General features: G+C 35.6%; 2 protein-coding genes, 2 long non-coding RNA genes and 1 other non-coding gene across 6 annotated transcripts; 1 reads left to right on the forward strand and 4 right to left on the reverse strand.

Annotated features, from left to right (window-relative positions):
• Positions 1 to 29,010: 29,010 nt before the first annotated feature.
• LOC114273334 (uncharacterized) lies at positions 29,011 to 34,529 on the reverse strand. 2 transcript variants are annotated; one of them, XM_082920346.1, is made up of 3 exons: positions 31,896 to 34,529; positions 31,297 to 31,684; positions 29,011 to 29,331 (listed from the first exon to the last, which is right to left on the reverse strand). In XM_082920346.1, the coding sequence occupies exons 1-3, from the start codon at positions 34,435 to 34,437 to the stop codon at positions 29,289 to 29,291; spliced, it is 2,973 nt and encodes a 990-aa protein (XP_082776472.1). In that variant the 5' UTR covers positions 34,438 to 34,529; the 3' UTR covers positions 29,011 to 29,288. The 2 variants fall into 2 exon arrangements, with proteins under 2 accessions (XP_082776472.1, XP_082776471.1); XM_082920345.1 differs by lacking the exon at positions 29,011 to 29,331 and having other exon boundaries at positions 29,339 to 31,684.
• Positions 34,530 to 42,914: 8,385 nt separating this feature from the next.
• Positions 42,915 to 44,689, forward strand: LOC145821059 (uncharacterized). Its single transcript, XR_014363099.1, has 2 exons — positions 42,915 to 43,331; positions 44,286 to 44,689. It is a non-coding gene; the product is annotated as an uncharacterized LOC145821059 (long non-coding RNA).
• A 10,906-nt stretch (positions 44,690 to 55,595) lies between these two features.
• LOC145821675 (uncharacterized) lies at positions 55,596 to 59,011 on the reverse strand. Its single transcript, XM_082918225.1, has 6 exons — positions 58,517 to 59,011; positions 57,535 to 57,943; positions 57,045 to 57,399; positions 56,681 to 56,944; positions 56,452 to 56,542; positions 55,596 to 56,363 (listed from the first exon to the last, which is right to left on the reverse strand). Exons 1-6 carry the CDS (start codon positions 59,009 to 59,011, stop codon positions 55,596 to 55,598), a joined length of 2,382 nt encoding a protein of 793 aa, XP_082774351.1.
• Positions 59,012 to 63,188: 4,177 nt separating this feature from the next.
• On the reverse strand, positions 63,189 to 66,116 carry LOC145821060 (uncharacterized). The gene is made up of 2 exons (XR_014363100.1): positions 65,720 to 66,116; positions 63,189 to 63,763 (listed from the first exon to the last, which is right to left on the reverse strand). It is a non-coding gene; the product is annotated as an uncharacterized LOC145821060 (long non-coding RNA).
• Positions 66,117 to 68,969: 2,853 nt separating this feature from the next.
• TRNAR-CCU (transfer RNA arginine (anticodon CCU)) lies at positions 68,970 to 69,042 on the reverse strand. Its single transcript has one exon. It is a non-coding gene; the product is annotated as a tRNA-Arg (tRNA).
• Between the last annotated feature and the right edge of the window lie 3,047 nt (positions 69,043 to 72,089).

Below are 72,089 nucleotides of genomic sequence, written 5' to 3' on the forward strand. Positions count from 1 at the left end.
GGTGACTATTCTTTCTCATCCAGCTGCGCAAGCATTTGACTTGTCCAACAAAGACAAAAGATGCATTGAAAATCCGCCGTTACAACTTGCTCCTAGATGAGTTTATGGCTTCTTCCATACATAGAGGTGTATAACAAGGTTAGTTTCTGTTAGATTCACTCTTCTACTGTTCTGCAAGTGCTTCCTCAATTCCTGTGATTTGCATAATTCTCCTCAATTAGCGTTAGTCTATTTTCATAGTTCTCATACCTTGCTTGGAGTTTATTTATAGGTTTAGGGGGTGTCTAGCAATCCGTGATTTACTTTGCTCTACCTAATTTCTTACTGCATAGAGAAATGTAATTCTATTTATTAGATATTGCTGCCTGAAATTTTCTTTTCTTTTCCCTTTATTTTCATTACAGTAATATTTAGATACATATTTCAATGTCATACATCTTACATATTTACAGTAATATTTATTTTCAATGCCTTGGTGAGTTCACAAAGTCATATATAATTGAACAAAATATCCTAGAAAATAAAAGACTGATATGTAATCATGGTAGTGATTCACGAACAAAACTCTTCTAAAACTATAGCAAGAGATTATAGAAACCAAAAAAGAAATTCCTTGTCAAATCTGGTGAGGATCAAGCTTCCTTTGAAAAGATCTTATTCAGCAAGTAGTTGTTGTAGATCTCTTTCAATTTGAAATTGGTTAATTACCATCATCATCTTACAGTGTCATCTTTGTGCAAAGCATTCAAAAGAATCAGATCCAAGCCAAAATTTTGATAGGAGGTCACAAAAAACCTACCAATTCAGTGCTAAATTGCCAATAACCATATTTTTTGCTCTTTCACATTTCTAAACACAATGGCATGGCATACATTCAGAGAAACATGTCCTCAATGATGTATATAGGCCTGAATTTTCTTCCCCTCCCTAATCACACTATTGAACCCACAAACACACCATCTCTAACACCATCCCCCACTAATCCCTTAGGATACATGTTTGGATTTGGATTTGGATTTTGGATTTGAGTAGGGCTTTGCAAATCCCCCTCAAATCCATCATCCAAACACAATATTAAAGAAAACCAACAATAGAACAGAGGAAAAACTATTCCCATTACACAAACAAACAAAAATAAGCTCTACCCATTAGTTATTATTTTGTTCCGGTTATGAAACTCCATAGATGGTGTCGTTGGAAACCTATCTTCCACTTCATTTATAGAAATATGAATTGTACTCTAAGCTGAAATTATGCACTACACCTTGTAGTTTTTATTATTCAGCTCTATGACGCTAAATTATGGGTGGCATGAGCATCCCAAAAAGTTATCCTAATATCCTATTGTTATTTCTCTGATAAGGAGTTTCTTTTGCTTTTTCTCTTTAAAATGATTTGTGCCAATCAACTCTTCTTCTGATGCCTTTCCAACAAAGTTGTACGTTTCTAAATTGTGATATTTTACTTCAGAATGTGTGAATTTAATCTGTTATTTGTTAACTTATCTATATTGTCCATATCTTATTCCTATAAGTACAGTGTTTCAGTTCTTTGATTTGAGTTAGGAATAGATTCTTAAGCAATATGATGTTGAAGATGCAGGTGTAACACTTGAAGATCCTCACATTGAAGACCTCAGCCAAGAAGTTAGAGGCTTCATATTCTCTAGAATTCTAGTTTGTTTCTGAAAGTCATATTTGCCTTAATTGCAATTCCATTTCAAAATACTTTTGGCCACTTATATAGCTGCATTAATTGTTGATCTTTCTTTCTATACATGATCTAGATATATTTAACAGATGTTGTATGTTTACCAGAGACCATTATAATCTTTTATTTTCTGGATGGAGAACCTTTTTTGGCTGAAAACTCAAGTTTGAAAAATGTTTTCAAGCAATCATGAGTAGACTTTTGTTCATTCTGTAGCAGCCTATCACATATAGGAAAATAAAGTTATGCTTGCTCAGAAACAGATTCTTAATAGCAAAGACACAGACACTTGGCACGAACATGACACAACATAGATATAAATACTAAAACAAGCCATAGACATGGCGAGAACATTAGAATAATGAAAATTAAGTATAAACACTGGAATAATTAAAAAATGTCCATTGCATACTTGAGTTGTGGCAGCCATGTCTATGATGCCAGTATCTTGCATTTCTTCATTTATCTATTTATTTGAATAAATGGTTGGGTGCTTTTGGGTATGTTCATCCTGTTAATAAGGCCATTCGTATGGCTACAATTGTTGGCCTTGTGTTTGAGTAAGTGTTAGCCGAGGCCCCAAAGTTGCAAAGCATATTTAAATAATGTACACACCCGCGGTGTTCTACATGGACACTGCTTATTTGTGTCCGTGCTGCAAAGACTGTAGTGGGTTGCTAAATGGTATGGAGAGTCTAATTTAACTATAAGCAGTTTGACTGTTAACACTTTTTGACAAATAGTTTATTGATTACTATTATTATTTTTATTGTTATATTTAGTAAGACAAGAAAATTGACTATCACTAATACATAGGATAGAGTTACAGCATGGAAATGAACTTTTTTCAATAAACCTTAAATGTTGTACGTATCATTTTCTGATTTCCAATGAATCACAAATCTGAAACTAAAAATAGAAGTAATTTAATTAGCTGCAGAGAATGATTAGAAAATATGAACAATAATATGTGACACGAGTTTTTTTGGTGACATTTAAAATCTGCCAGCATTTTATGACTGCCTTTACTTATGTTGAAAATTCCTTCTTAGAACCTTGACTGTAGTGGCAACATTATTTTTTAAGAGAATTTTATTGAAGTATATAGATTCTTTTGTGTGCTCATGCAAGAACGCAAACCCGAATTAACCTCTGAAATAATGGCTTTAAGGGATTATCTTCTGTCATCAACAACATTTGATACACATGATGTTTGGGAATTAAACGGTAAATACCATGATTATCCATTGGCAGATTCATGTTAAAATTTCTTATACTGAAGTTTGTATAATGAGCTCACTTCGTTATTCCCCAACATATTTAGGGCACCAAACTGCCCAAAGGATTGTTCATGCCTCAGATTCCTTGCAGTCTATGCAAGAAATCAATCAAAATTTCCCTAATGTTGTCTTTTCCTTGTCCCGTATGAAGGTAAAATATGCTATTGCACACGATGTGAACTAAAACTAAAATTGCTTTGGTTCCTGTAAAATTTGTACCCGGAGATCTAATGCCATTATATTAGGTGATAAGATCGTAATGTAATTTCACCTGTGCAGCTCAATGATTCGATTAAAGATGAAATAGTAGCAAACCAACAAATGATTCGTCATGGCAAGTCCCTAATGGATCTAAACGGTGATTTAATCAATATTGAAGATATTGACCTTTACTGTAATGCTTTTAGTCACAAAAGAGGAAATTCAATCACAAAAAGAGGAAATTACAACACAGAAACATGAAATTCAAGCACAAAAAGAGGAAATTCAAGCACAAAATAGTGTGATAGGAAAGATGAATGAGTCGCTTGAGGAGCATTTGGAGATGACATCAAGCATCATGGAGTTTCTTAAGAAGCAAGGTTTCGAAGGACAATTTAGAGGAGGAGGTATCCCATGAACTCATAGATCGCCGTTTTGGTAAGTTTCGCTTGTTTTTGGTTTTTATTTTTCGCATGTTGGTTAGTAGATACTTGTTAAAGCACAGCAGTTTCACTAATTATTTACTAAGATTTAACAAATTTCAAGATGTATTTAATGAAAATAGATTTATTAGTTACTTCTTACTTAGCATGACCCTCGTTAAAATATACACTAACCAAAGTAAAGCCAAAACTATGTGTTTACTCTCTTGTGTATTTTGGTTAGGTAGTGTTGGAGTTGCTCTAAGTTAGTGATGTGATTAATATAAGCTTGCCATGTACAAAGGAACTTCTGGTTGTTAAGTTAGACTCATTGTGTACACAATTTGTATTGACATGGATAGAGAGGTTTATACAATGTAATTGATAATATGTTAATGTTTTTCTGGTTTATTTTCTTTGCAGATTGATTTTTGATGACGTTTGGAAGCGTACTTGCAAATCAAGATCAAGTGTTGAATTTTTTTTTTTCCCTGAACTGATACTTAGTTGTAGTTGCAAATCAAGATTGAGTGTTGATTTTTTTTGTGGGCTCCACATTAGTTCATTTTGGGATTTGCTTTGATGATTTTTGTTATTATACTTAATGGATTATTATTAAAGTTGTTTGATGGATATATTTTGATTTGTAATATAATGGTTTAGTGAATTTTTTTGTGGAGTGATGTATAATAACTAGTGGATTTCTTAGTATATTTAAAAGACTATTGGGATATGAGCAGGGATATTTGTGAAATAATAATTTAAATTGAAATATAAAATATGGAACAAGTTTAGTGACGAATTTGTTTCGTCATTTGTACTTGTTATTATGACAAAGTGATTATTCATCGCCAATAAATATTTTTTGTAACAAAATTTATTACAGATTATCTATCAAAGTTTTCATTGATTTTGTTGTTTGGTGACTAAAAATGTCGTCACGTATATAAATTTTTGCAATGAAATATATTTCGTCACCCATTTGACTTTTGGAGATGAAAATTTTCGTCAACTTTACATCTTACTGTGATGAAATCATTTCATCATCAATGATCAACATGTGTGACAAATTTATTCGTCAACTAAAGTTATAAATATGGTATTGAATAACTATTTGGTGACGAAAATGAGGATTTTTTGCAACAAAATGTTGTTTCATTGGTGACAAAAAATTTCGTCACTGAAGTAATTTCATTGGTGACGAAATTATTTTTCGTCAAGGTGGTTTTTAGTGACAAATATCTATAGTGATAAAATTAGCTCTTTAGAGACAAAAAAATTTCGTCATTCAAGATCCAACTTCTTGTCTTAAGAAAAAAAATTTACCAATATTAAAAGAATTTTTTTTTACATGGGACCCTATTTTTCAGTTCAAATTTGGGGCTCAAAGTGGTGCTTTGTCGGCTTGCCCCTAGAGCCGACCCTAGCCGGGGGGTAGGGGGGAAAAAAATCCTAAATAAGTTAAATATATGAACTCTTTTATAGTTACAAATTTTTTGTAAATTTTATAAACTGTTTATAAGTTTTATGAAAACAGATATCAAACAAGTTTTTTTTAAGGCAATTTATTCATAAAATTCCTCTTCACATACTTATATTCCACTTAATTCAAATTATTTTTGTATATTCTAATAAGTCCTATGAGTGACATTGTTATCAATATACCCCTAATAATAATAAGGTGAAATGCATATTAATGTTTACATTGACAATGTGAATGTTCTGGTATGTGAACATTCAAATTGTCAATGTGAATATTCATACGTCAATGAGAATATTCACACTGTCAACTATGAATGTTCACATCACTAAGTTGCTAAGGGTTCAAAAAATATTTGTAAGGATAAAAATGTCTATAAAATATCTGAAATATGAGAATTAGGATTTGCTAGATCAAATATCCAAATAATATGACTTAGTAGAATACAAGAATATGTTATGGATTAATTGGAATACAACTACTTGAAAGATGATTCTTAATAAATTTCCTTTATATATAATTTTTAGAATTTTTGTTAATATAAATTAAAAAAAAAATCGATAAATTACACTTTGCACCCCCCTGTATTTTGTACCAAATCTTACGTTGGCCCCTATACATCAAATAATGACAATTAACCCCCTACACTTCTGGTCAAATATCACTTTGGTCCGTACACATGAATTTGTGATAGTCAACCCCCTGCACTTTTACTCAAATCTTACTTTGCTCCTTACACAAGTGTCAATGTCCCTCTTTTGTTACTTCATTTTTAAATATTTAACAGAATCTAATCATACCAGAAAAATATGACTACGAAATGAGGATAAGAGAGAAAAATCATCCATATTTCCTACCAATACACTTTGTCTTACGTGATAAGCACATGAGAGTTATATAATACAATATATATATATATATATATATATATGTTCGTATGGTAAAAATTGGGATGAAAAGGCAAGAAAGTAGAATTTTTGAAATATAAAAAATGCGACAAAAAAATCAAAGAAAAAGAAAGATGAATAGATAGAAGACTGTATTACCGTGAAAAATAGAGTTTTGTACTTCCAATTTATGCAAAATCCTAGTTCATATTCTTAATTGTTCACAATCTGCGTTTTGTTTTAGCCTAATACAGTCATATTTTGATGTAAATATTGGGATAAAGTGTGTATTATTGAAAAATGTAGATGATTTTTCTTTCTTACCCTCATGTCGTAGTCACATTCTTATCACATGACTGGATCTTGTTAAAGATTTAAACAATTAAGTAACAGAAATGGGGGTTAAATTACACTTTGCACCCCTGCACTTTGTTCTGAATCTCACTTTGGCATCTACACATGAAATCATGACAGTCAACCCTCTGCACTTCTGGTCAAATCCAATATTAGTCCCTACACATGAAATTGTGACAATTAACCCCCTGCACTTCTACCCAAATCCCACTTTGGTCCCTACACAAGTATCAATGCCCCTCTTCTGTTACTTTGTTTTTAAATCTTTAGCAAAATCCAGTTATGTGACAAAAAATATGACTATGAAATGATGGTAAGATAGGAAAATCATCCATGTTTCCCAACATTACACTTTGTCTTACGTGATAAGCATATGAGAGTTATATAATACAATATATATATATATATATGTTTGTATGGTAAAAATTGAGACGAAAAGGTATGAAAGTAGAGTTTTTGAAATTAAAAATAATAATTAAAAAATAAAAAATAAAAAAAACACAACGATGAAATCAAAGAGAAAATGATGAATAGACAAACGACTGTGTTACCATAAAAAATCGTGATTCCAATTTATGAAAAACCCTCGTTCATCTTCTTAATTGACCACAATCTGCGTTTTGTTTTAGCCTAATACAATCATATTTTGATGTAAATTTTGGAATAATGTGTGTATTAGTGAAAAATATAGATGATTTTCCTTTCTTACCCTTATGTCGTACTGACATTCTTATCACATGACTAGATTTTGTCAAATATTTAAATAATTGAGTAACAGAAAGGAGACATTAACAATTGTGTAGAGACCAAAGTGAGATTTTTCCAAAAGTACAGAAGGTTGGCTATCACAATTTTATGTATAGGGACCAAAGTGGGATTTGACCAAAAATGCAAGGGGTTAACTATCATAATTTCATATATAAGGGCCAAAGTGAGATTTGGTACAAAGTGCAAAGATGCAAAGTTTAATTTATCCTAGAAATGGGACATTGGCACTTGTATAGGGACCAAAGTGAGATTTGACCAAAAATATAAGAGGTAGATTGTTATAATTTCATATGCAAGGACCAAAGTGGGATTTGACCAGAAGTGTAGGGGATTGACTGTCATGATTTCATGTGTAGGGGTCAAAGTGAGATTTGGTACAAAGAGCAGAGATACAAAAAGTAATTTACGCATAAAAAATTATAAACATAAACGTTTCCAAACGAGCCTGTAATGTATGGTTCAATAGAATAAGAATGGAATGGTATAATTATTTTTTCTTAATATCCTTTCCATGTTTGATTGGGTAAAAAAAATTATATTAAAAATGAAATAATCATTCACTAATTTAGTAGAATGGTCATTCCATTAACAGTGGGACTGCACACCCATAAAAATCTCTTCTAAATTACCTAGAATTTAGCATGTGGATTAAATTTGTTAAAGGTGGGACCTATAACATATCAAGTTTACATCCACACCATCCAAACACTTTTTGGACAATTTTCATGGCCAGAATCCTAAATTCATAGCTTTTTTCTTCCATTAATACTCTATTTTGTTCATTGGAACGAGATAAAATGAAATGGAATAGTCATTCCTTAGGTTTCCTTATAGAATGATCATTTTCTGACAATGATAAATGATGATTCTATTTGTAATATATTTTTTATTATTTTTTTAGTCAACTAAATATGGAATGGATATTTTGATAGAATGATCATTCCATTTCACTATATCACAGTTAACCTAATACACCTAAGAGGTCAATGAATTATTATTCTATTCTTACCTACACTTATGGGCAAATTTTACTTTGCACCTCTACATTTTACATCTAATCTCACTTTGGCCCTTAACCTTGTAATTATCTTAGTTAACCCTCTAAATTTTGAGGGAAGTTGCAATTTGGTCCAATTGTGTATTGCTGTTTCAAAAATAACAAAAAAACATCCACATGATTGTACTAATTACAATTAGCACCTTGCACTTTTATCAAAATCTAACTTTAGTACCTCCACTTTAGTCACCCATGTACTTTTACTAAAATTTCAATTTAGTCCTTTTCATGACTTTTGTTTCTTTGTTAATTTTTGAAACTACATTATTCGATTGGAATTAATTATAACTTGAAAGGTAATGCTTCGATGTGCAATGCATATCGTACGCAATCCTACCACAAAATTACGTAAGTTTTCATGAATTTACGTAAGTGATCTCACAAAAAAGCGTAAGTTGAACACAAATTCTCATAAGTTCACTTTTATTAATAGACTTACACAAATTTCTGTTCAATTTACATAGTTTTGCGATAGGATTACATATGGTGTGTATTGCACACTAGAGAATTTTCCTAGCTTGACTCGACATATAAGGGATTGACTAAGACAATGAAAATGTCAAGAAGAAAAATGAGATGAACTATAAAATACAAGAATGCAAAGGGTAATTTGTTCTAAAATTATTTTTGTGAACCATACACTACCTTAAAATATAAAATTTTTACTTCCTTCCCAAACCCTAAAAAAAAAAACAAACAAACAAACAAAGCTTTTGCATAACCTTGCATATCATTTGTAAGCAAGGTACCAATGAAAAAATAAAAATTAAAAATATATATATATATCGTTTGTTTTCCTAGGTTCTGCTTTTCTTTTCTTTTTCCTTCTAATTTTTTTTCATGACAAATAATTTGTTAGATGTGAATAAACACTTCAAACTATATTATTATTATTTTCACCATTATAGTTTGCAAGAACTATTCCTTATTTTGTTAAGAACATTTTTTACTGTGTTTTTCTATACAAGCATCACACAGTTAAAAAGATAACTAATAAAAAAAAATCCCCAAAAACAATTCAATTGCAAAGCACTTGCACAAACACTAGTGCATCTAAATGTGTAGAAAATAATGGAATACAATCCAAATCATAAGTGATTATTTGATAGTTTTGGGGCATTACTCTACAGTATTCATCATTTGATATTTGTCAAGTTATTTTTGAAAAATCTAACCGAAAGTATTGAGTCTCATTATTTTAACAAATAAGTATCAAATAAAAACATCACATGAATTTGACCCAAAGCAAAAATAATTTTTTCCTAAATCATATATATAATTGTGTAAGACAAATTGTAACGCTCCGAAATAATTATAATAAATCATCCACAATATTAATTAAATGACAACACAAGATAAAATAATGATCTTCTATTAATACCAATTGCTTGTAAAAAAAGACTAACATATACAGATATACATTTACAAGCCTAACCCTGTATCTATAACATGTGTTACAAGTCGAGGATAAGAAAATAAAAGTTAAACAAATAAGAAATACCCTAAAGGTTTACAACTTTCCTAGACAATGCTTGGTTATAACAAAATTGGATTTAAATCTAATACAGTCAAAGGCCCTTGGCCTGTACAAAACATATACAACAATCAAACAAAATGAAGCTCTTGCTTCAAGTCCTTCCAAGCTACTGCCTTAGCGGAGGCACATCATGAGCACCTGAAAATGTTTTTCCCACAAAGAGTGAGCCAAAGCCCAATAGAAATAATCCAACACAGTACATGAATCTTAACAAAGATATAAGTGAATGCATATGCGATGCTCATGCCAAAACGTTTTGTATCTTTTTCCAAGATCATGTAATTCCAGGTTAATATCAGAATTCGTAAATCCCTTCCTTTACAATAAAAACAGGGCAATGAATCACACTTTGGGAAATCTTAAAACAATTCCAACCTTTCATGGAAATTTCATCCATAGGAAACTGTAAATCGGCAACTATGTAAACGTAGGCTCTACAAGCACTACTAGTGCCATATCACAGAAATTTCGTCTACGAGATCGGCACCCATGTACACACACAGTTTTTAGGACTTTCCTTATAGACACTCAGGCCAACTTATTTCAATGAGACAATCCATACTTCCCAAATTCACCTTTTTTTTCTCAAAACGATAAACATTTCTAATATATAATTATGAAATAATGCTTGATGCAAATGGATGAGACAATAGTTTCAATTCTCTTAATTCTCATGGAATTTGTACAACAATCATAGCTATCCTCCACCGTTAGCCTAAAACAGATATTTCTAAATAGATAAATGATTTTCTATGAAAATAAACTTTCTAAATTTCAAGATATGAGTGATAATACATATCCAACTCCACCATCCTCATCAATATCAACCCAATTCGACATTTCCAACATCAATTTCATTTATCCTTTCAAAACCAACATTTGATATATTTAGGGTGAAACCCCCATTCCTTTATGAAGCAATTTCAAAGGTAAAAATCCACTAATTCATCATAACAATGAATACATTCTCTTAATCATTTCCAACAAAGATTTTGAGAACCCCTCTTTTGAAATCAAACCAAACCCTAGGTTTGCCCAAAATTCCTCCAAATCACAATGTTGTTTTATAAAGACAAATATCTAAGTTAAAAATCATAAGAAGTGCGGAGAATCCCTACCTCAAGCTTAGAAGATGAGAGAAAGAGTGAAGGAACCTCAACAACACCCAAACCCAACTTCATTCAAATCAAAAAGAAGCCCACGGCGGGCTCTACCTTTTTAACAAAGGGACATGGGTGAAGAACTCAACAAATCTAGGTGTATTTGTAGAGAAGTAAAGTTTTAGAGACAGAGAGGGTGTAGATATAGAGTTTTTAGAATGTTTAAAGAAAGAGAGAGAGAGAGAGAAATGAAAAAGTGGCCCAACAGTGGCTTTTTATGAATTGGTGCAGATCGCTTGAGCACAAGAAGTACACAATAAGTTACACCATTAGAGCGCAAGAAACTTCGTTTGAGTAAAGAATACCAACTCACAGAACTTTTACAGATAGAAGACCAACGCTCAAGCTCAAAAAAGGCCACTTAAGCCAACACCGCTCGAGCGCAAAAAGATTCGCTCGAGCGAAGAATACCATCCCCAGTAGTTTTACAAACCTGCGAAAGTACTAAGAGTTCACAAAGACCGCTTGAGCACAAGAAGTATCGCTCAACCGAAGAAGTAAAATTATGAACAACAACTGTTTGAAAAACAAGCTACCAACCTATTCGAAATGCAACCAACACAACCTAATAGACAAACTCAAGGAGAAATAAGGGGAAAGAAGACATAAACAACTATATAAGACAATGAAACCCAGATCAAAACATCAAATGGGCTGGGTCTAAACCAGGATCGCTATAACCTCTCTCCCTTAAGGAATTTCATCCCCAAAATTTTATACTAAACGTTAAAGCCATGTTTCAACCAATTACCACAATGATAGTAGTTCAAATTCGTCACTATGACCCATCCACTGCTCATCCATTCTCATCAACATGATAAATAGGTTTTCACACTGAATATACAATTCACATTTCCAAATCATCAATAAATAGGTCCAGATACTTCTCACGGACTTCTACCTCTCGCCCCTAAGTGGCCTCCTCAACCTGTGGTGTCGCCACAACACTTTTACCAAGGGAATCATCTTGCCTCGCAAGACTTGGTCTCGAGTGTCTAAAAGTCTAATCGATCTATCCTCATATGAGGCAGCCTCGTCTACCTCTAACTCAGTCCAATCCAACGCGTGCGATGGATCCGACTCGTACTTCCGAAGCATACAGATATGAAACATGTCATGAACCCCGGAAAGCTGTGGCGGCAAGGCCCAACGATAAGCTACCTCTCCAATCCGCTCTAGGATCTTAATAGGCCTAATAAATCTAGGAGACAACTTCTAACTCTTCCTAAATCTCATCAAACCCAGCCTAGGTGATATCTTCAAGAAGACATGATCTCCCACCTCAAAGGATAATGGTCTCCTCCTACGATCGGCATAACTCTTCTTACGACTCTAAGCTGTAACCAACCTCTTACGAATAAGTGTAATTTTCTCCGTTGTTTCCCAGACTAACTCAGGACCTATCATAGATGTATCACCCACCTCGGCCCAACACATAGGAGATCTACACGGTCGGCCGTACACAGCCTCAAACAGTGCTATACCAATACTCGACTAGAAGCTATTGTTATAGGAAAACTCCACTAAAGGAAAGTGCCTCTCTCACGACCCCTTAAATTCAAGAACACAACCTCGAAGCATATTTTCAAGGATTTGAATGGTACGCTCTGACTGCCCGTCAGTTTGAGGATGATTAGCAGTACTAAAGGTTAATCTAGTGCCTAGGGTATTTTGTAGGCTCTGCCACAATCGAGTCGTAAAATGCGGATCTCTATCCAAAACAATAGTTACAGGGACCCCATGAAGTTGAACTATGCCCCTAACATGAAGGTCGGCAAGATAATCTACCGAATCACTCGTGCACATAGGTACAAACTACGCTAACTTAGTCAACCGATCAACTATCACCCAAATGGCATCATTATCCCGTTGAGTCCTAGGAAGACCCACAACAAAATCTATCCTAACATGCTCATACTTCCATTCAGCTATAGGCAAGGGTTACAACAAACCTACTAGCCTCTGATGCTTGGCCTTCACTTGTTGACAAATAAGGCACTTTGACAAAAACACGGCTACGTCCTTCTTCATCCCTTTTCACCAAAACTGGCGACTAAGGTCATGGTACGTTTTTATGCCTCCCGGGTGCACCGCAAGACGTGAATGGTGAAACTCTTAGAGTACCTCCTCTCAGCAAAAATCTGGCACGAAAAGACCATCAAGATATCTAACACTCGAGTCAGAATACACATTTAAACCCTTCTCTACCTTCCCACTAGATTCTTCTCCCGAAGGGTTTCTATCTGAAGGTCACTCCTCTGGACTTCTATAACTCAGTTCACAAGTGTAGGTTGTGCAACTACAATAAACAAAACAGCCGACCCAACAGACTCGCCAAGATACAAGTCAAACTCACCAATGGCACCCAACATCTCCCATTCCCGGATGGCAATACTTGCTACACTGTTAATGGATTTCCTACTCAAGGCATCGACTACTGCATTGGCCTTTCTCGGATGATAGTGCAACTCAAAATCATAGTCTTCCATAAACTCCATTCACCTTCTCTATTTCAGATTCAAATCTTTCTGTGAAAATAGGTATTTCAAGCTCTTACGATAAAAAAACACCTAAAACTTCTCACCATAAAGGTAATGCCTCCAAATTTTCAAAACAAAGATCACAGCTGCTAGCTCTAGGTCATGTGTAGGATAGTTTCTCTTTTGTGGTTTCAACTGATGTGAACCATAAGCCCAAACCTTTCCCTCATGTATCAAGACACAACCCAAACCTTCCCCAGATGTATCACAATACACAGAATAGCCCAAACCCCTCTCTGGAATAATCAACACTGGAGCAGTGGTAAGTCCAACCTTTAGCTCTTAGAACGACTAAATTCACACAAGTCTCATTCCACACAAATTTGATTCCCTTCCTCGTCAGTCTAGTCAAAGGTGAGGCTAAGCTAGAAAAATCCTTTACAAAGCGACTGTGATACCTGGCCAACCCCAAGAAACTATGAATCTCAAAGGCATTCTTAGGTTGTTCCTAATCTTGTACTGCTTTTATTTTGGAAGAATCTATGGTTACCCCTTCCCCGGATACCACATGGCCTAATGACTTCACTTATTTCAACCAGAACTCACACTTCTCAAACTTAGCATACAATTTGTGGACTCTAAGAAACTCAAGTACAATCTGCAAATGTTTCTCATGTTCCTCCTCAGAGGGTGAGTGAATCAAAATGTCATCAATAAACATTACCATAAAACAGTCTAAGAATTCACGAAAGATTTGATTCATCAAATCCATAAACAAGGCCGGTGCATTGGTTAACCCAAAAGGCATTACTAGGAACTCATAATGGCCATACCGTGTATGGAATGTCATTTTCTAGATATCCTCCTCCCTTACTCTTAGTTGGCGATAACCTGATATGAAATCTATTTTAGAGAAGCAACAAGACCCTTTCAACTGGTCAAACAAGTCATCTATACAAGGCAATAGGTACTTGTTCTTAACAGTTACCTGGTTCAACTTCCGATAATCAATACAAAGTCGCAATGCACCATTCTTCTTCTTGGAAAAGAGAGTTGGTGCTCTTCAATGCAATGTACTAGGGCGAATAAAACCCTTATCTAACAATTCTTGGAGTGAATCTTCTCTCACTCAACTCGGCGGGTGCTAATCTATATGGTGCCATAGAAATCAATGCCATTCTAGACACTAAATCAATAGAGAAATCAATCTGACGGTAAGGTGGTAAACTAATGAAATCCTCAGGAAAGATGTTCGGGTATTCACAAACTACCCTCGGCAACTCAACTAGGGTCATATCACTCTCAACACCCAAAAATGTAGCAAGAAGGAGACTAAGCTCACCCCAACCACGTGGATCATATACTAGCAACAAGGCTCTATCCACTCTGTCCCCCAAGAAACAAAATTAATCACCACTCAAGGTACATGCAGTTACCCTCTGAGGGTAACAGTCTATAACAGCCTGACAAGATGACAACCAATCAATACCCAGGATAACATCAAATCTCAACATTTCAATCAATGCAAATGTAGAAGGAAGTCGATGACCAGCAACTTCTATCTCACAACCCCGACACCCTTGTTCTAACATGACCACACTGCCAACTGGTGACTCTACCTTGAGTGGAGATACTAATCGTGCCACTTCTAACCCCAATGTCGATGCAAATGCAGATGAGATAAAAGAATGAGATGCACTCGTATCAATTAACACATTGGCAATAGAATTACACAACAAGAAGTTACCTCTCACTACTGAAGGTACCGGACTTGGGTTCCGTGGAGTTGGTTGTTGTATATGTCTTGTTTACATCCTTTACTCCTTGCATTCGAGTATTGGGTTGTATTGGGCGAGTTTGAAACAGGTTGGTTGAACTTAGAAACCAAGAGTAGTTGCCCAGATTTTGGCCTTCACGCTCGAGCGGGGATTTTGACGCTCGAGCTGGCCCTTCGTTGTTGTCTGTCTGCTCGAGCGGGGTTGTTGACGCTCGAGCGTAGTTTTCTATCTTCCAGTTTCTCCTCTGCAGTGTTGTGCGCTCGAGCGGGAGTTTTGACGCTCGAGCGGGATGTTGTGTGTGACGCTCGAGCGGGGAGGTTTGACGCTCGAGCGGAGACCTGGGTCTGTAAAAGTTCTGGAAGTGTGTATCCGCCGCTCGAGCGGGATTGTTGACGCTCGAGCGGGAGTCTGTGAGTGACGCTCGAGCGGGGCGTTGGACGCTCGAGCGGGGCGACTGGGTTAAAGCTCCGTGTTTTGATCTTTTAAATCACTTTTTCCACTTCTCTTCTCTCTCTTACTTTTTCAAGAACACCATTGTTGAGCCTCTCACTCTAGAGCTCTACCTTCTCTCTAGGTATTGATCTAGTAGGAGTGACTTCCTCACCTTTGGCCTTTACAAAAAAGTTATTGATCGTCGAGGGCTATCTTTTGATTCGAGTAGTTCGTGGTTTGGAGCATTTTCATTTCCATCATCTTCTTGGTTGGGTGCCATTCTTTGAGGTAGGGATAACCTACTCCTTACTATGGGTTTTGTCTTTAAATTTTAGTAGTTTGAGATGTTGGAGTTGGTTTGGTAATTTTGTGAAAGTTTGGGACTTTTGTGCAAATTTACAAAGTTGGGGTTTTAACTATGAAAAAGCCTAGATGCACGTTTGGCATGGAAAAGTGGAATTAATGTCAAAACATTAATGAAAGTGGAACCTAAGGGTTGGATGTGAATTATGAAAAATACCCTAATTACATTGGTTAATTAACTTGTGAAATTAATTGTGAGAAATGAGGAATTGAATTGGAAATGTTGAGATTGGGAATGTATGGGATTAAAGGGCGTAGTTGGATTTTATATCGCTCACCTAGTTGGAAATGTTGATTTTATATATCCATTTGTTGCATTTATTTTTCTGTATAGAAATAACTGCTTTGGGCTATCGGTGGAGGATAGTCTTGATTGTTGTAGACAATGCATGATGATTAGGCAAATGAAACTAATCACTAGAATGTGTCATTGAGAATGACGGTTGAAAGAATACATTAAATTTATGTATTGTGTGATGATGTGTATAATTATTGTTTATATGCATTGGGTTGTGTTGGAGGAGATAGGGGATGTACTCCACGGTTTAGGGAAAGATAGGGGATGGACCTCTAAACCGGATGTTGTTGGGAGGAGATAGGGGATGGACTCCATAGATAGAGCTCATATGCTTATCTATTAATGTGTTGACAGAGCTCATATGCTTGTCATTGGAAGTGTGATAGTGCTCTTATGCATATCTATGGAAGTGATGATATAGCTTGTATGCTTATCTGTTAGTGTATGATATAACTAATATGCTTATCTATTATGAAATGGGAAAGTGTTTAATATGAGTTATTGTCTCATATGAGTTGTTTGGCCAGGTTCTGAGCCAGGGTTGTAAACTGAAAATCTAAAAGAAATTGGGAAATGTATTGTAACATGGGCATATACGTCATGAAACTGTAAAGTGTGATAAGGGAAAGTATCAGTGTTGGCCATCTATCAAACTGCTAATTTTTTTGTCATTGTCCATATTTGGTTTAGTGTATTTCTACTAGGCTGTGGCTCACCCTATATGGGAACATCGTTTCAGGTACAGGTAGCATGCCACCTCCAAGGACATAGCTTGGGAGGCTTGAGGCTGACGGACTTTTTGTTGTCTTTTCCCTTTTTATGTATTACATGTAAATTCAAGCCAAGGGCTTAATGTGTAAATGAGTTAGTACTCTTTTGTTGTAACCAAGTATTAGCTTGGAAAGCTGTAAGCCTTTAGGGCATTTGCTTTTGTCGTTAACATGTAATACTTTTTGTAATGAAACTCTGATGAATAGAAGAATGTGGAGCTTTTATATATATCAATGTATGTCTATATTGATGGGTTTAATGTTATTTTTTTTTTGAGGGCGTTACAACTTGGTATCAGAGCGTACCAGGTTCGAATACTTTGGGTACGTGGGAAGTGATTAGTATCACAATGGGTTTGTCTCGCTTGATAGAGACTTAGATGCAGTGTCATATGCTATGTGTTTAAATTGATAACATGCTTTTGTGACTATGTGGGTATAGAATGTAGTTTCTAGGATGTTGATTGGATCCTTAGGTTTCTGGGAGTCTTGTTGGAAAGGCACTTGATCAATGCCGTTTCTAACCGGAACTCTAGTAACGCCTCGGGACTATCATTATCCAGAAATGAAATTCTTAAGTGCTTATGTGTTTATGTGCTTACGTGGAGTGAATTACAGTTGTCCATGCATTAGGCCGTGAGTGGTTAGTATTGGCACATTTGTGAATGTGCTAACGTTCTGTATTACCTTTATTAGGATGTCAGGACGAGGAAGAGGTGCTAGGCATGGTAGGCCTGCGAGGCAGGAAGTACCTCTACCGGATGATGTTCCGGCAGTACAGGAGGGAGTTGGCCAAGCCAATGTGGCCGAGCCAGCGGGTCAGCAGGCTATAAGTGCGTTGGCACGAGAGATAGCAGGGGCTTTGGGTATTCTCAAGGCAGGGAATCAGGCAACTGAGGCAGGGCCTTCTTTCTTGAAGAGGGAGTTTTTCCGGTCTAATCCGGACGAGTTTGTTGGAGATCCGAAAGAACCACTGAAGGCTGACGAGTGGTTAGAACAAATGAGTAAGACGTTCGAGATGCCTGGCATTGAGGACGGAGCACTGAAAGTGACCTTGGCATCCTTCCAGCTGAAGGGAGATGAGGGTCAATGGTGGAAGTACGAGAAGGCTCGTATTGGTGGTACATGGGAGGCGTTTGTAAATGCTTTCCAGGAGAGGTTCTTATCTGCAGTGGCTAGGGAGAAGCTGAGGGATCAGTTTAGCCGGCTTAATCAGCAGGGCATGTCTGTGGCAGAATTTGAGGCCACTTTTACTAGTTTGTCTAGGTTTGCACCTGAATTGGTGGCGTCCGAAGAACGCCGTTGCTATGAGTTTGAGCGGAAGTTGAGGCGGGGCCTCAAGTTGAGGGTTGGTGGGTCTTACATCCGAGAGTATAGACATTTAGTGGATGCTGCAGCTCATATGGAGCTTATGATGCAGGAGGAGGACGAGGAGAAACATAGAGGCTCCAAGAGGGGCCAGGAGGGTCAGGGTGATGGCAGGAGACAGAGGAGTTACAACCCTCAGCAGTCTCAGGGTGGAGTTGCTAGATCGACCTTTCCGGTGCCGAGTGCAGGCTCGAGGAGAGGTAATCAAGGAGGTTTGACTTGCTACACGTGTGGCCAGCTGGGTCACAAGTCTTCGGTTTGCCCGCAGAAGGGCGGGGGTCAGAGAGCTGCTTCTTCTTCAGCTAGACCGCAGAGTCAGAGTTTGGGCAGGGGGCAGCCCTTATCTTGCTATCAGTGTGGACAGCCTGGGCACCTGAAGAGGTTCTGCCCACAGTTGAGTGCCACTTCAGGAGCGTCTGGTTCTAGACAGACGCAGGGATTTCAGCCAGCTCAGTCTGTGCAGGCCTCGAGGCCAATCCGGGGGCTTCGTCGTCCCAGTCAGTGCAGCAGTCGTATGCTCCGAGAGGCGAGTAGGTGGATCAGGGGCCTACAGGGTGCGTGTATGCTGTTACCGCGCAGGATCTAGTACCGGCTCCATCAGTAGTGAGAGGTACCTTTTTGTTTTGCAACTCGGTTGCTAATGTGTTGATTGATACGGGTGCATCTCATTCTTTTGTATCTGCTGCATTTGCATCTGTTTTGGAGTTGGAGTTAGCACAGTTAGCATCTCCTATATGTGTAGTGTCACCTCTTGGAGGTGAACTGATCTTGAAACAGGGTTGTAGAGGTTGAGATATAGAGGTCGCCAACTATAGACTTGCATTCCCTTTTGTAGTTATGCCCATGAAGGGTTTCGATGTTATTTTGGATATGGACTGGCTATCGTCATACCGGGCTGTTATTGATTGCTACCGCCAGAGGGTCACGTTATGTACCTTGAGCGGGGAGTGGTTCCATTTCTTGGGAGACCGGGTTGGTAGTGTTTTGCCATCGGGGTATGATTCGCGAGGGCGGAGTGAGCTTAGTGGTCTACTTGCCAGCTTTAGGAGTGGTGAGTGTGATGAGACCCAGCTTGTGTTGCCGAGGGTGGTTTGTGAATATTCGGATGTTTTTCCCGAGGACCTTCTTAGTTTGCCACCTCACCGAGAGATAGAGTTCTCTATTGATTTAGTGCCCGGCACGGCGCCGATTTCGATGGCACCTTATCGTTTTGCCCCAGCCGAGTTGAGTGAGTTGAAGATTCAGCTCCAGGAATTGCTAGATATAGGTTTTGTTCGCCCTAGTGTTTCACCGTGGGGAGCACCGACCCTCTTTGCTAAAAAGAAAGATGGTGCCTTGAGATTGTGTATCGACTACCGAAAGTTGAATCGGGCTACGGTCAAGGACAAGTACCCTATGCCCCGTATAGATGATTTGTTTGACCAGTTGAAGGGTTCCCGTTGCTTCTCTAAGATAGACTTGAGATCGGGTTACCATCAGTTGAGGGTCAGGGGGGAGGATATCCCGAAGACGGCATTTCGTACGCGGTATGGCCACTCTGAGTTTCTGGTGATGCCATTTGGGCTTACCAATGCACCGGCAGTCTTTATGGACTTGATGAACCGGATCTTCCGGGAATTCTTGGATCGTTTTGTAGTCGTTTTCGTGGACGACATCCTGATTTATTCACCTTCAGAGGAGGAGCATGAGGCACACTTGAGAGTGGTGCTTGAGTTACTTAGAGCCCATAGGCTGTATGCCAAGTTTGGGAAGTGCGAATTCTGGCTAGAAGAAGTCAAGTTCTTAGGCCATGTGGTATCCGAGAAAGGGGTGTCTGTTGATGCATCCAAAGTTGAGGCAGTGCCAGATTGGGCACAGCTTAAGAGTGTGTTTGAGATCTGCAGTTTTCTGGGATTAGCTGGGCATTACCGCCGGTTTGTGAAAGATTTCTCCAAATTAGCTTCGCCGTTGACTAGATTGACGCGGAAAGGGGTCAAGTTTGTGTGGAGTGAGACTTGTGAAAAGTAGTTCCAAGAATTGAAGATTAGATTGACCACTGCTCCGGTTTTGATTATTCCGGAGAGAGGGTTGGGTTATGCGGTTTATTGTGATGCCTCACGAGAGGATTTGAGCTGTGTATTGATGCAAGAGGGGAAAGTGGTGGCCTATGGTTCACGTCAGTTGAAAGTACACGAGAAGAATTACCCTACACACGACTTAGAGTTAGTCGCAGTGATCTTTGCCTTGAAGATCTGGAGGCACTACCTTTATGGTGAGAGGTTCGAGGTGTTCTCGGACCATAAGAGTTTGATGTATCTGTTTACACATAGGGACTTGAATTTGAGGCAGAGAAGGTGGATGGAATTCATTGAGGATTATGACTTTGAGTTGCACTATCACCCGGGGAAGGCCAATGTTGTGGCCGATGCCCTTAGTAGGAAATCCATTAGTGATGTAGCTTGTATAGTCATCCGGGAATGGGAGATGTTGGGTGCACTTGGCGAGTTTGATTTGCTTCTGGGCGAATCCGTTGAGGCTGCGGCTTTGTTTTCTGTAGTTGCGCAGCCTACACTAGTGACACGGGTGTTAGAGGCGCAAAGAGGTGACCTTGAGGTAGAATCCCTCCGAGAGAAGATCTCCAGTGGGAAGGTTGAGAAGGGTTTGACGGTGTATCCCGACCTGAGTGTGAGATACAGGGACCGTTCTTTCGTACCGGAGTCTTGCCGAGAGGAAGTACTCCGAGAATTCCATCATTCGCGCCTTGCGGTGCATCCGGGAGGTACTAAGATGTATCAGGATTTGGGTTGCCAGTTTTGGTGGCGAGGTATGAAGAGGGATGTGGTAGCTTTCGTGTCAAAGTGCCTTACTTGTCAACAAGTGAAGGCCGAACATCAGAGGCCAGCGGGTTTGTTGCAACCCTTGCCTATTGCCGAGTGAAAGTGGGAGCATGTCACTATGGACTTCGTTGTAGGTCTTCCAAGGACTCAACGGGGTAGTGATGCTATCTGGGTGGTTGTAGACCGGTTGACTAAGTCGGCGCACTTTATTCCCATGCGCGTGAGAGATTCGGTAGACCATCTTGCCGACTTGTATATTCGGGACATAGTGAGGTTGCACGGGGTCCCAGTGACGATCGTCTCAGATAGAGATCCTCGTTTTACTACTAGGTTGTGGCAGAGTTTGCAGAGTGCCTTGGGCACTAAGTTGACCTTTAGTACGGCCTATCATCCTCAGACTGACGGGCAATCCGAGCGTACTATTCAGATCCTTGAGGATATGCTTCGGGGTTGTGTCCTTGACTTTAGTGGGACGTGGGAGAGGCACTTGCCATTGGTGGAGTTTGCCTACAACAACAGCTTTCAGTCTAGTATCGGTATGGCACCGTTTGAGGCCTTGTATGGCCGACCGTGTAGGTCTCCAGTTTGTTGGGTCGAGGTGGGTGATGCACCTTTGTTGGGTCCGGAGTTGGTTAGGGAGACGACGGAGAAAATTGAACTTATCAGTAGGAGGCTTGTTACAGCCCAGAGTCGTCAGAAATCTTATGCTGACCGTAGGAGGAGGCCTTTAGCGTTTGAGATAAGTGATCATGTCTTTTTGAAGATATCACCTAGGCGAGGTTTGATGAGGTTTGGGAAGAGTGGGAAGTTATCCCCTCGATTTATTGGACCTTTTGAGATCCTTGAGAGGATTGGCGAGGTTGCTTATCGTTTAGCGTTGCCGCCACAGTTGTCTGGAGTTCATGACGTGTTTCATGTTAGTATGCTTCGGAGGTACGAGCCTGATCCATCCCATGTGTTAGATTGGACCGACTTAGAGGTAGATGAGGACGCCTCGTATGAGGAGAGACTGGTTCGGGTCTTGGATAGGCGGGATCAAATCCTGCGTGGCAAGACCATCCCTTTGGTAAAGGTTTTGTGGAAACATCACGGGGTGGAGGAAGCCACTTGGGAACGTGAGTTGGAAGTCCACGAGAAATATCCGGACTTGTTTATTGATGAGTAATCTTGTATTTAGATTTTGTAATATTGTTGGATTTAAGAGCTTTATATATGTCTTAAGTTGTAAAACATTGGTAATGTTTTGGTTTAATGGGAGTATGTTGTAGAACTTACCTTGATATGGGAGTTGATTATGATATTGCATATGTTGGCTATATTATAAAATTGGAGTTGTATCATGTATATTGATTATGATATGAACTGTGAACCGTGTATGTTGGAAATGGTTGGAAATGGAAGAAAATTGCATGTTGATAATACACTTGTTATATGTATTGTGAAATGCCTCTTGAGAAGAGATGGAATTGACCGGTAATGGGTCGAAATGTTTAATATCATGTCGTAATATTGTTGGACATGGAGAAAACCTATTTTTTTGAACTTGTGTTTAATTTCAGGGACGAAATTCTTTAAGGAGGGGAGGTTATAGTGATCCCGGTTTCCCCTTTTCTTTAACTGTTGTGTCCGGACTTGGGTTCCGTGGAGTTGGTTGTTGTATATGTCTCGTTTACGTCCTTTACTCCTTGCATTCGAGTCTTGGGTTGTATTGGGCGAGTTTGAAACAGGTTGGTTGAACTTAGAAACCAAGAGTAGTTGCCCAGATTTTGGCCTTCACGCTCGAGCGGGGATTTTGACGCTCGAGCGGGCCCTTCGTTGTTGTCTGTCCGCTCGAGCGGGGTTGTTGACGCTCGAGCGTAGTTTTCCATCTTCCAGTTTCTCCTCTGCAGTGTTGTGCACTCGAGCGGGAGTTTTGACGCTCGAGCGGGATGTTGTGTGTGACGCTCGAGCGGGGAGGTTTCACGCTCGAGCGGAGACCTAGGTCTGTAAAAGTTCTGGAAGTGTGTATCCGCCGCTCGAGCGGGATTGTTGACGCTTGAGCGGGAGTCTGTGAGTGACGCTCGAGCGGGGCGTTGGACGCTCGAGCGGGGCGACTGGGTTAAAGCTCCGTGTTTTGATCTTTTAAATCACTTTTTCCACTTCTCTTCTCTCTCTTACTTTTTCAAGAACACCATTGTTGAGCCTCTCACTCTAGAGCTCTACCTTCTCTCTAGGTATTGATCTAGTAGGAGTGACTTCCTCACCTTTGGCCTTTACAAAAAGTTGTTGATCGTCGAGGGCTATCTTTTGATCTGAGTAGTTCGTGGTTTGGAGCATTTTCATTTCCATCATCTTCTTGGTTGGGTGTCATTCTTTGAGGTAGGGATAACCTACTCCTTACTATGGGTTTTGTCTTTAAATTTTAGTAGTTTGAGATGTTGGAGTTGGTTTGGTAATTTTGTGAAAGTTTGGGACTTTTGTGCAAATTTACAAAGTTGGGGTTTTAACTATGAAAAAGCCTAGATGCACGTTTGGCATGGAAAAGTGGAATTAATGTCAAAACATTAATGAAAGTGGAACCTAAGGGTTGAATGTGAATTATGGAAAATACCCTAATTACATTGGTTAATTAACTTGTGAAATTAATTGTGAGAAATGAGGAATTGAATTGGAAATGTTGAGATTAGGAATGTATGGGATTAAAGGGTGTAGTTGGATTTTATATCGCTCACCTAGTTGGAAATGTTGATTTTATATATCCATTTGTTGCATTTATTTTTCTGTATAGAAATAACTGCTTTGGGCTATCGGTGAAGGATAGTCTTGATTGTTGTAGACAATGCATGATGATTAGGTAAACTGAAACTAATCACTGGAATGTGTCATTGAGAATGACGGTTGAAAGAATACATTAAATTTATGTATTGTGTGATGATGTGTATAATTATTGTTTATATGCATTGGGTTGTGTTGGAGGAGATAGGGGATGTACTCCACGGTTTAGGGAAAGATAGGGGATGGACCTCTAAACCGGATGTTGTTGGGAGGAGATAGGGGATGGACTCCATAGATAGAGCTCATATGCTTATCTATTAATGTGTTGACAGAGCTCATATGCTTGTCATTGGAAGTGTGATAGTGCTCTTATGCATATCTATGGAAGTGATGATATAGCTTGTATGCTTATCTGTTAGTGTATGATATAGCTAATATGCTTATCTATTATGAAATGGGAAAGTGTTTAATATGAGTTATTGTCTCATATGAGTTGTTTGGCCAGGTTCTGAGCCAGGGTTGTAAACTGAAAATCTAAAATAAATTGGGAAATGTATTGTAACATGGGCATGTACGTCATGAAACTGTAAAGTGTGATAAGGGAAAGTATCAGTGTTGGCCATCTATCAAACTGCTAATTTTTTTGTCATTGTCCATATTTGGTTTAGTGTATTTCTACTAGGCTGTGGCTCACCCTATATGGGAACATCATTTCAGGTACAGGTAGCATGCCACCTCCAAGGACATAGCTTGGAAGGCTTGAGGCTGACGGACTTTTTGTTGTCTTTTCCCTTTTTATGTATTACATGTAAATTCAAGCCAAGGGCTTAATGTGTAAATGAGTTAGTACTCTTTTGTTGTAACCAAGTGTTAGCTTGGAAAGCTGTAAGCCTTTAGGGCATTTGCTTTTGTCGTTAACATGTAATACTTTTTGTAATGAAACTCTGATGAATAGAAGAATGTGGAGCTTTTATATATATCAATGTATGTCTATATTGATGGGTTTAATGTTATTTTTTTTGAGGGCGTTACAGTACTGGTTTTAAGTCTAGCATGGTAACAGTATACACATGTCCTGTAGGTCTTTGCTCCACCTGCTCACCTCTCGGAGCATAAGTCTGATGTACTGACTGAACAGAAGAGGTTTCCTTATTAGCCCTTAAGGCTTGTACTAACTGGGTAGGCTGATGATTCTATGTTTGTCTTAAACCAGACACACCAGGTGTGCCACTCAACTAAGGGAAAAAACTTTTTATGTGCCCTGACTGCCTACACTGATAACAGGTAAGCGGTTGCCCTTTCCCCTGACTCTGGCTCTGAGGACAAGCCGAAGACGGTGCAGACTGTTGCCCTCCTCCTCTCTGCGAGCAAGCTGGAGAGTTGTGACCCAACTGGCCACACCTAAAACAAGTGAAACCTCCCAGATTACCTCTCCCTGAACCCAAACTCGGCATAGGAAAAGCGGATCTAGACTGCGCTTCTTGGGACATGCCTCACTGTGAACCTCATGACTCCTCCTAAAGCTTCTCATCCAGTCGTCCTCCACCTGAAACTACGGTCTCAAGATAAGTTGCAGCATCCACAAGGCGTCCGTAGTCCCTAATCATCGACCCAGCCACTTTGAAAAAAAGCCCAATCCTTAATCTCTTCTTGAACTCTATACAACGACATTCCTCTGTCGCTACGAGTTCCGATGCAAATCTAGAGAGGCTTGTGAAAGCTTCCTCAAACTCAGCTACTGGCAAATTAAATTGATCCCTTAATTTCTACCTAGTAGTGGAAGGCAAAAACTTGTCCTGAAATGAGTTGAGAAAGGCCTCCCAAGTCACTCCAATGCGCCCACGCGCATACTTCCACCATTGACTCACATCTCCCTTCAACTGGAAGGATGCCAAGGTCACCCTTAACCCATCATCTTCGATGCCAAGCATCTCAAATGTCTTCATCATTTGCTTATGACATTCATCCACTTTTAAAGGCTCTTTAGGATCACCCAAAAACTTGTCCGGATTAGACCAGAAGAACTCCCTCTTCAAGAATGACGGCCCTACTTCAACAACTTGGGCCTGGACTTGATTCTCAGCCTTGAGAATGTCCATGGATTCCCGCAAGGCTCTGGCCATCTCACGGGCCAAAGCACCCATGGCCTACTGACCAACCGGTTCGGCCACATTGGCCTGACCAACTCATTCCTCCTACGCGGAGTTTCATACAGTAATGGTACGTCCTACCGTCTAGGCCTGCCACACCTACTATCACAAGATCCACGTCCTGACATCCTAACGAAGATAACATAAGAGATTAGCACATTTATAAATGTGTCGAAGCTAACTCACTCGCGTCCTAAGGTAATGGAGAACAGTAATTCACTCCACATAAATACGTAATTACATAAACACATACGAATTTCCTTCATAGATAATGATCATCCTGTGACATTACCAGAGTTTCAATTAGAAATAGCAGTGATCAAATGCTCTTCTAACAGCACTTCTAGAAACTCGTAAACCCAATCAATATCTTAGAAATTAAATCTCATACCCATATAATCATATAAGCATGCTATCACATAAGCATGTTATCACATAGCAGACCATACATACAAATATCTCTGTTAAGCGCGTTAAACCCATTGTGGTAAGAACCACTTCCTACGTACCCGAATTATTTAAACTCGATACACTTTGATACCAAGTTGAAACGCCCCAAAATAATTACAATAAATCATCCACAATATTAATTAAATGAAAACACAAGATACAATAATGATCTTCTATTAATACCAATTGCTTGTATAAAAGAGTAACATATACAAATATACATTCACAAGCCTAATCTTGTATCTATAGCATGTGTTACAAGTTGAGGATATGAAAATAAAAGTTAAACAAATAAGAAATGCCCTAAAGGTTTATAATTTTCCAAGCCAATGCTTGTGTACAACAAAAGTGGATTTAAATCTAATACAGTCAAAGGCCCTTAGCTTGTACGAAACATATACAACAATCAAACAAAATGAAGCAATTACTCTAAGTCCTCCCAAGCTACTACCTTGGCGGAGGCACATTATCAACACCTAAAAATGTTTTTCCCACAAAGAGTGAGCCAAAGCCCAATAGAATTAATCCAACACAGTATATGAATCTTAACAAAGATATAAGTGAACGCATATGCAATGCTCATTCCAAAACGTTTTGTATCTTTTTCCAAGATCATGTAATGCTAGGTTAATATCAAAATTCATAAATCCATTCCTTTATAATAGAAAACAGGGTAGTGAATCACACTTTGGGAAATCTCAAAATAATTCTAACCTTTCACAAAAATTTCGTCCGTGAGAAACAGTAAACTGGCACGCATGTAAATGTAGGCTCTACAAACACTACTATTGCCATTTCAGGGAAATTTCGTCCGCAGGATCAGCATTCATGTACACACACGGTTTTTAGAACTTTCCTTATGGGTGCCATACTTAGGCCAACTTATTTTAACAAAACAACCCATACTTTTTCTCAAAACAATAAACAATTCCAATGTATAATTATGAAATAATGCTCGATGCAAATGAATGAGACAATAGTTTCAATTCTTTTAATTCTCATGCAATTTCTACAACAATCATAACTATCCTCCACTGTTAGCCCAAAACTGATATTTCTGAATAGATAAAGGATTTTCAATAAAAATAAACTTTCTAAATTTCAAGATATGAGTGATAATACATATCCTACTCTACCATCCTCATCAATATCAGCCCAATTCGACATTTCCAACATCAATTTCATTTAGCCTTTCAAAATCAACATTTGATATATTTAGGATGAAACCCCCATTCCTTTATGAAGCAATTTCAAAGGTAAAAATTCACTAATTCATCATAACTCAACAATGAATACAGTCTTTCAATCATTTCCAACAAAGCATTTGAAAACCCCTTTTTTGAAATCAAGCCAAACTCTAGGTTTGTCCAAAATTCCTCCAAATCACAATGTTGTTTTATAAAGACAACTATCTAAGTTAAAAATCATAAAAAAGTGCAGAGAATCCCTACCTCAAGTTTAGAAGATGAGAGAAAGATTTAAGGAACTTCAACATCGCCCAAAACCAACTTCATTCGGATCAAAAGGATGCCCACGGCGTGCTCTACCTTTTTAACAAAGGGACACGGGTGAAGAACTCAACGAATCTAGGTGTATTTGTATAGAGAAGTAGAGTTTTAGAGAGAGAGAGAGAGGGTGTAGATTTAGGGTTTTTAGAATGTTTAGAGAGAGAAAGGGAAATGAAAAACTGACCCAAAAGTGGCTTTTTAAGAACTGATACACACGCAGATTGCTCGAGCGCAAGAAGTGTCGCTCGAGCAACCAGACACAATAAGTTGCACCGCTAGAGCGCAAGAAGCTTCTCTCGAGCGAAGAATACCAACTCCCAGAAGTTTTACAGATAGAAGATCAACACTCAAGCTCAAAAAGGGCCACTCAAGCCAACACCACTTGAGCACAAGAAGATTCGCTCGAGCAAAGAATACCATCCCTAGTAGTTTTGCAAACCTGTGAAAGTACTGAGAGTTCACAAAGACCGCTCGAACGCAAGAAGTATCGCTCTAGCGAAGAAGCAAAATTCTGAACAACAACTGTTTGAAAAACAAGCTACCAACCTGTTCCAAACGCAACCAACACACCCAATAGATAAACTCAAGGAGAAATAAAGGGGAAACATGACATGAACAACTATATAAGACAATGAAACTCGGATCCAAAACATTATATGGGTCGGATCTAAACCAGAATCGCTATACCAATGATTTGCCTTTGCCATGTATAACAGGCAAGGAATCTTAATGAAACACTTTCATTTATCCAATACCAAGGCTTTAGGTGTCTTATTTCCATTCTTTTTCTTGTGTGATTGGAACTATGGTTATGTATAGATTATGGATTTGAAGAAAAGATTTATGGAAGACAAATGAAAAACTTGGAGAAAAAAAATAAAATAAAATACCTATGTTACAGCACCATCACAAAGCCGCTGTCTTATTTATTTATTTATTTATTTTATCAACAAAAGAGAAAATTTTATTGATGAAGACTAGCATATAATCAAATAAAATATCAATAAAGTGAAAAAAATTGTGAGTGCAAGACTGCATCATAGCAAGACTACCCGATCCTAATTAAATTGACACTGAAGAGCAAACCTAATCATATGTAAGCACATCCCCACGAGTTGGTGAGGAACCAACTAAAAAACAATCAAATGACAAAACAGAAAACAACTCAAAGCCTTTAAGTACAAGCTGCAATAACACTATGCAGGTCCAAGCAGTCAGGCACACATCAGTTCTAAGAGCCATATGTGCGCCAGCCAATGCTTCTTCTAACTCATTAGCTCTTGGTCTTGATCTTGGTGGTCTTTAATCCTTCCAAACAGAACATGAAATCATTAATATGAGTAGATGACCTTGTGAAAGAAATGGAAGCAACATGAAAGAAAATAAAATTAAATTAAATTAAAGATGGAAACATGGGTGGCTTAACTATAAAGCCAATAAAACCCTTGCTATAAGCCTTAATTTTGTATGGTCCTAATTTTTTGAAAGCCTATACATTAATAGATTCGATGGATCAAATTTATTACTGTAAAAATATTTATTAAAAAAATACAATTTAACTAGTTACACCTCCCGCATCATGTTTTAATGCAAACCAACACAAACAAACTAACATTAAGCAAAACTTACAAGCAAAAGTCAAAATGTCCTAATCATTTTTCACTTTAATAAATTTATTAGTATCATTATGAGTACTAAATAATCATTTCACAAATACAAAATATATGTACAATGTTTCAAAATTTTCTCATTATTAAAATAAGAGGCAAGTGCGTATTTAAAAAAAAAAAAAATCACTTAAGATTTATGAGTAAATAAATCCAATTAATAGGACCTAATAGTAATTATCCCATATAATAAGGTCCTATATAACTATAAAAAAAAAAAAAAAAAAAAAAATCTCGGAAAATAAAGCCATGCTGGTTCACAAGGAAAAATAGACCCAAGAAGACCTAGATTTTTTCTGAAAATCTACAGGTTATGATTAAGATTCCATATAATTCTTACATTTGTTTTTGGTAAATTACACTCACCTCTCTTGAGATTTGAAGAAAATATGTTTAGTTTCACATTTTTAACATAATTGCACTGACCTTCCTAAGGCTTTAATTTACATAACACTTAGGCCGCTTTTTACCAGTAATTCGTTAGTTGTATAAATAATATAAAAAAATAATGTTATTTTCTCTTTTCCACTAAAATGTATATTTGTATTTATTTATTTCAATATCTACTCACTATTGGTTTTAGTTTTAGTGGTTTTAATCATACTGAAAGAGTCCCATAAAAAAATACTAAAAAAGAAATTAATATAATTATATCAAAAGAATGGAACTAATATTTTTTTTTTAAAATCTCAAGGGAGGATAGTGTAATTTATCATTTATATATATATATATATATATATATACAAAAGAAGGCCCTGATCCAAATAAAATAAAATAAAATAAAATAAAGTTCATTAGAAAAGGAGCTCAAAAAAAAGAAAAAAAAAAGGTTCGAAAGTTGGAAAAAAGATACACCAAACCAAACCGACCCCCTCTCTCTAGCTTGCTTTCTTCTATTCAAGTCATGTTTGATTAATTTCTTTGGAAGGATTTGTTGATTTTTTTATTTAATTTTAAAAATTAAAATCACTAGATGATGACAGTTTCAAAAATATTTTATAATAACAATAAATGGCCATATTATCAATTGAAGAAAAAAAATGTTAGCAAAACTTAAATATGAAGATTTAATTAGTAAAATTTCATCTCAAAGTCACAAAAAAAATAAATTATAAAAAAATATTAAAAAATAAAAACTTCTCAATCAAATTTATCGATTTTGATCTCAAATTACCTCAAGAGGCTTTCAATTAGACTGGATGACTAAGGGCATTAGTTGCCTGCATAGTACTACACCACTTTGTGAAAAACAGAGCAAGCAAGTTCGAAATATAGAATAAGAGTAGAAAAGCTAATGTGGAATTTAGAGCTTATAAATGTATAAATTATGTGAGCAACTCAAATGTCGAATAAATTCCAGGTAAATAAGTAGAAATTTTTTATTGAAACTACTCATTAAGCTTGCAAAAATTCAATGAAAACAACCCAGTAAATACACCAACATGAAGATTTAAGATGGTTTTAAATTAGTCATTAAAAAGTTTTTGTAAAATGCTAATTAGTATAAAAGAGCAGAAAAATAGACTAGAAATGGGGGTTGAACTTGAAAAATCTAAGAAGAAAATGGAAAACATGAACATATAGTCCAAGGATAGAAGGCAAATACTCAAGAGGTTGAGCAGTTGATATCAGTTGTCCCAATGTGATCACGTGGAATTCATTTTGCAGATGTGACTTTCGATCATGTGACAGCTTCATGGAAACTTGTCTCATGGTTGGCCGAGATAGTGGATTGGCTTGCAAACATGCAAATGCTAGTTTTGCAACCACAACTACTTGCTCTGCCACTTGATTCTCGGGTGCTGGGAGACGTTGATCCAACACGTCCTTCAATAATATACCATGCGCAGTTGATGTGGATGAGGAAGAAGATGACGATGATGACAGAGAGTAGATTAGATCACCCGGATGCTTCCCCATAATCACTTCCAGTGTGAGAACCCCAAAACTATAAACATCGCACCTCTCATTCACTTCCATTGTATAAGCAAGTTCTGCCAAATCAAACAAATGACCAAGAAAAGAAAATAGTAATTAAAAAAGATGGCAGAAAAAGAAAAAAGAAAAGCAAGATACATGTACATGCTCATGTTCCATAGAAAAATAACAATTAGAAGTTCAATGACCCATTCAATTCGAGTGAAAAAACATCCAAGATTAGAAATCTCTTAATATGCAATGATTGACAAAATAAAATGAACATACCAGGAGCAGCGTACCCAAAGGTCCCTGCAAAAGATGTCCAATTGGATGAGTCAGGCTTGATAAATCTAGCTGTGCCGAAATCGGATATGTGAGCTGCGTACTCTAAATCAAGCAAAACATTCTTGCTTGATATGTCTCGATGGATGACTGTTGGAGAACAGTCGTCGTGCATATAAGACAAGGCATTTGCCACATCTTTGACAACATTCACTCTCTTAATCCAATCAAAGTATAATACATGATCCTTGGTGCTCAATATCTTTCCCAAGCTTCCCCCTTCCAAGAACTCATAAACCAAAAACGAGTGCCTTGGGTGTGAACAATAGCCATAAAGTTTTACAATATTGCGATGGCGAATCTTTGTTAATGCATGGATCTCACTCGCAAAGCCTTTCAAATTAGTCAAGTCACCATCGGATGATACATGAAGTTTCTTCACAGCAACTACCTGACCACTTGTGAGATCAGCTCGGTAAACAGTACCGCATCCTCCCTCCCCAACACAATGTTTGGTACTAAAGTTTTCAGTCGCTTCAATGATGCTTTCATACACCATTTTTCCATCATAGCTCCAAATTTCAAACAAATTTTCGTTATTTACTCGTCTTGGCTCAATTTCCGTGTTCCTATATTTTTTACAAAAAACCAAGAGTACTATTCTGACAACCATTAATGAAAGAAATAGAAATCCAAAAAGAAGAACAATTATTAACACAACTTTGTTACTCTTTTTCTTAGCTACTCCATTGTTCATTTTTGCTGGACAAGTTTTCAAACCAGTAGCATTACCACATAAACCTTTATTACCTTCGAGTGCCTCAAATGGAGCATCACGGAAGGCTTTCATTTTAGGAATAGGACCCTCCAACTGATTGAAAGATACATCTACCGATGTCAAACTTAACATATTATCAAAAGATGATGGAATGGAACCAGAGAGCTCATTATGGGAGAGATTTAGTATTTCTAATATTTGTAATTCTCCAATCTGCTGCGGTATCTTACCTATTAGCAAATTGTGACCAAGATCAAGACTTTGAAGGTGATGGATATGACCTATTTCAACAGGAATGCTTTCCCCAAATCTATTATTGCTCAAATTCAAGTTCAAAAGTTTCTTGCACTCCCCTAGTCCTCCAGGGATTGAACCATTCAGATCATTTCTTGCCAAGTTAAGATATTGTAGATTGGACAACTTGCTGAATTCTAGAGGAATATTCCCTGTTAGATGGTTATCATCCAAACTAAGGCTGAACAGTGAAACCATCTTTCCTAATTTCACTGGGATCTGTCCAACAAGGTGATTTGAAGAGAGGTCAAGGAGACATAGTTGAGTTGAATCCGTTATTTCAGGTGGTATCTCACCAGAAATATTATTGTTAGATATTTTGAGACTAGTTAAATTATGGCACTTTTTCCATTTTTGGGATACCTCACCATAGAAATTGTTATGACTCAAATCAATGTAATCCAAGTTTGGGTATATGCCAAAATCTTCTGATATATTTCCCGAAAGTTGGTTTCTTTCAAGCCTAACTCTATATAAGCTAGAGCAATTTCTCAAGCTTTTTGGGATGGGACCTATTAGATTATTATCATTTGCTGTAAAATTAACCAGCAATCCGTTAAAGCATAGGCCTTCTGGGATATGACTATTGATCATGTTTTCACCTATATGAAACTCAGACAAATGTGTCAGATTGTTGAACACTGGGGGAATAGATCCAGAAAGTCTGTTGTCGAAAAGGTACAAAGTGGTTAAGTTGCCCAAGTTCCCTATAGATCTAGGGATTGAACCCGTGAGATAGTTCCCATAAAGACTGAGATAAAGAAGAGACCTCACCATCCCAATTTCTTGAGGGATTGATCCAGAAAGTTGGTTGTCAAAAAGGTACAGCAAGGTTAATTTGCTCAAGTTTCCAATTGCAGAAGGGATTGAACCCGTGAGACTATTAGTAGACAAGCTAAGCTTATTGAGAGAGCTAAGCAATCCTATTTGTCGAGGGATGGAGCCACTGATTTGGTTTCTATTCAGGGGCAAGATCCTTAGATTAGTTAGTTGGCCTATTTCGGTCGGAATTGTTCCAGAGAGATTGTTGTGAGCCAAGCTAAGGTAGGTGAGTCTCCAAAGGCTACCAATATGGGGGGGGATGGTCCCATAAAGTGAGTTGTTTAAAAGTTCAAGGGTAAGGAGATGAGGAAAGGATGAGAAATTAAGTTTAGAAAGAGTACCTTTCAAACCATAACCGTGAAGGTCTATATGGGCAACTCTACCAGCCTTGTTGCAACGAATTCCAGCCCAACTGCAATGGTTGCTTCCAACCCACGAGGACAGGAGAGTTTGCCTTTCATTGTGAAGGCTAGCTTTCCACGTCAAGAGAGCCATGGTTTCACTTCCTTCTTTCCCAACTCGTTTCCCAGTTAAGGAAGAAGCAAAAGCACCATAATCAAAAAAAGTGGCCAATGCAAGGATGATGAGGCAGAGTAAAAGGGCTCGGAAAGAAAGAAATTGGTTGGGAAGTGTATTGGCCAAGAATGTCATTATAGGCTTGTTATTAATAGAAATATGAAAGACAGTAATTGTGTGGAGGGATAAAGAGCTGCAAGAGCATGGAGAGGTATTTATAGATTATAGAACTTGGAAAATTATTAGTTGGGTTTGAAAATTCTATTCACTGTGTTTGGTTTTAATTTTTTAAATTTAATTTTTTAAGAAATTGAGTTTTTAAGTTTTTGTATTTTTTTGTTTTAGTGAATTTTTTTAAATTTTAAGTAATTTTTATTTTTTTTAAATGCACATTTCTTAGATGTATCTAAATAGTAAAATATTTGTGAAAAAAAATATTTTAAAAAATTAATAAATACACAAGAATTATTTATTTATTTTTATATATTTTTGGTATTTAGTGAATTTTTTAAAAATAATTTCACAAATATTATACTTTTTAAGTGTATATTTATGTTAGGTATATGTAAAAATTAAAAAAAAACATTATTTAAAATATTAAAAAAATTCAGTATAAATAAAAAAATACGAAAAATGAAAATTTTAATTTTTTGATAAATGAATTTAGAAAACTCAAACCAAACAAATTGATTGCAATTCCTTTCAATAGTTTTGGTTTGGATCCTTCACTAGAAATTCTGCGTTCAATTTTGGGAAATTGATGACCAATAAGATCATTCCAGATCGATGCATATGAAAGAGATGGATCATAATCTAAGCACAAGATTAAAGGATATCTAAGAAATTTTGTTTAGAGTACAACAGATCTGGACCATAATCTTACTATTTGCAAATAAGGTATTACATAAATTTATTATTATAAGCAGTTATTTGTATAACTGTCATGCAAAATTCTCTTCATATATACAAATTATGTAAAAAAAAAAAAAAAAAAAAAAAAAAAAAAAAAAAAAAAAAATCATAAGAATAATGTATCAGTGTTATTTTGATAAATAAAACTAATTTTTATATATGTTTTGTTTTAAAATAAAAAGTAATCAGTATAATTTTGTATCACTTTTTTATTTGCATATCATTACTTAACTATTATTCATGTATTTATTTTAGTACACTTACCAATCAGTCTTATTAACTAGACTTGTTTACTTACAAGTCTTGATTGACAAATTTATCACTATAAATTTATTCATAAAAAGAAAATAGAGTAATAAAATTATCAATAGAACTTTAGCAGGTAATAAATCTCAAAAGTAAAACTTATTAGTAATTTACCTATTTTGAAATCTATATGATAATAGTATATTAAACGTAATAGAATTCACTACTTCTAGTAACGTTTAATCATATTAAATTTGGATGATTAATTCTGATTATTATTGGAATTATCCTACTCCGGACTAGCAGCCATAAACAATTTACATAGAGATTTCCAATACTTATAATAACTTTTAATCATATTAAATTTAGATGATTAATTTTGATTATTATTGGAATTATCTTACTCTAGAACTAGCAGTCATGAATAATTTCAAAAGAGATTTCCCATAATTAAATATCTTTTAAAATGAATTTTTAAAAAAGATTATATATATATATATATATAATATTTGGGTACAATTGTATTGCATAAGGGAGTGGAAATCTTGCCTTGAGCAAGAATTAAACCATTGGCAGATATGGTCAATTGATAAGATCCTACAACGTATAAAGATTTTAGGGGTTAATTTTTTTGTTTGAAAAAGTAAAAAATAAAAAATAATAATAATATATTATTATTCAAGTTTAAAAATTAGACTAACTTTTAAAATATAATAATGTAACAATCAATTAAAATATCTAAGGGAACACTCTCTCTCAAATCTTCTCTAATTATCAACCAATCATATCATTTGCACATTATTAAATTTAGAAAGTGAGCTTTTATCATTTTTCAACAAATAAATAATTGTTAGGAGATCAATTCCAGCCACTATATGAGGGGTCATGAAAAACTGGTTACAAAAATTCAAAAAAAAAAACATTACCTTTAGAAAGAAAATTTAAAATATGTCGCTAATAATGTGCAAATTTAAAATATGTCGCTAATAATGTGCAAATTTAAAATTTAAAATAGTTGTTTGATATGTTTTTCGAACTTCTTTTGTTTTTTGGAGTTTAGGGTTGATATTAGTTTATTTATTCATTTATTTTTTTTATGACCTTAGTATTTTGATAATTTGGCATCGTGGGTTATTTTCCAACTTTACACTATTTAAGTTGTTTTGACTAGTTGTTGTTATTTTAATGTTGGGGGTATTGGATAGTTATGAATTTATGATAGATAGTTTGGTTGGCATTTGTTAAATTTTTTTGATCCCTTGTATTTTTTTTTTTTTTTCATAGATATTTAAGTAAACCTTATGGAGACGGGAACATTTAAATTTTGTTTCACCCCTACGATTTGGATGATGGAATATTAATTGGGATTTACTCCTAATGTAATATTTAACTGTCTAAATTTTGGGGCGTGACAATAGTCAACAAATATTTAAAAGTAAAAAATAAAATTCTATTCACTCTATTTTTTATATATTTTTTTATAAAAAATTAAAAAGTTTTCCTAAATATATTAGTTTTTTATGGATGAAATACCAATCAATCTCAAATAGTGATCTAATAAACTATTTAGTCCTCCATTTTTCCTTATACACCTAAAGTTCTCATTCTAGTGTGAATTACATAAAGGGTCAAATATAAACGCGAGTGTGTTATGTGTTGAGAGACAAATATATGTTTTCTTATAATGTTGAAATTACTAAATGTAACACTTCAAAAAAAAAAAAAATCCTTAGTATGCTTTTCTCAAACATAACACTCCAATGTAACATTCAAAAAACGTAACATTTCAATGTAACACACTAAAAAACTCATCAGTATACTTTTCTCAAACGTAATAACGTAACATTCCAAAAAAAAAAAAAACTCCTTAGTATATTTTTCTCAAACGTAACACTTCAATCAATATAACACACAAAAGCTCCTTGTGTGCTTTTCCTAAACGTAAGACTCTAATATAACATACTAAAAAAACTTCTTAATGTAAAAATTTATTAGTGTATTTTTTTCAAACGTAATACTCCAATCAATGTAGCACACAAAAACTTATTAGTGTATTTTTTCCAAACTTAGCACTCTAATGTAACATTTCAATGTAATACTAAAAAATCACACTGATAAGAATGCAAATTTTCACGCTCGACAACCAGCACTTCAGCCGCCAGTCTTCCCAAAAAGAATCTTCCACAGTTCACATTTCCATTTCCATCAAAAAAAATGAATCATAAAATTGAAAAAATAAATCACAAAAAGACATTCACTTAAACTCAAATGGCACCAAATCAAATAAATACAACTTTCCAAAACAAAAAGGAGAAATTGATTTATAAGAAAATAATTATGACTAAATGAATCAAAATTATCTCATATGGGATTTATGAGTTAATTTTTCATTTTTTTATCTCATATTTTAACCAAAAAATCAACAAACTACTAAAAATATATTGGCTAAATAACAACGATAGTCCTTGTACTTTGGTCCTTGTGTCATTTTAGTCCCTATAATTTTAATTAACTCGATTATGACCCTGAATTTATGAATTTGTCTCAATTTGGTTTAATTAGTTATAACTCTTATCATTTTTTATGAAAAATATGTACATAAGTGTCATGTGGCATATTTTTAAGGACAAAATTATAAATTTATCTAACTCAACCTCAACTAATTTAGTGATAATTTTTCTTAAAAGTATTAATGATATTATCAATTGGACCCAATTGACCCAAATTCTAAAATTAAGGGTCAAAATCGAATCAATTGAAAGTATAGGGACCAAAATGATATAAGAGATAAAATATAAAGACAACAAGTGTAATTTGCTCAAAAATTTATTCCCAAACAAGCCCCCCCCATGCTTGTTCGTCAATCTCAATTCTTTAAGGTTTCATTTAGGAAGTTGATTAAGTTTTTGGCTATTTCAACCTGGAATTATCATTGGGTTGGATTTTTTGACTTCTTTTATTTTTGTGAGAGGAAAAATAAAATGATTATGATTTAGATATGACATTTTATCTTATTAACTTTTTAACCTATTTTATTTAATTTTTTTGTAACTATTTTAATCTGATAGTTTCACGCCAAACGAGGGCTAAACGATGATGAAGACAGTCAAGACTGCGTTAATGATGTGAAAATCAATGGATGTATGTCTCTACCTTATAAAATGGGATGCATATATAGGAGTGTTTTGGGAAGTTGGTAAAAAGTTAACTTTTGGCTTTTTATCAAGTTTTTTGACTTTTTTGGAAGAGATTTGGGAAGTTGGTAAAAAGCTGATTTTTTTGCTTTTTGGTTTAATATTTTTTAAAAGTGTCACATCACTCTAAAATGACCAAAATATTCTTACTTTTTGCATGTCAACAATTTTTTGAATTAATTAATTATAATGTTTCATAGGGTAGTTTGGTAAATTTTTAAATGACTTTTTTGGGTCTTCCCAAATGGGATCAGTGGCGTTTTTGCAAGGGTTGGCGTTTTTGGGAAGTTGCTCAAGACGCAACTTTTTGTTGCGTTGCCAAAACGGCACATAGACTTAGAAATTTTGGAGACACACAAATAGTACGAGATATTAGTTTCTTTGAATGAATCATAATCACTCCATCCGTTCTAAAATAATGATTTTTTTTTTTTGGAGAATTTAACTTTTTTTTTCAATATAATTATTAAAATATTAATTTTTTAAAATTATCTTTTGATAATATATTTTTTGAGAATATCAATTGTCATAATTATATTTTTTATATTATTAATGAATTTTAAAAAAAAGGTAAAATAATAAATTGATATTATTTTATTCATTAATTTTTTAAAAAAATTAATATTTTAAAATAATAAAAAATAGAATATGAAACTAATTTTTTGAAACGACTGGAGTAATTCATAAGCTTTCGCGGAAAAGTGTTTGCACCTTTTTTTTTTCTTCAAGAGTGTGGAAAGGTTCTACCCTAATTAATTCGTAAGCTTAATTTCTTCAAGAGTGTGGAAAGGTTCTCTCCAGTAGCGTACTCATGAATTTAATAAAGTGGGGTACAAATTAATAACAATATTAATTTATATTTTTTTTATAATAAACGACAATAAGATATTACTAAATTTAAATGTTAAGAGTTCATTTGGATAAATATGAATTTTAAATTAAAGGATTTGAGATTAAATTTTATATAAATATTAGGGAGTAACTATTTTATAGGTGGATTGGAAAATTAAAAAAGAAGATACATTGAGAGAGAAATGATATATTTTAATAGAGAAATTTTATAAAACATACCGCAAAAAAAGTATCTATCATATGTCGCAATTATGATCTCCGTGGTCTTTAGTTATAACTTTTTATAATTGTTATTTTGGTTATGACCATCAAGTAATAGTTAGTTATGACTCATTCTGATATTAGTTATGACCTATTGTAATTTTTTTTTTTTTTATAATTGAAGATGTGTTGCTTGATTATAATTTAGGTCATTTTAGTTATAAATAGAAAGAAACACATGGAGGATACTCCACATGTCAAATGTAACTAATAATCCAATAAATTTAATATCTTTATTGAAATTAATTATGTTTACATGTCAATAGACATCACCATTATATTGAAATTTTCGTAGATAATAAATATGACTTATCATAGTTTCTTTATTTTCAATCAAAATAACCATTATTATTCTCATAATTTTAAAAATGTCACATTTACTTTAGATAATATTTTTATAAATTATTTTATTTAAAAAAAAAAATTCCAAAACTCAGATGGCACGTGACGTCCTGAGCCCTACGTAACTCCACCACTGGTTCTACCCTAATTAATTCGTAAGCTTAAGCGGAAAACTCTTTGCACCTTTTTTTTCGTCAAGAGTGTGGAAAGGTTCTATCCTAATTAATTCGTAAGTTTTCCCGGAAAGGCCTTTGCACTTTTTTTTCCTAAATAATACTATATGTATTAATTAATATATTAATAGATAATATGATATATTTTTAAAAATTTTAAATATTTATAATTTGTATAATAGGTGAGATCAATAATAATAGCATAACACTAATTGGCAGCGGCGGAGTCAAAAATTCAGTGAAGAGTGGCCACAAATTAATGACAATATTGATTTTATTTTTTTTCCTCATAATAAACAACATTGAGATATTACTAAATATAAATATTAAGAGTTTATTTAGATAGATGTGAATTTTAAATTAAAAGATTTGAGGTTAAATTTTATACAAATATTATGGAGTAACTATTTTATGTAGATTGAAAAATTAAAAAAGAAGATAAGTTGAGATAAAAATGATAAATTTTAGTAAAGAAATTCTATAAAGCACACCGCAAAAAAAAATGTCTATCATATGTCACAATTATGATCTTTGTGGTCTTTAGTTATGACACATTATAGTATTGGATATAACTTAGTTTTAATTTCTTGTGGTTGTTATTTTGGTTATGATTGAAGAGGTCTTTGATTATACATCAAGTAATGATTTGTAATAACTCATTCTGATATTTGTTATGACTTATTGTAAATTTTATTTTATTTTATTTTTATTTTTATTTTTTTATTTTTGGTTATAATTGAAGATGTATTGTTTGGTTATAATTTATATAGTAGTCATTTTAGTTATGAATGAAAATAATTTGGTCATGAAAATTTATAATATCAATATCATAAAGTAATAACTAGTATATGGTACACCCCTTTTGGAGGTGTATAATAGAAGGACTTATTTTAGGAGGTTCATTGTAATTAGAAAGAAAATTTATAATAGAGGGACAAATTTGAAGAAGGGATATTATTATAATTTTATAGAAAATATATATGATATAATATATATATATATATAGGGGTACCAATATAATTATCAAAACTTGAGGGGGCCGCGTGTCCCCCCTGGGCATACACTGCCTACACTCCTGCTAGTTGGTATCCTAGTGTGTACATTAATTGATACATGTAGTACCACCGTTTTTTCTTCAAGAGTGTGGAAAGGTTCTATCTATGAATTTTGAGAAGGACATTAATTATACAATTCAAAAATTAAATTTAATTTTCAAATTTAATGATCTGACAATCCATTAAAATATTTAAGTTAACATTCTCTTTTATATCTTTTCAATCAATAAATAATCATATTACTTATATATCATTGGATCTAAAAAATATGTTTAGAAAGTAGATTTATATATCATTTTTATGGTTCCATTAAGTGAACTTATTGGCTAATTGGTTATGTAATAATTAGTAGTGTTTTTATAAATAAATAAAAATGTCATTAATTGTTGGTTTTAGCAATTTGAAAGATTCTTCATCGAAAGACGTCGTTAATTATAAATTTTTAGCAACAGATTTAGAAAATCATTACAAAAATGTTATTAATTGTCAATTTTTAGCATCAAATTCAGAAAGTCATTACAAAAAGTATTTTTTGTGACGATTCAAATAGAATCAACTTTTACTGACGAATTGATAGGACTTAATGAAAATTAAGTCCAACTATTACGATATGTCTGTAATTTACCCTTTGAATCATATTATCTCCATCTCAAATTATTTGTTCAACATATTAAGAAATTAAAAAATATATATTTTTATGTTAAAATTTTTTATTTTTTTTATACAAATTAAAAGTTTAATGAGTTCTTTCAACTGTTGAAAAAATTAAAAATTTTAGTATGAGGATAAATTATTTTTAAATTCTCATTTTTTGTGTTGAACAAATAATTTGGAACAAAAAGAGTATGATAAAATGTAAGAAAAGTTCATGTACACACCCCTTTAAAAGGCATGTATTTAAATGTTTTGGGTAAATTATGCAAATGGTCCATGTAATGTACAAGATGTGTCAATTTGATCCATATTGTTTTAATTTATTCGATTTTGTCCCTTAATTTAACAGATTGTGTCATATTAATCCAATAAATAACGGGCTATTAGATTTAGTGAACGAAATCTCAAACGATATGTCAATTTGGTCCTTATAATTTACACGATATTTCAATTTGGTCCATGTTTTAATTTGTACAATTTTGACTGGGACTAAATTGACACATCGTGTAAACTACAGGAACCAAATTAACACATCTTTCGAGTTTCGTCCATCAAACCTAACGGTCGTTATTTATTAGACCAATATCCCACAATTCATTAAATAAAGGGACAAAATTAAACAAATTAAATAATAAGAACCAAATTAATACATCATATAAATTATAGCGACCATTTACATAATTTATGCAAATTTTTTTGCCTTCCTAGTTATACATCACGGAAATGGTTCCTCTAGATATAACTATCTATAAAACTTTTTCAACTCTATTTTGTAGATTCCATCTGGGCCTATAACAATGATTTTAACCATTAATTTTGTAAGTCAATCGGTAAAAAAAATAATCAGTTTTATCCGGCATCAATAGACACATGTACAAAATGGAAATAATTGTTCCAGGAAAATGCTCCATAGCTCAAAAGTGTTGGGCTCGACTGGCTCAAAAGTACAGTTTTCTCTCTCCTCTCTATCTCTTTGGCTTTCCTCTCCTCCTCTCTTCTACTATATTCTCGAAACAAAAAAAGGATTGAAATACTCTCACCTTTCTCTCTACTGATCCCTCTCATTCCATAGATCTCTCTCATCTCTGGAAAACCTACCCATCGCTCTCTAGTCGCGGAAGAATGAATAACCCTCACATCTCTCTATACGCATCCCTCTCATTCCAGAGATCTCTCTCATCCCTTCCATCTCCGATAAACCTTTCCATCGCTCTTTGGTCGCAGTAGGAGGACGAACGACGACGAAGCAAGACGAATGACGACAGAGGACAAACAACGGCCTGCGACAGCAACAATGAACGAAAAGGAATCTGAGGTAAACCAAAAATCGCAAAACTAAGGTTTACATTTGGCTTCAATTTCTGTAGAAATTAGTCGATATGGACGGTTTAGGTTGGGATTTTGCTTTCAATTTGTGTTAGGGTTTGGGATTTGGCTTTAATTTGTGATGTGTTAGGGTTTGAGATTTGCGTTTAATCTGTGTTGAAATTTGTATATGTCTGTTTGTTTTTGTTTTTTTTTTTTTTTTGGCTTTAATTTAGTATTGCTTGAAATCTGTTTGGTTTGCCTTGAAATTTGTGGCTTTAATCTGCATACATCTGTTGAAATCGGTAAAATTAAGTTCATACATATGTTTGCATGAAATACGCATCTGTTTGGTAAAATACACAAGTTTTGCTTCAAATTTGTAAAATTATAAACAATCTAATCTATGTTGAAATCTGTATATGTCTGTTTGTTTTTTTTTTTTTTTTGGCTTTAATTTGGTATTGCTTGAAATCTGTTTGGTTTGCCTTGAAATCTGTTTGGTGAAATACATCTGTTTGTTTGGCTTTAATCTGTATACATCTGTTGAAATCTATAAAATTAAGTTCATACATCTGTTTTCAGATTTGCTTCAAATCTGTAAAAATATAAACAATCAAATATGTTTTCAAATGTGTAAATCTGAAAATCTGTGTTGAAATCTGTTTTCAAATTTGTAAATCTGTTATAATAACTTATAAATCTGTGTTGAAATCTATTATAAATTTGTAAAACTGTTATAAATCTGTTATTACAAAACTATGGCTTCTTCTTCTACTAATAATAGCAATATAAGATTAAAACCAAGATTGTGTGATTGTGGAAGAATTGCGGCGATGTATATTGTATGCACGAATGACAATGAAAACCAAGGATGTTTGTTCTTTGTTTACCCATCGAAATATGTAAGTATTTATTATAGAATTTGATCTTTTACTGTGTACAAAGTTATTTATGTGATTTGATTAACTAATTCTTCTGTATTGTAGAGTCATAAGGAACACTGTAATTACTTCAAATTCGTAGATGAAGATGATGACAACACTAGCTCCACAATCCATTCCAATGTTAGACCTCGGAAAGCTATAAAAACAGAATAATTAAACGATATAAGGAGAAGGCTTTGTGAGATGGACAATGAAATTCATGAGCATGGTAGAAGGCTTCAAAGGATGGAGAAGCACTTCAAAATTATGATTTATGTCATTGTTTTTTGTGTCTTTTTGCACTTTATCATATAAATCACTCACTCTCTAACGTTCTAACGAATTTCATGAATGTAATAAAAAACTTGTTTCGTATTTTGTATCCTTTTGTACTGAATGATGTAAATGACTAAAATCAGGTGGCTGCCAAGATGAAGTATGTTTTGTGAATAATGGCTGCCAAGATGAAGTATGTGTTGTGAATGATGTATGTTTTGTGAATGTCTTCAACCAGTCATTTTCCAAATTTGAAGGATTTTTTCAACAATTAGTGCCAATAATTGAAATCATATCCTTTTGGCTGGCAATGGCCAAAAACATATCAAGCATACAAGTTTAGCAAACCAGATCAGGCAATGGTCAAAAATAGATGGCTGCCAAGATTAGCAAATCTGAACTGACAATGGCTGTATGATGGCCAAAAACAGATTAGGCCTACAAGTTTAGCAAACCAGATCAGGCAATGGCCACAAAATAAATGGCTGCCAAGATTAGCAAATCTGAGCTGACAATGGCTGCCTGATGGCCAAAAACAGATCAGGCCTACAAGTTTAGCAAACCAGATCAGGCAATGGCCAAAAATAGATGGCTACCAAGATTAGCAAATCTGAGTTGACAATGGCTGCCTAATATGTTCTCAAAATTTTTCTCACTTCAAGATCCACTGGTTAGCAATGGCCAAAAACATATCAAATTGTATAATTCTAAAAAATTAGCAACTTCAGCAAACCACAATCTACAAGTTTAGCAAACCACAACGAGGCCTACATTTCTTTCCTAATTGTGTCATTCTCAAAAAATTTCTCACTTCAAGATCCACTGTTTGACAATGCCCAAAAACATATGAGACAAATTGGATAAATGAATGAAGCCAACATTGAATAAATGAACCCAACAAACTGTAGCCATAATACATCCATTGTGCAAAATATACTGCCAACACAGACACAAAACATACTTCCATTGTTGGTTAAATAAATGAACCAAACACAAATTGCCACAAAATGAAGCCAACATTTGGATCCGAAGTTTATATATGAATGTCATACAATTACTAGTGCAAAACTTAAATAAAAAAATAAATAAATATGGGGCATTTGGTTCCACATCTATATTCAAGTCAACAAACGTTAATGTTGCTGTCAAACTTTGATTGCTTATATTATTGACCATTCCTGATTGAGTACGAGATGTGCTTCCAATATTGTCTGCCGTTTGCATTGGGCTAACCCATGCCTATAAAAACAAAGTACATATTACAAATATTGTCCACAAACATATTGACCAATCTAAAATTGTAGTCATATATTAAAATATGTGTAGTCATATATTGAACACGTACCGGTATATACATACTGTCTTGTGTGCCTACCATAGAAGGAAAATAGTAAGGTTGATCGTGCGGCACCTTATCATTAAATAGGAAGTCAATGTTATTAGTACCTTGAAGCATTAAAATAAAAACCCACAACAAACAAAGTGCAATATATTAAGTCCACGCAACACATATATACTGTCTTGTGTGCCAACCATAAAAGGAAAATAGTAATAATTAGAACATGAGCATATAATGTTTGATAAAAATCACATCATGATTAGTAGAAACCGATCTTCAATTGGGTGAGTAGGGTGCTCAATTCATGACCTTCTCCTCTCATACCTAAGTTCTCGAGCCGAGACACTTTAGTTATGACGGACAAGTGGCCTTTGGCACAAGTCACGGGTTTCTTAAATTTCCAAAAATATTTAGGTAGCGACTTTGAAATCTGGCAATGTAGTCCATTTTTGGCATCTCTGGTGGATTTTCTAAAGATTTGACCAATTTAGACTCTCATTTGTGTTTTTTTTCTGTTTCACATTACACTTGTGAAACCAGATTCAGAACCACGGGAGTCCGAACTATAGGGCTATCATATCCGATTGCCCTATAGTTCGGACTCATGTTTTTCTGAATCTGATTTTACAAGTGCAGTGTGAAATAGGAAAAAATGAATGAGAGTCCAAAACCCGCACATCTTAGAAAAATCCATTAATCACCAGAGATGCCAAAAATGGACTGCATTGCCAGATTTCAGAGTCGCCACCTAATATTTTTGGAAAAATTAGGAAACCCGTGGCTCGTGCCAAAGGCCACTTGTCCATCATAACCAAAGTGTCTCAATTCGGGAACTTAGGTATGAGGGGGGGAAAGGTCATGAATTGAGCACCCCCTTCACTTGATCAAAGATCGGTCTCTATGAAATCATGATGTGAATTTTATAAATATTATATGCTCATATTCTAATTATTATGCTAACATTACTATGTGAGGCAATCAAGTATAGACTATGTTACTCACTTTGGAAATGCCTTGATTTTATGCAATTTTTAAAAGAGTTTTAAATACGCACAACTTAAAAGAAAAAATGAGCTCGTATAAACAATGATCAAAGTCATCTCCAATATAAGCAAAATAGCCTCTATCCACAGGCATTCAAAGAGTTATTTCAAGTAAGCACATAGCCTCATGGTAGAATGTTCATCATGGTAACAAAGACACACATGATATGCTAAAGCGAAAATGCTCACCTAGTACTCAACCGTGGCAAGCCAAGAAAAAGAAGATAGTTAGAAAAAAAAATGCATGATCCTAATATGCAAAATGACTAATGCAACGCATACAAAATGCAACTATTAGATTCAGCTACTAACATGACATGTGAATCAACTCAAAGTATAAGGTAGCGCACATAATCAAGTAGGAAATGATAATGACATCAAACATGATGAGCCAAACCTTAATGCATGAAAAATGGATACAAGGCATAGAAATGATAAAAAAAAAAAATATGATGCTATACAACTATGGTAAGCATGTAAATAAAAGGGAGAAAGAAATGGAAGTTGAAAGGCATACATCAAGTGTTACAAACTCGCCCTCTTTACAAGAGGGTCTGAATGTCCTAATTAACTAATTATTATAAATCCGAATGAATTAATTAATTATTTACAAAAGGAATTGAAAGAGAGTTGAGGAATCGCATGCTCATGAGAAAGAATATCCTCTGGAAAAACCTCTCTACTTGTTGCCAGAAACTGCCCTGTTTGCAGCCAGAAAATAGCTCTGTTTTGGCCTCAGGAACTACTCTATTTTGTTGAAAATAATCACCACTGTCGTACAAAAAGTTGGTCGGTCGGCCTGATTAACTGGTCGGCCGTACAGAAGAATGGCTAACCGGCCACTATTTTTGGAGAAAAACCTGTTGCAACAGACTTGAGACAGAGCAAGATAGAGGATTTCCAAAGGATATTTCTCTCTTCTACCCTTCCCTATCATGCACTTATTCAATGAAGGGGCAGATTCGCTTCTCAAAATCATCAACTACCGCAAAGTTGTTGCATGATGATCTTAGAATTGATAGGAAAAAAGCTTTAATAAGCACAACGAATAACAACCTATTTCCTATCATGAAGTTACTTCAAGGAAGAGATGGGCGTGCTTCATGAACCATCAAACATCACAAGATAGTATGTAATGATCATAGAAGCGTCTAAGATAATAAATAAAAATAAAAAGGTAATCACTCAAAAATTGTTGTAAACTCTTCTTCTTACCTATGGAATAAGGATGAAACATCTATTTCCATGTTTCAAAAATGATCGAGAAGAGAGTTTTCTACACTTTTGACACAGAAGCTACTACCTAGCCTCAAGAAAGCAAGAAATTTATAGCTAGTTAATCAAACTAGTGGAGAGGTGGCTAAAGTTTTAACCCTCCCACAACCACAAGGTTCCAATATACATAAGGAAAGTTAGAAATTTATAACTAGTTAATCAAACTTGTAGAGAGGTGGCTAAAGTTTTAACCCTCCCACAACCACAAGGTTCCATTATGCATAAGGAAAGCTAGAAAAATAAAAGAAAAGCTATCAACTCAAACGGATTGGTGGCTATACGTCCTAAACACACCAAATCCATGAAGACTTACAACAATACAGTGATAATATTCAAAGCATAAATTAAAACATTAAACAGCCCACAAATGCCAAAAAATCAGTGTTAAAACTAAGAGAAAGCAAGAAAAAAAAGAGAGTAAAGAATAAGCTATTGTAATTAAGCTAAAGGAAGGGTGGCTAACCCCTCCACTTTTTGTAACTTGTAATCACATATTTCAACCCTCAAAATAGGTCAAAAACAGTGCATAAAATAGGAAGAAAGTGAAAGAAAAGTAATGAGATTGCAAAATTATACCTCTTGAAAAGAGAGATAAATTCTTAGTTAGAAAACTTTACTCCAAACAACCTTAAGTCTCTGAAAATAAGGTTCAACACTTGAGCAAAAAGCTTCAAATTTGAGCTTCAATGGTGTATCTATAGTGCATCTATATTCAAGAGGGTAGAGAAGTGCTTTGGATTGCCTTCTAAGCTCTTATGAAAATTTTGTTCCACCACCAAAGCCTGAGGGGAGGGGCCGTGTTTATAGATTTTGAAATGTTTTGGTAGTAAATATCTTCAAAAAGAACAAGTGGCCAAAATCTCGTGCATGGGAGCAGCCTATTGCTGCAGAAATATCTTTTGCGCTGAACATGGCCGACCGACCAAGATGATGTACGGTCCAAGAAAGTGGTCTACCGGCCATCTGTTGTCGTGTTGCTCTCTGAGTGGTCAGGCTAGATAAAAAGGTTTTCGGTGAAAATGGGGTGCAAGGTTTTAGGTGTTTAAAGCTCAAGACTGAATTCTTTTGCTGAGGTTTGAACGATTGCACAACATAACGTTTCATCATCAAGTGTTCGGAATGAAGAGCCCAAGTCTTATGGGCAATCAAAATAGGGTGTCTACACATATTGTCCATCATCAAGATTTGGAAAGTTTATTACTTTGTTTCGCTGAAATCTATTTACTTCTTATTCTTTAGGTATTCAACTGTTTACAACATCAGTTTGTGAGAACCCCGGTAGGAGGGACAAGTTGACACCAAATGACTTAAGGTTCAATTTTCAGCATGACAGGTTGTGACGTAATTTTAGAAGCCATGCATGAAAAGAGAAGGGGGGGGGAACAGAAACATAAACTATTTCCAATAAACGAATTTTACAGCTTGAATGCATACATACACCAACTACTACATCGAACTGCATTTGTCTCACCACATCATTAGATAACCACAAATAAATTCACGATTGTACTTGTCAAATTCCCATTACAATAACATAATTCGATAACAATTAGGTGTCTAAAATGATTATAGAATCAGCATTTTGTAAGCCTTCGAATCAACTAATGCACACGAATTGCCTCAATCATCAACCAAAATAGGGTCTTCTGGAATTGTCGGACATGTCCATCGCTTCACTCTAACTCAAGCACTATCTTTACCACACCAGTAACATTGGAACGATACATTAGCCTCAACGGGTTGACTACAGGTTTTCTAACACTGTTGGTTTGACTTTTCTTTTTCTTGAATGGCAATTGTGTTTGTTTCTTAATAGCCGATTGGTGGACGTTTGGACGATCACATTTAAACGGAGTGTTCTCCCATCTATTTTATGTTCACATCCTTGCTTTCCTGCACTATCTACCATAACATTAACTTCAAATTATTAGTTCAACTAACGGCAACAAAAAATAAATAAATAAATAAATAGTTAAAAGAGAAGGGGGGGAAAATAGAAATATAAACAACCCAACACATAAAGCAACATAAACATCACACTAAACCATGCATGTGATTTAATATTTACAGACAAAGCCACAACATGCAATACACATTATAAATGTTATTCCCTCATGAAAACTCAACCACGGAGACATAACAACTTCAAACACCATCAAATTAATGACCAATCCGTAATGTTAAAAAAATATTTTGCCACATTTTACCATATCTATCTACAAAAACAACATGACTTTCCAAACATGACGAGCACACCATTCATTCATGACCCAACATGGACAATGGGTTGACGGCTTAAAAAAGCCATCCCACGCATACTGAATTATTCAAACATAAAAAACAATACCACCAACACAATCAACGTTACCTATCCCTTGCAACCAAACGCATACTCCAACATAACAACAATTTTAATTTCAGCATATATGTAAATTTTGGTCTAACAAACAACATACTGCACAATGTTTACCAACGTGGATGTGAATGCCATCACACATTGCCAAACATTGATGTATTGTAATCTACAAATCAACAACAATATGGCAATTTCAACAAAACTTGGCCCAACAATTTAACACTATCCAAAACACAAAACCCACTACATAAATGCAACCGACATTGTACTTTATTAACATGTACACCACTCACATCACATTAATACTATCATGTACGTCATTAAAATTCCACATCAACTCCAACATACCTACAATTACACACTCTAACGTAATGGATGCATTAATTTCAACATATACTCAAATGTCATTCAAATCCTCGACGTACCACCACTACAAGAAATGTCACTTTTGGCTACCAAAATATTGGTCGCCAAAAGTCACTTATTTAGTCGCCAAAATGAATTAGCAACCAAAACTTTTCGTCGCTAAGCTCGTCGCCTTTACCCTGTCGGCGATAGTATTGGCGACTAAAATCTGTTTGGTCGCCGAAAGTGTAGACATTTGGCTACTAAATTGGCTTTAGTCGGCAAAAGGTACGTTTCCCCTACTAAAATAATTGGTCGCCGATAATCAGCATTTGGCTACGACTTTGATTTTAGTCGGCAAAATATATGTTTCTGCCACTAAATAATTGGTCGCGGAATTAGGATTTTTGGCTACCAATCTGTGGTGGTCGGGGAAGGTTCACTTTTAGCTACTAAATAATTGGTCGCCGAAAGTGCACATTTGGCTACTACTTTGAGTTTAGTCGGCAAAAGGTTTGTTTCTGCCACTAAAGTATTAGTCACTAAAAGTGCTACCATAATTTAAGAATAACTATTATAGACCAAACATTTTTGTCACCAATAGAATACATATTTTTAGTGACTAAGTAATTTTTGTCATTGTTACTTTTGCCCACTAAAAGTTTTGTAGCCAAAAGCCTGCTTACATTCACATCTTCATTTTTTGCCACCAAACATTTTAGTAGCCAAATGACACCATATTTTTTCCATGACTAAAAAATTTAGTAGCCAATACTTTCTTTATCTCTTTCTCAATTGTTTTAGCTACTAATTATTTGGTTGCAAAAAATTAATGGGTTATGTTTTTGCTACTAAATTCTTAGTCACCAAAACATTTGATTACATATTTACCTACCAAAATATTTGGTGGCCAAATACGTTACACATTTTTTTTTTAATTAAAATATTTGGTGCACCTGTATCCATTATTAATCAGCATTCCTGTATCCATCAACAGTAAATATGTTATGAAGCATTCAACAACAATTACACACATTTCAGTTCCAACCATCCAAAAAATTAATATTGAACATCCAATTATATATATATATATATTACAAATTTCATAAGAACCAAGTCTAAGCCCACGTCAATAATTTAATTTAATTCAATATATAATACTGGAATAACCAAATTCATTGTGCACCTACAACTTTTGTACCACAACAAAAATTATATTATGTACTGCCACAAAACTATTATGTACCACGTGCTATGTTAATTGCTACCAACAAAATTTTTTTTACAAACCACTATATATACGGATAGAGATATGAAAAAAATGCCCTCCCGTACTTGTCAACAAAAACATATCCACATTTGTATGTCCAAAAACATCTGCAAGAAAGGGGGAAAAAATCATTAGTTCGGTGCGTGTAATGGCACTTCTGGACGACATATATATATCGTAATAATTTCAAACATTAAAAGACAAGGACAGTGATATCTATTAACTAATGCAAGACATCCAAACATGAACCCATCATGAGTTCTTGTTTTAGCTTTTTTATCTCTAAATCTATCGAAGTAAATTTTAGTACTTAAATGTGAAAGTAAATTGTGTAAGTATTATGAAATTACCAAAATTTTGGGTGTACTTACCATTTCATCCAAAAATTATTTGTTATAAAAATGTAAGAAAACCCATCATTACAGTTTGTCTGGTATCCATAAAACTCACTATGGTTATGCTTTTGTGACCTCCACGAAGCTTCCAGTTACGTTAGTTCAGTGTTTTTCTGACGTCCACGGATGGAAATTAATATGGTCTTTTTCTTCGTAAAAGATTCTAATTTTCTCGATATACTCATTGAAATTTTGGAAACACTTTCCTTAAAGAATAAACTAATTAGTGGGTTTATAGATGTATATATGCTTCTGTTTGTGAATGAGTAATGCCTTGGGTTCTTTAAAGGCTTATGGGGACGAGCTATATAAGATTATGCTTAACTATTCTTCCATTACACCATCTAATTTTGATACGTACCTTCAATACTTAGCTTCTTTAGTCCTAAGTTCCCTATTCTGTTGTTGAGGAATTATCCTCCCATCAGCCAAATCTTGAGGCCATGTTATGTATATGAACTATCTATTGTTCAACTGTTGCACATTTTGTAGTGATGATAGTTAAACTTATCAAATACACAATTGCGCCTAAACCTTAGCTGAACTTTACAAATCCTTTGTTCCAATTTCCAAAGGACTAGGTCAACAGGATATATCATTCGTCACATTTAGTTCTTGTCCTACTTACGTATTGTGGACACCTACATGTCACATTTATCACCGAGAAGCTTCCTATTACGGAAAAACAGTGGCTCGGGGGTTGTTTTGCATTTTCGCCCCCCGAACCCCTTTTTTCGACAAAGTTTATGACATTTTCAACTCTAATTCCCAAAGTAGGTGTCCTATTTATGTACCGTCTGTCCGTAGATGTCACATTTATCACCGGGAAGCTTCTCGTTACCAGAAAATAAAATTTCGGGGGCTACTTTGCATTTTCGCCCCCCGAACCCCTTTTTTCGACTAAGTTTATGACATTTTCAACTCTAATTCCCAACGTAGGCGTGCTATTTACGTACCGTCTGTCCCTACATGTCACATTTATCACCGAGAAGCTTCCCGTTATGAGAAAACAGTGTTTTGGGGGATGCTTTGCATTTTCGCCCCCCGAACCCCTTTTTTCGACTAAGTTTATGACATTTTCAACTCTAATTCCCAACGTAGGCGTGCTATTTACGTACCGTCTGTCCCTACATGTCACATTTATCATCGGGAAGCTTCCCGTTATGAGAAAACAGTGTTTTGGGGGATGCTTTGCATTTTCGCCCCCGGAACCCCTTTTTTCGACTAAGTTTATGACATTTTCAACTCTAATTCCCAACGTAGGCGTGCTATTTACGTACCGTCTGTCCCTACATGTCACATTTATCACCGGGAAGCTTCCCGTTATGAGAAAACAGTGTTTTGGGGGATGCTTTGCATTTTCGCCCCCAGAACCCCTTTTTTCGACTAAGTTTATGACATTTTCAACTCTAATTCCCAAAGTAGGTGTCCTATTTATGTACCGTCTATCCCTACATGTCACATTTATCACCGGGAAGCTTCCCGTTACCAGAAAATAAAATTTCGGGGGCTGCTTTGCATTTTCGGCCCCCGAACCCCTATTTTCGACTAAGTTTATGACATTTTCAACTCTAATTCCCAACGTAGGCGTGCTATTTACGTACCGTCTGTCCCAACGTGTCACTTTTGTCACCGGGAAGCTTCCCGTTATGAGAAAACAGTGTTTTGGGGGATGCTTTGCATTTTCGCCCCCCGAACCCCTTTTTTCGACTAAGTTTATAACATTTTCAACTCTAATTCCCAACGTAGGCGTGCTATTTACATACCGTCTGTCCCTACATGTCACATTTATCACCGGGAAGCTTCCCGTTATGAGAAAATAGTGTTTCGGGGGCTATTTCGCATTTTCGCCCCCCGAACCCCTTTTTTCATCTAAGTTTATGACTTTTTCAACTCTAACTCCCAACGTATGTGTCCTATTTACGTACCGTCTGTCCCAACGTGTCACTTTTGTCACCGGGAAGGTTACCATTACTTTTAAACACATATTCGAGTTACTATTCAAAATACCACTGTTGAAGTTTACATGTTACTCTAAACAAAGATTCAAATTCGCTATGTTTTTTTAACATGTTTCTATTATAGTTAATCTTAATCAAGTACATATTTTAAATACAAGTTCATTGTTAAGAAAACTCAATACCAAACTCTAGTAACTACACAAGAAATCATTAACCCCAAATAACTCAAAAATTGATGACATTTTCAACTCTTCAAGCGAACATATTTAAACAAAGTAAGTGTGACATTAATGAAATTGTTCTTACCAAAAACCAAACGTCGGATGCCCAACTTAGATTCCCAAGAGTTGTGACAGTTTGGCGACTACGTTATTGAGATGCTCGACCTTTGTATTTGTCTCGTCCCTTGCCTTTTGTCCCTCCTCCCGCTCTTTCAACATCTCATTGGATAATTGAATGCGCTCCTCTCGTTCTTTCAACAGCTCATTGTAACATCTCTCGCGCTCCTCTCGCTCTTTCATTAACTCGTCATGATCCTTTTGCCGCTCCTCACGAAGTGCCTCCACCTCAGCTCGCATTGCTGCAGCCAAACAAGATGCAGACCAGCACCCTTCCATTTGACAGCAGCCCAACAAAACACCACATTTAACCTAGTGACAACCATTTGACAGCAGCTCCACAGAATGTACTCCAGGCCCCCTCAGAAAACATTCTACTTGACACAGTAAGCAGCAGTTAGATACCAAAGCTACACCATAAACTTCACTACCAAAGATACACCAAAAATGCCTCCCACTACATTCTGGACAGCAACCCTTCCAGGGCAGATCAGCAAAGGTAGGGCAGAGATAAACCAGAGGAAAAAAACATAGAATGGCAGAGAACAAAAACATGGGTCTAGGGACTGCACTTCTGCACTAAGTGGGTACACCCACAGCAAAACTCCACCCATTTCAGTTTCGATTAGCTGCCTTAAACACACATTGATTGCTGAGTTTATTGACATTTACGAAGATAGATCCCCCTTCATTATTTTGAGTTTCCTTTGCATTTGTGCACCAATTGAACATTCACATTGCTCAAATTATGGCATGAAGTAAAGCATGACCAAATTCAAGATTCTACATCAACATCTGTATCAAAATCACTTTGTAGGTCATATTCTTCGTCTGTGTCGTCACCCTCCCACATTAATCCATCTTCATCATCACAGATGAAGGCATCATCTGTAACACCCTTGGCTTCTACCCCTCTGACAGATTGCAAAACTTCCATGGGAATAATTTCAGAATCAATATCATCTCGACGCAAAGCCACATCATCATCAATAGCCATAGTAGGTACGACCTCGGTGGTTTCTTCTTGTTGGAACACATCATCAGGTTGTACGACATCCATCTCCGGCACATCCCAAATTCCTCGATGTTGAAACTTTTCAACGACTCTCCAACTGGTACCTAATTTGGTGTCATTAACATAGAATACTTGTTCAACTTGACTTGGTAATACAAATGAGTCATCTTTGTACCATCGACTTGTTACATCAACTGTTGTGAAATGTGGCTCTACACGCATAGTTCTACTATTACCGCTGTTAAACCATTCACATTGGAACAATACAATCCGATGTGTGAACAAATAGTTCAGTTCCCACACTCTGCACAAGTGTCCATAGAAGTGTATCAATTGCCCTTCATGCTCCCCTTCCACGACTAATCCACTATTCTGACTTTTCCGACGGTTGTCACGGTCGATAGTATGATAACGGACACCATTACAAATACATCCTGAATATGTGTTCACTAAGCCACTAGGACCATTGGCTAATGACCACATATCATCAGTTGCTTTGGGGGAATGTTGGCTCCGCAATTCATTCATCTACATAAAGAACATGTGTCATGTTACTAGCATGCGTAACATTTACGTAATGTACGATCTATGGTAGGATATGAGAATACTAGCTTACATGATCTTTGAACCATTTAGGAAATTCTTTCCGATGTCTGTTTTCGATGTCGAACGCACCGGCTCTTTGGTGTAACAAGTTCTTGTGCTCCCTAGTTACAAGAAATGCGATTCAAAAACTATTTACTAAGATAAAGACTAATCAATTTACAACAAAAACATTATAAATACGTTTGAAGGATTCATACTCTACGTGTTTATCCACTTCTGTGCTATTGTGTAGGACAAACCAATGAGCCAACTCGCGTTCAGCTACGGACACATCGGACGCCCTTGTCATTAGACCAAAGGGACGTACAGTTTGAGTGAATACCGCCAACCCTAGGCCACGGTCACCCGTGTCATAATTCCTTTCTGGGCGGTTAAACAATGTTTCAACTCCATCCAAATACATTGAACAAAATGTTGTACATTCTTTGGAAATGTAAGCCTCGGCAATAGAACCTTCAGGATGAGCTTTGTTGGCCACAAACCCTTTTAGACGGCCAAGCAACCTAATTTTGCAAGCATCATAACAATGTTATACTGCAATATTTATATCAGCAGTAAAGCATTAACTTAAATTTGACAGTAACACGAGGGCTGAGTTAATACCTCTCAATTGGGTACATCCATCGATATTGCACTGGGCCTCCAAGCATAGCCTCTCGAGGCAAGTGAATTGCCAAGTGGACCATGACATCGAAAAAAGCCGGCGGGAAAAGCATCTCAAGCTTACAAAGTATGAGTACGATTTGTTCATCCAATTTATGCAAATCTGAACGCCTCAATGTCATTGAACACAATTGTTTGAAGAAATTTCCCAACTCAAAAAGTGTCGTTCCAATTTCCTTATTCAGGTAGCCACGCATCCCAATTGGAAGAAGTCGTTGTATAAGGACATGACTGTCATGACTTTTGAGGCCAGATAATTTTCCAGCTTGAGCGTTTACGCAATTGGAGATATTTGCTGCATAGCCATCAGGGTACTTTATTGATTTCAAGAAATCACAAAAGCCTTCTCTCTCTTTCACTGACAATGTGAACAATGCGGGAGGCTTCTCAAAGGACCCATTAGAACGCCTCTTCAAATGTAACTCTTTACGTATTTTCATGTCCTCCAAATCTAAGCGTGCTTTGTCCGTGTCCTTGTTCTTTCCATCTACGCTCAAAAGTGTCCCAACGACATTGTCACATATGTTCTTCTCAATATGCATGACATCAAGGTTGTGTCGAAGCTTCAACGTCTTCCAATAGGGCAAGTCAAACATAATGCTTCTCTTGCTCCAATTCAAATTTTGATGTTCATTCCTTTGTCGTTTTTGATTTTGTGGGTGCTTTCCATACGGCTTGTAAGTCCCAGAATCAATTTGCTCTAGTATTTGGTCCCCCGATAACTCCAAAGGTTTGGACCTATGCTCCGTTTGACCATTGAAGAGCTTACTTGTTCGCCAAGTGTGGTTCTCAGGCAAGTGGCGACGAGCACCCATATACCCTATTTTACTTCGTAATCCCTGAGACGATGCATTATTGTTACAATTAGGGCAAGCCAAGTAACCCTTTGTACTCCACCCTGACATGTTACCGTACGCAGGGAAGTCATTTATGGTCCACATTACCGCCGCATGCATTCTAAAAATTTGCCCGTTCGATGCATCATATGTTTGCACACCATGCTCCCACAAATTCTTCAATTCTTCTATTAGTGGTTGCAAGTAAACATCAATGTCTCTTCCAGGTGCCGATCGTCCGGGAATAAGCAATGACATCATGCAATATGGCTCTTTCATGCACTTCCACGGTGGGAGATTGTAAGGCATTAAGATTACAGGCCACATGCTATATGATGTGCTCATATTCCCAAATGGATTGAAACCATCTGTTGCCAGCCCTAGCCTTACATTTCGACAGTCATCAGAAAACGTCGGATGTTGCTTATCAAAGTCCTTCCATGCTTCACCATCGGCCGGGTGCCTTAAGATGTCATCATCCACACGCTTCTCATTGTGCCATCTCATATCTGCGGCTGTTTTTTTGGACATATACAGTCTTTTCAACCTCAGTGTCAAAGGAAAGTACCGCAATACCTTGTGTGGAATCTTTTTACCACCATCATCGTTCAACTTGTATCTACACGTGTCACATGTAGGGCATTTCTCCAAATTAGCACTCTCCTTCCAAAATAGTGCACAATCATTCTTGCACGAATGAATTGTTTCATATCCCAAACCCAAGTCACGTAAGAACTTCTTAGCATCATAGAGTGTCCATGGAACTGTTGGATCACATTCTGGTAGAATGTCCTTAAATACCTGCATAACCATATCGAATGACTTGTTGCTCCATTTGTTGTACACCTTCACATGAAGCATCTTAATGACGAATGATAACACAGAAAACTTTTCACATGTTGGGTGAACTTTGCGTTGTGCATCTTCGAATAACCTAGTGAACTTATGCAAATCCTCCCTCTCCAAACCATTAGGTTCCTCGTCGGTATGATCATCCATAAGACCACTCACATAAATTTCTTCCAACATAGTAGGCAATTCATCAATGGGCGGATCATCGATATCTGTCATACATTCGCCACTACCTCCATATTGGTCATTTGATACACTAGGACGAGACACGGAAACATGTTCCCCGTGATGCACCCAAGTTAGATACGAAGATGCCATGCCTCTTCGGATCAAGTGCATCCACACAACTTGTCTGCTATATTTTGTGCCATTAATGCAATCGACACACGGACACCTAATTTCATCCTCTACGCCTAAATTTGCCGTAGCAAAATCAAGGAATGACTTCACCCCTTGTTGATACTCTTTACTTGTCAACCGATTATTTATCGTCATCCAACTCTTGTCCATTTTGTCACCTACAACTCACACAAACATTAACCAAGGAAGCCATGAGAACACGCATTTCAAGTTGAGCCACTGTTTGGCTTGTCACATAAATCTCTTTTAGGGTGGCACTTTATGACACGAGTAGTTCTAAAATAAGTTAATTTAAGAAATGACCCGTAATTTTGGACCACTAGATAGCATAACTAGTAGAGCACTAGTACTAGTGAAACTATATGGTCAATGATAGAATGATATATCAAAATAATGAAAACCATGTCATGCTCTTCACAATGTGTGTGCATGACATGTTATTTATTAAAAAAAACAAGTAAAGGCAGAAACACATTTCCAACAGTTGGCTCTACATGGCAACTGTGCATGTCCGCAAATGCATATTCACACATGAACATTTCAGAATAGAAGCATAGTAGATGTTATCAATGAGAGATGTATCTACAAAGTCATGTGAAAATCCAGAATAGAAGCATTGACAGTACTCATGAACATTTCATACGGCTTAAAGCACATTTTGCGGAAATGATAATAAATAAGCCAGACGATGTGGAGGCAAGTTTGCTGCAAGGTAGATTTTCTCTGATATGACATACTCTTGAAAAACTTGCTGCTATGAGCATGTAATTTTGTCTCATGGCAAGTTAGTTAAGCACTTAAATTAACTGAAATTCACAGCATTGCCATTTTCGAAAGCTCTTCATGTGGCCTATTCTAGAGAATTAACATATTGAGCCTCTTTAACAATTAGATATGACGAATGCGTTACTCTGTGAAGACTTAGACGAAGAAGTATTTACAGATGTTCCACCGGGTTTTGAGGATTTCTAATAGCACCTCCAACCAACCTAATCATGCTTATTAATAATCGAACCTAAATAATGAGAATGTTCACCAAAAATTGCATTAATAATATTGCTTTTGGGATCACAGTGGCATTTCTTGTGAATAGTCAATGCAATCTCTTAGTTTCCACAATTTATCATACAATGAGTTGAAAAGGAAAAGTAAAAAAATGAATTTCAGACTCCAGTTCCTGAAAATTTTGGAAATGGGTGTTCATACTGTGTCCAAGCAAGCAATTCAATCATATGCTATCCTTTACGCCTTCACTAACAATGAGTGTTGATAATCCTAAAGTAAAACTATTCTAATGACTTAATTGATGGAAGTAGTAATTCAAAAAAACAAGCCCATTTTACAAATAGCATAATTACCGTGGGAAGTTAAAACTCCAAAATCCTATCCATGCAAGTTTAAGTACTACTAGTCCTGCACTAACAGTGGCCACAAACATATATTATAATATGTGACCTAAAGCAGCTAATAATTAATATCCATTTAAAAAAAAAAAAACCAACCTGAATGACAATCCTGTGCTACAGGATTAGCAAAAATTGCATTAGTCATGACATTTTAGGGTGGAACTTTATGACACGATTAGTTCTAAAACAAGTTAATTTAATAAATGACCCGTAATTTTGGACCACTAGATAGCATAACTAGTAGAGCACTAGTACTAGTGAAACTATATGGTCAATGATAGAATGATATATCAAAATAATGAAAACCATGTCATGCTCTTCACAATGTGTGTGCATGACATGTTATTTATTAAAAAAAAAAGTAAAGACAGAAACACATTTCCAATAGTTGGCTCTACATGGCAACTGTGCATGTCCGCAAATGCATGTTCACACATTTCCAACCTAAGCTTTGGGCATAAACGAGCTTTCTCCTTCTTTGGAAATATGGACTTAAATTACTAAGGAGGCAACATGGGCAATATGCCGCCATGATGCAAGCATCATAAATTTCCGATACTTCTAAAATGGAAGCATCGAGGTTATATTCTCCTAAGTTCCCATACAAAGAGCAGCCTCCTTGTACTTTTTTTATGTAATGATGTTTAAAAATTACTCACATGTAATTATCATGTGTGCCAAGTAGTTTCCAAGAATTTAACAAGTCAATGCTATCCAGTCAAGGCAAGGCAATGCTATCAATCCACAAACTACCATGCTTATTTATAGCACAGAAGCAAACAGTTACGCTAGCCAATGCTATCCATATGTATGATTTAATTGTATATCTAGCTAAAAACCATAAAAATTCCTCAACATCGTTACAAGGCATCCAAAAGCAACGAGCCGCTAGTATATTTACTGAAAACCATAAAAATTCCTCTTTTATATGTACTACTACTACAAGACTTTGCCCTAGTTTATGTAGCAAATGGGTTGATTCACCCCAAGCATTGCCCTAATTTTTAATTTGAATCACATTTCAATAACAATGCCCTAATTGAGGGCATTTCGTACATGTCATATTCTGTGTGTTTTGACACACACACACACACATATATATATATATATATATATATGCGTGTATATATGCATATATATATATATATATATATGTATGTGTGTGTGTGTGTGTAAAAAGAGACAGATAGAAACTGAGGCAAATCGAGAGGGAGATACAGAGAGAGGGAGAGACAGATGCGAAATTCAAACATACCTGGGAGGGAGTTTGGGGGATGATCCAGTTCGGGGGAGTTCGGGCAATGGAGACTATTCCTGTACAGAAGAGGGCAGAGGCGTGAGTGTACATATGATTTGGGAAAATAATCGAGTATATATGGAATCCATGTTGTGAATTTATGATTCGTGTGTGTGTGTAAACAGAGAGAGAGAGAGAAAGAAAGACGGAAACGGAAAGGCCGTGTGAGATGTTTACGAAATGGAGAGGGAGATACAGATAGAGAGAGGGAGATACCTGGGAGGGAGTGGGGGGATGATACACCAACTCTTGCGATGGAGACAGAGCAGGGATAAAGGCGGGAGTGCGAGAGGGAGGGAACTGGGATACTTTTGCAATGCAAATAGAAGAAAAAGTAATATTCCCTCCACAATTTCGTGGCACGTTTGGCTACCAAAAACATAGTCGGTGAAAGTGCATTAATTGGCGACGAAAATCCAATTAGTCGCCGAAACAAATTATTTCTAAAACACACTTTTGGCTGCCAACAATTTTGGTCGCGAAAGGTAAAAACATGAAAAATTTTTTATTTCTTGTTTTCATTCGACAAAACAAATCGAAAAATTATAATTTTGTTCTAAAATTTCAAAAAAAAATTCAGTAAAGATAAAAAATAACAAAAAAAATAGTAAATATTTGTTGCTTATTTTGAATTTTTAAAACATATATATTTGTTAGATTCGGCTCGAAAAAATGAATTATTTTAAAATAGGTGTTTTTTTAGATGTTGCCCAATGGTTCATGTGATAGAAAAATAAAATTAAAAATATTAATTGATTATCTTAAAAGAAAATAGAAGTAAATGTTACAAAGTTTGTAATATTAATGTTTTAAAAATCGAATCGGTGAGCAAATCGAACCGTAACATAACAAATATATTAAAATTATATTTAAATAAAAAGATAAGTAATAAAATTATAAATTATAAATTATAAATTTTTAATTATCTTAAATATTTGTCCTAATATTTTTTTCAAAATACATAATTTCAAAATGTCAAAATGTCAAAATTTTTGCAAATACATAATTTCAAAATTTTCCCTCTAATTCAATATTGTAAATATTTTTTTAAAAGACTAATACTATACAAATAGAAAAATTTATTGTGAATTTCTTATTTTAAAATAAATTAATATAAAAAACAATTTTATTTATAATAATCATATTACCGCATTATTGTCAAAATTTAATTCAATATTTTAAATATTTTTTTGGGGGGTATGAATTAGAATAGAGATGAGATTGAGAAGTTTTTTTTGTTCCACAGGACTAATAAAAAAATAAAAGAAATCAAACACAAACTCAAACACAGGGAAGCCTTCAAGTTGGTCCCAGATTTGAAACGGTCAAATGCGATCAAAATCTTATTTGCTTTTGTCTTCCCAACTCTCTAATTCACTTCTTTCCAATACATAGGTCGATTGATATATACATATATATATATATATATATATACACACATTTCCAGAGAAACAATGTTTCATTTTTCTTCTTTTTTCTCTTCTCCAGGATCCCCAAATTCCTTATACATATACACACACATTTGCAGAGATATATTAATAGCGAAACTCACAACTGTTATGTTGCTGATAAAATCCACCCTTGTTATGAGAGGATTTATGAAATGCTGCATGAACTCTTTCTACCGATGAAGGGAGACACTAACGTTACAGATTTTGAATATTTTATGTAATCAGTACACTGCATTATGCCTAAGTTATGTGGTGGTGCAACGGACGGAGTGACTTCAAATATAAGAAAATTTGAGATTAAAGAAAATTGACTTATTATATTCTTTAATTCAAACTGGGCAAGGTAAGACACGTTGTAATCTGGCTGAAATTCCACATCTGTGTATTCGGGAGAATCATACCTCCCTGTTTCGTCAAGCAAGCATGTAAATGCTCCCGCTCGTTTCCCACAAGCAACCTGCGAACACCAAGTAAAGGAGCTTCAATTTACACAAAAGCATGTTTTGATTCAAACAAATTTGATAAAACAATGTGAAATTAAAAAATACATATATACAAAAACAACACCTCAAAATGAATCAAAAATGTTCTTAACAAATATGGTGCAAATGATGGGGAGAGAAATAGAGCAGAACTCACATCATCTTTAAGGTTATCCCCAACCATCATTACTTCATTAGGTTGAACTTCCCAAACGGAACAGTGGTGCTGGAAGGGGATTGATATATATTTAAGGGGGTCATCTCAACCATCTATTTAAATAGACAAATGAATCATAGTCATTGAAATGTCTTAGTAGGACATTTGTCTCTAAATTTTTTTTCAAAAACCGTTCTGTCTTATTATATAGATATTGCAAAATATACTTAATTTTTTTGGGGGACTCCTGCATGATTAACTAGGCACAAATCAATTTGATTTAGAAATTTAGAACATTTAATATGTATATTTTGTCATATATAAAGACAGATGAAGAAATCATGTGTCAAGTAGATTTAATTAATTTATTATGCAGTTGTAACTAGTTTATTATATTAAAGTAAACCTTAAATTAATTTTAGAAGATGATAAACCATGGCTTTTACCACTTAATTCAATAAATCTGATTGTTTTATTCATATACCTACTACTAATGGGAATTCATTTTTATTTACTTAATAAGCATGTTTCATTTTCATTTTTATTTTTAAAAAAGAAGTTTCTTTAAATTTTATTGTTCTCATTTAAAAAAAAAAAGTCAAATTCCATGGATAAAATGTCATTGTTGTTAAGATTTGACAACCTTTGCATAAAAATAAAAATAAAATAACTATTTTGTTTAATAATTTTTGGCGACCAAAAGTTTGGTCGCCAAAGATCAAAATAAAAATTTTTATTTCCCTTCGGCTACCAAAAAATTTAGTAGGCAAAGGTGCGTCTACAGCGACTAAAATGGATTTTGTCGCTGAAAAGATAGTTTTGGCGACCAAATGTTTGGTCGCCGAAGATCAAAAACAAAATTTTCTCTTTCCCTTCGGCTACCAAACAATTTAGTGGGTAAAGGTGCGTTTACAGCTACTAAAAGTATAATTAGTCGCTAATGGAGATATGTTTAGCTACTAAAAATTTTTTTAGTGGCCAATTGTAGTATTTTTAGCTACCAAATTTATTTTAGTAGCCAATAATCAGCATTCCCCTACTAAGAAAAATTAGTAGCTAAAAAGTTGACTTTTCCCGACTAAAATTAATTTTGGTAGCCAATTCCCACACTTTCGGCGACTAAATTTGTTTCAGTAGCCAAAACTAGTCGCCGAAAATGTATTTTCTTGTAGTGCACTATGTGGAATATTTACTAACATGGATGTGAATGCCAGGTCACACTTCCTAACATTTACATAGACAAACATAAACAAACTCCACATAAAAGGCGACGCAACAATTTGCTAACATTACAACAAAACCCACTCAACACGGACAAATTTCAATGGGCTGCCATTGCACATCATTCAAATCTACACCACCAAACAATTCCCTTACCCTAACATGGATATCTCTAACATTCCACATCATTAATAACATGTATACAATTGAAAAAAACAAGAGACTCATTGCGTCATTACAACAAAACAACACAACTAATATTGCAATGGCACCACCATTACACTGATGCCAATATATCATAACAACAAACACATATCGCAACAAACGCTAACAAACAACATCAAATAAAGATAAGCCATTACACGACTATACCCCTGATGCAATTCGAAACCCACCCAACCATTAACATCAGACAATGTCACAGACCAAAAAAAAAAATCACTACATACCCATTTCATACAGACACATACTCTAACATTAACCAAGCACACTCAACCATCACAACGAGCATGAACCATAAAAATAGGGAAATCAAACATCGGAGGCCACATACCTCGCACCATCGTTCACCAACACAATCAAAGACGCCGATGATGAGTGGATGTAAACTCGAAGCTGCAGGAGTGACGTCACTAACATCAACCAAGACTGCAAGATTACACAGGTCCAATTGATTTCGACGATCCAATGTTAAAATATATGAAGAGGATTTTCATATTTCTAGGGTTTGGGAGGGAAACCAAATGTTATTTGGGGCAACTACGAATGATGTTTTAACATTACCAAAAATGTCTAAGGTGTAAATAGAGGATTGTTTAGCGCATCAACATTGTGAACCCAGAACTTGTCATCTTCATCTCTTTCAGATTGATCGGGTGAGAGGGAAAACCAAAAAAACTCTACAATATGCTTTTCGAAAAATCTGTAAATTCAACATCACAAAAACCCCCTTTCTAGCCCTCACTTTTGGAGAAACATATGGGGCAATGATGTACAAAAGTGTCTTTAACATTGAAATGGGACCCATTAGTGCACAAGAAAGAACGTAGGACTAAATGATTCACAACATCTAAACTTGGGATTTATTGGTGCTTTACCCAAATATTAAAGCGTAACATTGATATAATTAAAACTACAATAAATAAATTAAAGGGACCACTACTATAATTTGTAGTTCAATTTGTGATGCCACTCCAAGCTCAGCCAACAAAGAACTAAAATTATTGCTTCTCCCCAGTCCGATTTTGAACTGTCATGCTATTGAGCCTCTATAGGCCCGTCACAAAACGCACATTGATAATTCAAATGTTAAATGTGTAGAGCTCGTCGAGTATTTCTTACAAAAAATTACATTGACCGGATATCTATTGTCACTTGATCAGATCAAATTTGTATTAACAATAAATACAATTTTAAAAATAAATTGTTAATACAAATGTGATCTAATTAAGTGACTATTGATATCCAATAAACCTGATTTTTCACAGGGGTGAAATACTTGACTAGTCTTACTCATTTAATGGTTTGGATCATCGAACCCAAAATAGGTCCAAAATGGGCTGGACTAGATCGTTCAGTTGGAATACCAAACTGAAGAGGATCCAGTCCCAACAAGTTATTACCTATACAAAAACAAGAGGAAGAAGAAAGGGAAAAGATAGATCCACATTCCAGATGAACTCTCCTTTGATTTAAAAGGCCAGTCTAACAAGATTTGATTGACCAGTAATAACTCTGCATCTCTACTGGTCACATTACAAGCTTCATCAATGCTTCTAGACTTAAAAGTACCAGAAAACCATGATGTACAAAGAAAGGCATACAATCGATTAAGATGCTCTAAATTTAAAAAAGAAAATCTAACTAATTTCTCCTCATAAAGCATGGCAGGCAGCAATCCTGCATGCAATAGCATCCGCAAGAGAGGATATCCCCAGTTCTGGATCAGATATTTTGTAGTTCTGAAATAGTATAACCATATATTGTGATAATATTAATCAGAAATAGAATTCAAACTTTTCACCGAAATCAAGTTATTGACAAATTCACAAACCTTTTGTATCTGGGCTTGGTTTACTCTTTCTAACAATTCCTACAAATCAATCTCTTTCCCACTGACAAGTTTCTCTATGGCTTTCATCTAGTAAAATAGAAAATTTACTAGTATTTTACAACTTCATTAATAGAAAGGGTGAAAGAAACACAGCAGAAGCACCAAAACGAGCCACGAGGATGTCCGTTGAGCTTTCGGAGATGCCACACCTTTTCAAGGATTCCGTAATCTAGTTAAAATATATATATATATATATATAAGGCTTGAAGTGGATCTATTTAAAGCGTGGACAATCAAAATGTAAAATAAAGTTAAATCAGCGTAATAGTAGTAACATGCTTTGAGCCTGAATAATTGAAAACAAGCTCAGAATGAAGAGTGCGTGTTGTCAAGGACTCCCGGGACTTGGCCAGAAGTGTCTTATGTGCAGCAGCTAGAACGGGGATCTGTCATGACTTTTAATAGTAGTGTTAGAGAAGTCGAAGATCAGCTCAGCAGAGCATGAGAGAAATGAAATTTTTTTTAAAAAATGGAGAACTGAATGGAACATATGAGGCAGGTAGAAGAATGTATGCAAGGAATCCTACAAGTGATGCATTAAGAAATGCTACTTCTGGTTCCAGCTTGCATTGAATCCACAAGTTCTATGCAAGATATGGAAGCTTGTAAGAAACTTAAAACCATTGCAAAGATTTTATTTAAACAACACTATAAATAAGAAAATGCGTGTGGAAGGTCGACACAGGAACTCAGGTCCCATGAGTTCATCATTAAATATCAGGAAAAAAAAAAATAATGTCATCAGACAAAGCATATTCCTTCTGTCTTTTATATATTCGTACAAGAAACATAATCCATAAAATAATTATTCAACTACAACTGAGGCTTAGGGGATGAAGCTTTAGACAATTGGTGTAGTACTTTGCCATCTAAACTAACAAACAACAAGGTTAAACTAGATTTGATACAAAAAGTTCGGTCTTTTTTATTACAGTTACCAAATGGTTATGTGAGTCTGAACATAAGTGATGGTTATGCAAGTCTAAACAAATCAAGTGATTTGCAGGATCCATGGTTCCCTGAAGCACTCATTTACTATTATTGTACATCAAAAAGTCTACCATTTGAGTCCTACACAAAACTGCACAAATTTTGGGAATATCGGCAAGCCATTGTTTGAATAGTATGAACGAGACTAAACCCTTTAATTGTAAATCCATAAATATCAAAAACCCTGTATAACCAATTTCCAATTCTTCATTTTTTCAACAAACAAGCAAGTAACTAATCTTCATATAAAACTTCAACAAATCAAACAACCAGCATCTTAAAAACCACCCAAACAACCAATCCTTCACAGCTGCCTGACAATACCACAAATTACCCATCAATTTTATCTCTCCAGTATGGCCCAAATAATTGGAAATATGAAATTCCTAAACATGCACAAATCAATGCAACTAAACAACCACATCACTCTGTTTCCACAACATTGGCTCATAGATGAAATACTTCCATTTCGGTCCCGTGTTTGAATCGGAGAAATGTGATACGAATATCAGCATATATTGTATACATATATCACAAATATATATATATATATATATATATATAAGTATAAATAGTTTGATGCTTTACACAGAGAGAGAGAGAGAGAGAGGGAATGAATAACTGTGCTAAAAATTTTTTTTTTTTTGAAAAAAAAAAGGGTTCGTTAAAAGAGACAAAGGACAGATAAACAGAAACAAAACGCACCAGGTAGGGGTCGAACCTACGACTTTCTGCTTAGGAAACAGACGCTCTATCCACTGAGCTACAGGCGCCACTTTGCTTCTTTTTGTTGGAGTAAAATTATATAACGCTATGTCGGGTAATTAGCTAAAATAATCAAAAAGTCAATACGGAAAGGGAATAACTATTCTCACTCCACTTTACTCTTAATACACTCAATTCTTTGGTGCCGTTTGGTAACACTTACGTTTTCAGTTTTCTGTTTATATTTACAAAAATTTTAAAAACTCAAATAAAAACTTGTTTGGTAAAATTTTTGATTTATAAATTAGTGGTCTCAGTTTATAAATTTGGCCAAAAAATAAAAACATAAAAAATGTGTTTCCATTTTGAGTTTTCAATTTTTTTTTTTTTACCACCCAACACTAGCCACCACCCGCCACCATTTTCCACCACCGTCTCCCGCCACCACCACCCACCTCCCACCACCACCTGCCACCACCACTCACCACCCACCTGCCATCACCACCCGCCACCACCACCCGCCTGCCACCCACTCGCCACCACCACCCACCCCTCGCCACCCACACCGCCCACCTGCATCCACCCGCCACTACCATCCACCGCCCGCCACCACCACCGGCCACCTACTTGCCACCACCCACCTGCCACCACCATCCACCACCTACCATCACCAGCTACCCACCACCACCACCCATCTGCCACCCACCCACCCACCACCCACTAGCACCACCACCATCACCCGCCACCCACCTGCCACCACCCACCACCACCCACTCGCTACCATCTACCACCCGCCACCGTCACCCACCCACCCACCCACCACCCACTTGTCATCGCCACCCACCACCCGCCACCACCACCGCCACAACCCACTCTCTACCACCCGCCACCGTCACCCACCCACCCACCATCTACCCGCCATCCGCCATCCACTTGCCACCACCACCACCACCCACTCGATACCACCCACCACCCGCAATCGTCACCCAGCCACCCGCCATCACCACCCACTACCCACCCGTCACCACCCACCACCACCCGCCATCCGCCACCCACCTGCCACCACTACCACTACCACCCACTCGTTACCATCCACCACCCGCCACCGTCACCCACCCACCCACCCACCACCACCACCCACCACCCACCGTCACCACTTTCCACACCGTCTTCCGCCGCCACTTACCGCCACTTGCCATTTCTCACTCTTTTTTATATTTTTAAATTTTTTTAAACATTTTGTCAATTACCAAACGCGTTTGTAGTTTATGTTTTTTTTAAAATAAACAAAAAATAAACAAAAATCAGTTTATAAAATTTTTGTAAATATAGACTGAAAACGTAAACATTACCAAACACACCCTTTGTAATTTATTATACATACTTACATTAATATACTTTCACACAAAATATACTATCTTTGAAAAAAAAACACTAAAATTTCAAGGGTATGTATAATAAAGACAAATAATGAAATATATTTAAAGCAAAGTAAAGTGTCAATAAGGGCTCCGTACAAAAATTTCACTAATTTTCTCTAAGAGAACATCTTTTTGTAAAAGTTAAAAAATAAAAACAAAAAAATAAATAAATAAAAAACAAACTACTAAAAAATTCAATTTTCAAACAAACACTAAAAAAAAATTATAAGTTTGTACATCATTTTTCTTTCCAAATATGTTTTTGTGTGTAACAATAGAAAATATTAGATTTTCATCTTCCTCGATGTTTTAGTTGATGAGAATGTTGATAATGAGACAACACAATTTTTGAAGAATTTTTAAAATTAAGTGAATTAAAAAAAAATAAAAATAAATAAAGGTTTGGTCATTTCCAAATGCTTGTATTATTAACAAATTGGCATAAAAGAGATTAAGGGATTAACTATACTACTAATTAAAAAAATATATATCAACAAAACTTGATATGAAGATCTAATTGGTAATTAATTTCATATATCAAAATCCTACAAAAATAACTTTCAAAGAATAATTTTACATACATTAAAAATTTATAAAAAGTCTCATTGTAAATTATTGCTTTAGGTCTCAATTTGTCTTGAATTGGCCCTCCTCATGGGTTTGTTTGGTTCAAATTAACCCCAAATTTAAAAACCAAACTAAAGAATCACTAGAAATAACTAACTCAACCAAATGTAGCTTAGGTTGGAACCGTACTTCTACTATAAAAATAAATGAATCAATCAATAATAAATGTGTGTAAAATCTGACCTGACCACACAAGATCAGTAAAATCTTCTTCTCCTAGAAATCCAGGAATGAAGTTGATCTTTTGGATGAATCCACCAAAAAATTGTAAAACAAAGAACTGTCAGTGCCCCGTTCGGCCTTTCCTGAACGGGCACTCTAACGATCAAGTTAATAACTTTATCTCATTAGATAGATAATCAAATAAAGTGACAACAAATCAACAATAATTCACATAAGTTGACACATACAAAATCACATACCTCCCACCTATGGGGGTGCCTACCTTTATACAGAATACTAGTGCCCTCCTCCTCCTCCTCCTCCAAATGATCTCATCTCACTAGGATACTTATTTCCCTTAGGAAGAACAAACTACCTAAGATTCATCTCCCTAGCTGGATTAGGATTAGGTTGGGATTAATTTCTTACAAGAAACCTAAACCCAGCCAACCTACCTAGGAGTCGTAGTTGTACTAGAACGCTAGTTCTTCACCTCCTATCTAGATCGGAATATAGATCGTTTCCATATCTCGGCCCATCTCGTGCTGACACGTGACACCTCAGCCCTAAGCCTAGTCACGGAATATCGAAAATTATGAATAAATTTTTATCATTTAAACATAATTTAAAGGGCACTTGGTTCAAAAGTCCAAATTATAATTTTATTTGATCAAATATTCAGATGCTAAAACACTTTGTTCAAAAGGACAAACTCAAACAAAATGACCAAAATACCCTTTATATATATACACAAACCATGCCATAAAAATCAAAACACTCTCTCTCTCTCTCTCTCTCTCTCTCTCTTTCTGACCTCGTCACCCACCGCCTCGCCGTCACCGCCACCGCCACCAGCCCCATCACCACCTCTTGGTCTCCACCTCCTCGTCGTGGCACTGGGAGAG

Source organism: Camellia sinensis, chromosome 3 (assembly GCF_055761805.1).
Source record: "Camellia sinensis isolate YWXY chromosome 3, ASM5576180v1, whole genome shotgun sequence".
Lineage (NCBI taxonomy): Eukaryota > Viridiplantae > Streptophyta > Magnoliopsida > Ericales > Theaceae > Camellia > Camellia sinensis.

What these genes read in the sequence shown, in the direction of transcription:
- LOC114273334 (XM_082920345.1), bottom strand. Translation starts at nt 34,437, where the DNA reads ATGACATTCTTGGCCAATACACTTCCCAACCAATTTCTTTCTTTCCGA. An exon ending in CTTTGGGTACGCTGCTCCTG is followed by an intron (nt 31,685 to 31,895) that starts GTATGTTCATTT and finishes TTGATTTGGCAG; the next exon opens with AACTTGCTTATACAATGGAA.
- LOC145821675 (XM_082918225.1), bottom strand. Translation starts at nt 59,011, where the DNA reads ATGACAGATATCGATGATCCGCCCATTGATGAATTGCCTACTATGTTG. An exon ending in GAACGCGAGTTGGCTCATTG is followed by an intron (nt 56,543 to 56,680) that starts GTTTGTCCTACA and finishes TCTTGTAACTAG; the next exon opens with GGAGCACAAGAACTTGTTAC. An exon ending in CTAAATGGTTCAAAGATCAT is followed by an intron (nt 56,364 to 56,451) that starts GTAAGCTAGTAT and finishes TTCTTTATGTAG; the next exon opens with ATGAATGAATTGCGGAGCCA.